This window comes from Cetorhinus maximus, chromosome 14 (assembly GCF_964194155.1).
Source record: "Cetorhinus maximus chromosome 14, sCetMax3.hap1.1, whole genome shotgun sequence".
NCBI lineage: Eukaryota > Metazoa > Chordata > Chondrichthyes > Lamniformes > Cetorhinidae > Cetorhinus > Cetorhinus maximus.
In genome coordinates, this window is record NC_135892.1 from 25015311 (window position 1) to 25087399 (window position 72089).

Below are 72089 nucleotides of genomic sequence, written 5' to 3' on the forward strand. Positions count from 1 at the left end.
ACAAAAAAAAATAGAACCTGAAGCTGCTGATACTGATTTCTATTCCCTATACAATGTCAAAGCAATAAAAACTGAACCAATCACTGTCACCCTTCAAGTGAATGGGAAGCCTCTAGTCATGGAAGTAGACAAGGGAGCCTCAGCCACAATGGTGGGAGAATACACATTTAATTACGTAAATGAAGGTACCCAGACACTGAATCTGGAGTAAACCACGGCTCAACTGATGACATACACTAGAGAGTCAATACAGGCAAAAAGGCAACACCACAGTACCTGTGTTCAATAGGTAACAGACAGCCCAGCTTCCAGTGATCATTGTAGCAGGTGAAGGACCTAGTCTTCTGGGCCCCGATTGGTTATAAAAAATTAAGCTTAACTAGTCAGAAATTTTTCAAGTGAGAACAGGGAGAGTTCCTGAGTTGATAAGGGAATATGACAGTGTCTTTTGGAATAAGTTAGGAAAATAGAAGGACCTTCACAGGGTGCAAGGATCCCTTAGGTCAGAGTTCATTCCACAGGAAACTCATGAAAGGAAACAAAAAGGATACGGTGCCACTCTGAATAACTGAAGGAACAGTTGGCAGTAAAAACTCAACAATGTTCAATGTTCCAGGAGGAAGCCAAAAGATACAAGAAGGAGGCAGAAGATCTGAGGAATCAGCTGATTGAAATGAAAGAGACATTAGAAGGAAAAGTCGTGGAACTTTCCAAGATGTGAGTGGTTAACGAAGTTGTGGGAAACTGAACTGTTTGAACTGAACCAAGTTAAGGTTTTACCAGAGAGAAATTTGGCCGACTGTGAAATCAAAATGAAGGACGAGACGAAATTCCGCGGCAAACGGAAAAAGAAAAGACGGAAATCAAACCCGAAAGGCCAATAGGCTATGTCTCCAGAATCCTCCGTGCAGCCGAGAAGGGTGACTCACAACTTGAGAAAGAAGGTTTATCGGTAATGTTTGGAGTGAAGAAATTCCATCAGTACCTGCATGGACAACACTTCACCACCGTGTTGGACCATAAGCCATTGATGGGTTTATTTAGTGAATTAAAGCCATTCCACCGATAGCCTCAGCCAGAATTCAACATTGGGCTTTGATTTTAACGTGTATGAGTACACCTTTATGCACCGTCCTGGTGTGCATTTTACAAATGCAGACGCCCTCAGTCGTCTCCCGTTATCAGATAGAATTATACATGCTCCAGTGGCAAAAGGAGTTGTGCTTGTGCTGAAGTTCTTCGATTCTTCACCAGTCTGTGCAAAACAAATAAAGAATTGGACAAATCGGGATCCAATTTTGTCATAAGTCCAAGACCAAGTATTGCAAGGATGGTCGAATGCACCAATGTCTGAAAAGATGAGACCATTCCATGCCCATAAGACTGAATTAAGTTGTCAAGATGGAATCTTGTTGTGGGGATCAAGAGTTGTTGTCCCTTCGTAAGTAAGAAGACCACTCTTGACAGAGCTTCACAGTGCACATCCAGGCATTTCAAAGATGAAGATGCTTATGCAAAGCTATGTCTGGTTCCAAAATATGTGGATTATCTAAGGAGTAGAGAAACATTCCAACAACCAACAATTCCACCTGTAATTAATGTCGAACTTTTAATCCCTGAGGTGACAGATTGACCTAGAATAGGTATACCTGCTGTCTTTGTTGAATTACCTAATCCTGAATTGCCATTGTCTAAGGATGCCCCTGATGCTGCAGTTCCTGATCACGTCGATCCAGTGGGAGAATCTCAAGTCGTAGAGCTATGCTACTCTAACAAATTAGAAAACAACCTCAGGGACTTACGGCTGGATTTTCTGCACCTGCTTACCGCTGCGATCGTCTGGTCCCATCGTAAATCAATGGACTCCTGGCTGGGGCGCCACCCTGCCCACACGACGGGGTTGGAATATCCCGGCCTTAATCTTTAATTGCACGACCTCTGTATATATGTATATGTCGTGGATTAACATAATCTTTGTAAATAAGAAATGTAAAAAAAAAACTAAAAGTGGAGGACATATAGTGATTATAGGTATAACAGTTCCTACTGCCTTTAGGGGTCACGTGACTGTACTGACGAATGAGCCCTAAGTGCGGGTAATCTCAGGGGCGGAGCTGGTCGTGGACCTGGTTCAAGCATGTAGCTTCTAAATGAGTTCTGTAACAAAGTTATCTGTTTCAAGTAAGAAACTTATCCAGTACATCAAGTTTATTACAGTCAGAGAACTCAAGTGTGGGATGCTAATGCTGTGGCTGCGTTAAACAGGCAGGGCAAAGAGTGTGGGTTCCTGTCTCCTCGCTCTCTGCGGGTCCGTTGTACTGAAATTCCACCCATTGTTTTCGTTATCGATATTACGGTGACTGTGCTTTGCAGTACGTTCCTCCCTTGTTTACAATATGTAAGCTGAGCACTCTGCCCATTGCCTCTGTGCAAATAGATCTGGGGTCTTCTGTCTATTTGGCTCTGTGCTACATCACACAGTGCTTCATCCACAAGATCGCTACAATCCCAAATCTTACCGGGACACTTTGGAGGGCAAACTTAGGGCAATAAACACAAATTGGGAGGCTCAGAGTGAAATCTGAAAACTCATTGGCCCCTTTATCCACATACCAAAATTTCACCATGATTTGGCCAGGCAGATGGGTGGCTTTCTGAAGTATCTAATTCTAAATTAACCTCAGGAATTTATATCAATCTCAGACACCAAACTCGACTATAAATTTTGATTATTCAGCAAGTAGATAATGGTGAATTATTGTAATGTAACTTTGTAACCTCTTATTTATTTTGGGAATTAATGCTATGTAGTTATGCAGTTATTTGCATATGAAGTGGGGGGAAATTTAACTTTCGCCATTCAGTGAGAACAGGGCAGGCAGCAATTAGAATGCCCATGCAATGATTACCACCCTGTTTCCCATCAACTCCCACCCAGCATCATCTTCGGACCAGGAAGGTAATACGTGCAAATTGGCATTCTGCAAGCTGTGCTCTCAGCTCAGGCGCAGGTATTCTCCTAACCCATGCTGCAAAATTGCACTGTTAACTTGAACCATAAGGGAAACTGATCCAAACCAGGATGCTGTCATTACAAGGGGCTGTGAGCTCCTCCAGCAGCGACTACTCCATGGCTAGCTTTAGCGAAGAGATTGTACAATGTGCCCAGTCATCCAACTGTTCTGCAGTCCACTAAAATGCTCATTAGTTTGCAGTCTGTGCCCGAGGGGTGAAAAGCTCTGGAGCACTTGGTGGCACTTTCATGCCTCTGCGTTGCTTGAGTGGGCAGATAAGCTAGAGGCCCAACTGCAATCATATCAATGTGGCTGTGCCTGAACTGTCTCAGCTGCAGAGGAATGGTCACTTCATACAAGTTGTTCCTAATCTGTGGCCGCTTCCCTCCCCCACCACCCTCACCCCGCACGTGCTTGTGTGCTACCTTCAACCGCAGGGCAGCCTTTGCACCACCCCAACCCATCTCAACACTGAAGTCCAACAGGTGTCCCTCACAAGCGCTCCACAGCGTTACTGTGCACTCACCTCCGAGTTCCCCTCAAAGTGCAGCCCACCAAGTGCACCCTCTCTATATGTTGTGAAACATGTCGGTGTGTTTTCTTGCTGGCTTGGTTGGACGATCCATTGGTGGTGGGGGGCGGGGGAGGGGGGTAACGATTCTGGCAGGCTGGCCTTATAACGATGTGCTGATGTATTACAATGAGGTTCCCGACATCGGATGGCGGGAAACGTGGCCTGTGATCGACAGGCTGAGTGGACGATTGCAAACTGGCTTCACAACATTGTGAAACCGATTTTTGGCTTTCTCACCACAACTGTCCGCTCAAACTACCAAACACGCCTGACCCCAGCGGGCACGGACAATTCCACCCTCGGATTCTAAGAAACTTCATATAAACCTGCAATTGCTTCGTGATGATATGACTGCGACAATCTTTAGTGGGAGATCTGAAACAGATGCCTTCAAAATCTGGACCAGGGTCAAGTAAGGCTGTATGATAGTCCCCACATTATTTACAATCTACCCGACAGTGGCTATTCACCTCAACGAAGATCCAGTGCCCTCTGGTGTCTGGTGCCACCTAGATGGAACACCCTCTAAACTCAGTCGCATCTGTGACAAAATTAAACTGACCACCATAGACGTGTATGATTTACTGTTTGTAGATGACTGCAGTGTCATTACCCAGTCTGCACCTGATTTACAACCCACTCCGCATCTCTTCAGTTCTTCTTACAAGAGACTTAGCCTGTCCTTGAATGTTGACAAAACAAAACTCATATATGAAATGACACCTGGTCAGCTGAATATTCCACCTCCCATGTATGTTGAAGGAGAGACTCTGGAATGCATTGACCACCTTACATACCTTGGCAGTCACCTTTCTCAAAAGGCCACCGTTGACAAGGAGATCCAACACCGGATCAGCTGCATCAGCTCAGCCTTCTACACACTACAGCAGGAAAACTTTGGACAGCAGAGACATCCGCAAGTCCACAAAAGTCCTGGTGTACAGAGCAGTTGTTGTCGTCATTCTCCTGTACTGCAGTGAGCGCTGGACCGTGTATCAGCGACACATGAGAGCGTTAGAGAAATTCCATCGGTGATGTCTCCACTGCATCCTCTGGATTCAATGGGAAGACTATTGGACAAATGCTAGTGTCCTTCTTGAAGCCAGCTCCACAAGCATGCAGGCAAAACTCCTGTAAAATCAACGACCATGGACACTGTGTCCAGATGGCTGAAAAGCATCTTCTCTGCCAGGGCCTGTTTCCTCAGCTCTCAAATGGCCAACTTTCCAAAGAACAAAGAGGACAAAGAAAACATTGCAGACACTCTAAAGCTCTCCTCGAAGAGTGGCAGAATCGACATTAATGACTGGGAGGAGCTTGCTACCAATTGTTCAAAATGGTGACAACTTGCCCATCAAGCTGCATTACGCTTTGAGTCACAATGTCTTAATGATGAGGCAGCTCGGCCGCAGAGAAGCAAAGAAAAGGAAGCAAAACCTGCACTCCAGGTCCCACTACCGCATGGAGAATCTTGCCCCTTGTGCCCAAAGATCTGTGGGTCGAGAATCAGCCTGTTCACTCACTTGAAGACCCATGGCAGAAACTCTTGACCCTGAGTAGACTTCATCCTCGAATCGAGGGACAGCTGCCAATGATGAAATAGTTGATAGATTGTAACATGTTCTCTGAATTCTTCTTTGATAACTGGGAATTTAATTCAGTGTCTTGTGTATGTCTTGGAGGTTGGTAAAGCTTAAGCTACAACCTGAACTGGTTAATGTAAAACAGATCAAGCCAAATTTGGGCATCCCTCACACCTTGGCATAGAGTGGCTGATAAATCCCAGAGGAGAAGTGAAGGAGAAGAGGTTAAGAAGCTGATAGTGCCCTTGAGATTTTTTATCCAATGGTCTCAATAATTTGGGCTTCTGGTCAGGATTTGAATCTTTCAAGGCTTTAAGAGGCCCCAAACTGGGATTAACCTCTTAAAGCAAAAAATTTAATTTTTTGACTTGTGATTTACTTGTAAACCAATTAAGCCTAGCAGAGTGGATTCTTGCTGGATTTCTTGCTGTAACTGAAGGATAGAAGTGCCTGTTCAATTTTAAACTGTGCTGGTATTAATTTAAACAAGGCTGCGCTGACTATAGGGGGAAAGGATTGATCACTACCGGTAGAATGCAGAGTTGTCAGTAAATAAAAGTGGGTGGGGTTCATTACAACAAGCAGCTTAGAAAGTTAACACCACCACCTGGAAGTTCCCCTCCAAGTCACGCACCAACCTGACTTGGAAATATATCACTGTTCCTTCACTGTTGCTGGGTCAAAATCCTGGAACTCGTTCCCTCACAGCACTGCACTACATGGACTGCAGTGTTCAAGAGGGCAGATCACCACCACCTTCTTAAGGGCAATTAGGGATGGGCAATAAATGCTGGCCTAGCCAGCAACACCCACATCCCATGAATGCATAAAAAAAAGTCAATAGAAACATAGACAATTTACAACACAGAGACCATTTGGCCCATTGGGGCTGTGCCAGCTGATAAAGAGCTATCCAAACTAATCGCAGTTTCCAGCTCTTGGTGCAAAGCCCTTTAGGTCACCAACTTCAAGTCTGTATCCAGGTATTTTTATAAATGTGATCTAGGTTTCTATCTCTAGTCTTCATTGTATATTAATTGTGTTCAAATAGTAGTTTGGTAGTACAGAGCTTGAGTATTGTGAAAAAAGACATTTTGTCAAAGCTTTTTATCTTGCATCGTCAGGTCAATCGCACGAATACCAATGTCAGAGGAAGCAACAACTTTATACCATATGAGAAGACGGTGCTGAATAGTTGGCAAGTGTTCTCTGATTGGCAGAGGCATTGCCATGGAGAATGCACCAGTTAATGATGACTGACAGTTAATTGCCAAGCATTGTTTGAAATTTAAACTAGGTAGCTTGACTCTGATTAGTCTAGGCATTGCCCTGAGGAATGAACCAATGAATGGCTATCACTTATTTCATTTAGCTGAAACGGGTGCAAAATGTGTAGATGTTCTTTCTGTCTGCAAAGAACGTGGCCCAGTGTAGCTTTCAGGACACACAAATGCACCACACTGTGAGCCCGAATGACAATCTTAATTCTTAAAAATTCTTTCATGGGTTGTGGGCATCACTGGCTTAGCCAACATTTATTGCCACCTGTAATTGCCCTTGAGAAGATAGTGGTGAGCTGCCTTCTTGAACTGCTGCAGTCCATGTGGTGTAGGTGCACCCACAGTGCTGTTAGGAAGCGAGTTCCAGGATTTTGACCCAGCGGCAGTGAAGGAATGGCGCTCCAGTTCCAAGTCAGGATTGTGAGTGGCTTGGAGGGGAATTTGCAGGTGGTGGTGTTCCCATCTATCTGCTGCCCTTGTCCTTCTAGATGGTAGCGGTCGTGTGTTTGGAAGGTGCTGTCTAAGGAACTTTGATGAATTCCTGAAGTGCATCTTGTAGATGGTACACACTGCCGCTGCTGTGTATCAGTGATGGAGGGATTGAATGTTTGTGGATGGAGTGGCAATCAAGCAGGTCGCTTTGTCCTGGGTGGTGTTGAGCTTCTTGAGTGTTGTTGGAGCTGCACTCATCCAGGCAAGTGGAGAATATTCCATCGCACTCCTGACTTGTGCCTTGTAGGTAGTGAACAGGCTTTGGGGAGTCAGGAAGTGAGTTACTCACTGTAGAATTCCTAGCCTCTGACCTGCTCTTGTAACCACAGTATTTACATGGCTAGTCCAGTTCAGTTTCTGGTCAATGGTAACTCCCAGAATGTTGATTGTGTGGGGGATTCGGTGATGGTAATGCCATTGAATGTCAAGGGGCGATGGTTAGATTTTCTTGTTGGAGATGGCCACCGACTGGCACTTGTGTGGCATGAATGTTACTTGCCACTTGTCAGCCCAAGCCTGGATATTGCCCAGGTCTTGTTGCATTTGGACATAGATTGCTTCAGTATCTGAGGAGTTGCGAATGGTGCTGAACATTGTGCAATTGTCAGCGAACATCCCCATTTCTGACCTTATGACCTTCTGACCTTCCAAACCCATGACCACTACCATCCATAAGGACGTGGGCAGCAGATAGATGGGAACACCACCACCATAGACTGGCATCTATGATGCTGGGGACCTCCGGAGGAGGCCAAGATGGCTCATCCACTCGGCACTTCTGGCTGAAGATTGTTGCAAATGTTTCAGCCTTATCCTTTGCACTGATGCGCTGGGCTCCCCCATCATTGAGGATGAGGATATTAGTAGAACCTCCTCCTCCAGTGTGTTGTTTAATTGTCCACCACCGTTCACGACTGGATGTGGCAGGACTGCAGAGTTTAAATCTGATGCATTGGCTGTGGGATCACAGCGGCTGTGCCCAATTAACTGCGGGATCATTCTCCCTGATGGAAAACCCTCCTTCGGATTAAGGCAGAGGGTGGAAGGGGCTGGCAATGTATCCACCTGAGGCCCAGGATAAGTGAGGGTCCCAGGCCACAGGTACGTGAGGGTGGGATAGGGGTCATTTTATAAGGAGGCACAGAAACTTTTTAAAACAGGTAAAATACACCTCACTAGAAAGATAATGGGTGGGCTGGATCAAATTAAAAGCCCGATGAAGATTGAAGGATTGAAAGATTATTTTGTGCATTTGTTATCTATGCCAAATAATAAAGTGGATACTGAACTGCCAGTAGCAGGATTTCAATTAGGCTCATTAATGAGCCAATTGCCACCCATTATCCTCAAGCCCTATGCATTTTTGGTGGTGGCGCAGGAATTAAATGGGAGCCAAACAGTTTTCCATTGCTTCTCGAAGGCCGCTCAGCAAACTATGTCCGGTTTGCCGGAGAGGTCAATAGGTAAGAGGCTTAAATTTCATGTAACTGGCAAGAAAGATAGGGAGAGAGTTGAGGGGAATTCTTTTCACCCAGCGAGTGGGTCCCACGTTATAAGGCATTCAGTGCCAGACTGAGGGACCTGACTTTGGGAAAGGGAGTGGGCTGAGGAAAGCCATCCCTGCCTTTGCCTTCACCTACCAGCGCCTCCCATCTTGCATGATGCCCACCACATGATCCCCATCCCGCCCTCACTTATCTGTGACCTGGGACCCTCACTTATCCTTGGCCTCCGGTAGGTGTTTGGCAGCAGCTGCTACTGCTCCCCCATTGCACAGAAGGCAATGACAAACTGCCGGCCTCTGATCAGCCGGCAGCTCTCGACAGGCGGGACTTCTGCCACCAGGGGTCCTGAACCCTGGGGAAGGCCCGCAACTGTCCACTTAAGTGCCCGAAGGGCCTCCCCCATGGGACTGACGGTGGTTTCCTGTCGGTTCTCCAATTGGTGGGCAAGACCCCTGTCGGTCTGACTAAATGCAGCCTAACATCTAGCATTTCAGGCAGTGAGTTCTAGACCTCACCACTCTCTGGGTGAAAAGAATTCTCCTCAACTTTCTTCTAATCTTAAACAAAAACAGAATTACCTGGAAAAACTCAGCAGGTCTGGCAGCACTTTTTTTTTCTTCTAATCTTTCTTGCCAGTTTACATGAAATTTATGCCCCTTACTTATTGACCTCTCTGCTGCTGGGAATATTTCTTCCCTAACCATTCTACCTAGGCCCCTCATAATTTTATATCTCCCCTCAACCTTCTCTGTTCCAAAGAAATTAACCCCAGCCTATCCAATCTTTCCTCATTGCTAAAAATCTCCAGTCCTGCAACATCTTCAAAAATTTATCTGTACCCACTGTAGTGCATTCACATCCTCCCTGTAATGAAGGTATATATTATTCATTTATGTTCCAAACATACAGTTAAAAATGCAGACAGCAAAATACAAACTAAAATGTTGATTGGACAAACCCTTAATAAACTTATCTTATCTAAATTGTAAAGATCTCGGAGAAGTAATTAAAGCTTAGGTATAAAAGATAACAGCAATAGGAACCCAGGCTTTAGAAATAGTGGACCAGGAAAATGTATGCAAGGTATGTAAGGAGGAGAGATACTTTTTCAAACAGATAAAATATGCCTTTCTAGAAAGATAATGGGTGGAATTTTCTGTGCCCACTGGTGTCAAGCATGTTAGGTGGCGTGAGCGGACAATATGGCGAAAAGGCCAAAAATCGGTTTCATGATGTTGTGGAACCAGATCACGATCGTTTGCTCCACCCACCGATGGCGGGCCGCGTTTCCTGGCACCGGACGTCAGGAACCTCATTGTAATCCATCAGCATTTCATTGTTAGCCTGCCGGACTCATTCCTCGACTCCCTGGATCCACCCACGTCGACATGATTGCACGCTGACGTGTCTCACAATAGCATGTAAAAGGTGTGCACTTGGCAGGCTGCACGTTGAGGGGAACATGGGGGTGAGTGCACGGTAATGTTGTGGAACTCTCCTGAGGGAGGCCTGTTGGACTTCAAGTTTGAGGCAACTTTGCTGGGGTGGGGGCAAAGGCTGCCCTGTGGTTGAAGGTAGCGTGCAAGCACATGCAGGTGGGAGGTACGGTGAGCGAGGGGAGCGTTAGGAACACCTTGTATAAAGTGACCATACCTCTGCAGCTGAGACAGTTCAGGCGCAACCACATTGATATGCTTGGAGTCAGGCCTCTAGCTTATCTGCCCACTCAAACAACGCAGAGGCCTGAAAGTGCCGCCAAGTGCTCCAGATCTTTTCACCCCTCGGACACTGACTGCAAACTAATGAGTGTTTTAGTAGATTGCAAAACAGTTGGACGACTGGGCACATTATACAATCTCCTTGCTAAAGCTGGCCATGGAGCAGTCACTGATGGAGTCACTCACAGCCTTTTGTAATGTCAGCATCCTGGCTTGGACCAGTCTCCCCCAAGCTAACAGCGCAGCCTTGCTGCACGGGTTAGGAGAATGCCTGTGTGTGAGCTGAGAGAACAGCATGCAGTCCAATGGGCAAAGCTGCTACCAATCGGTCAGGTGGATTGGGGCGGAGGAAGGTGGGATTTCGGGCAGCCATGCAGCGTACTAAACTCTGGCCATCCAAGTGGTGGCCAACACTCTTGGGATGCGTTAAGGGGCCTTCAGGCTTAACCAAGAGAGGGTCTAGGTACACCCATGCTTACCCACGCATCGTTCTCTTTCACCCTGCAGGAAGAGTACATCAGGAGCATGGAGCCTGGTGAACTAGCTGTATGCCTTGTGGCTTACAGAGAACAAAGACAATGGAGAAGGGAGTGACTGAGGTGCCTGGCTGTGCAAAGGGAGAAGCAGCACCCTCAGGAAGAGGGGGCAGCTGGGGCTCCTGCACACGCTGCTGAAGAGCCACAGCGAGCCAAGCCAGACCCAGGGTCTATAGACGCCGCTGTTCATTCCTGCAGGTGACCGAGAACCACTGTTACCGAAGACTGCGCATGTCTAAGCAACTGGTCAGTCACATCTGCCAGCTACCGCAGGATTTGGCGCCATGGGGACATGGAGGGCATCCACTGGCAGTGGCTGTGAAAGTGACCGTGATGCCCAATTTCTATGCCAGTGGCTCCTTTCAGGGCTCCACAGGTGACCTCTGTGGGATATCACAAGCCTCTGCCCACAAATGCATCCATGAGGTCACAGATACCATCTTCACAAGGGCACACAACTTTGTGCATTCCGCCCAGGACCAAGACAGCCATGATGCAGGAGCGATTGAATTTGCCCAGGTCTCAGGTTTCCCACAGGTGCAGGGTGCCATCGACTGCACTCATGTGGTGCTCAGATCACCCTCACAACACGCGGTCAACTATGCCAACTGCAAGGAGTTCCATTCGCTGAATGTGCAGCTGGTGTGTGACCACCAGAAGCACATCCTGCAGGTGTGCACGTGGTTTCCAGGGATTGTGCACAACTCCTACATTCCTAGTCAGTCACAGATCCCTGACATCTTCCAGGGTCCACAGAAGCTGCAGGATTGGCTCCTCGGGAACAAGGGCTACCTGCAGAGGCCGTGGCTGATGCCACCCATGCGGTGGCCTCAGACTGCAGCAGAGCGAGGGTATAATAAGACTCATCCTGCAACTTGTAACTTGGTGGAGTAAACCATCAGGATGTTGAAAATGGGGTTCCGGTGCTGGACTGGTCTGGAGGAGCCCTGCAATATAGTCCGCAGAGGGTGTCACGAATCAGCGTCGCCTGCTGCGTCCTTTACAACCTGCCGCTGCAACAGGGAGAGGAGCTGGCTGAGGAGGAGATGCAGGGGCTGGAGGTATCCTCGGAGGAAGAGGGTGTCGATGATGATGGGGGTGAGGAGGTTCTCGAAGGTGATGATCACAGAAATGAGACCCTTGCACTGGCCAGTGCTCAGGAGGCCCTCATAGCTGCTAGATTTGTAGAGGATGATGACGACATGCACTGAGGAGACACCAGAGATCCTCATGTTGCATCTATGAATGTTTGACTCCAGTCTGGCTTATGGCAGCGTACATACCCTCTGTGATAATGCTCCTGTCATGGACACACAGTGGAGGCCCTAATAGTCGCTTGATTGCAGGAGGATGATGACGACATGAAGTAAAGACACCCCATAGATCTTCACACAGCCTTTGAGAATGTCTGACTCCTGTCTGGCCTAGGGCAGCTCGCTTGTGCTCTGTGACCAGAGTCATAGCATAGAGACGCAGCTATGGAGCTTTAAAAGCATCTGATACTTTCTCCACCTTCAGCACTTGACCCCTTTAGGAGGACAGCATCACCTGTCACAGATGCTGAAGAGAGGGGGGTCAGTCCAACCTTAAATGTGCTGAGAGAACAGAGAGAATGACAGAACTCTGTGGTGCCTGCCCATGACATTCTGGCAGCAATGACAAGCACCATCGAGGTGCAGGCATCACTAATATGTCCAGGGAGTGTGAGGCTGAACCATCACTTTGGCCTGAAGGCTGCACAAAGCACAGGGAAGAGGCCCTGGACTGAGACACCTGCCTTTATCTTGTGCAGAAAGGTTTCACATCTGAGTGACACGAATACTGCTCATCGGAACAAGGAGCCACAGGCAGGGAGACATTGTTGAGAGTTTACTTACATTATGTACAAGTGGTTAACACCCATACCCAGGCTATGCTTCCTGATTGGTCTCAGCTGCAGCTGGTTACTGCTGAGCTGTGTGCTGTTGCTGTGGTTGTGCTTGGTGCTGGCTGTGGCTGTTCCTGCTGCTGTGAGATTTCCAGTGGCTGTTCCTGCTGCTGTGGAATTTCCAGTGGCTGTTCCTGCTGCTGTGGAATTTCCAGTGGCTGTTCCTGCTGCTGTGGAATTTCCAGTGGCTGTTCCTGCTGCTGTGGGATTCTCTGTTGCTGTTCCGGCTGCTGTGGGATTCCCTGTTGCTGTTCCTGCTGCTGTGGGATTTCCAGTGGCTGTTCCTGCTGCTGTGGGATTTCCTGTGGCTGTTCCTGCTGCTGTGGAATTTCCTGTGGCTGTTCCTGCTGCTGTGGGATTCTCTGTTGCTGTTCCAGCTGCTGTGGGATTTTCTGTGGCTGTTCCAGCTGCTGTGGGATTTCCTGTGGCTGTTCCTGCTGCTGTGGGATTTCCTGCGGCTGTTCCTGCTGCTGTGGGATTCTCTGTTGCTGTTCCAGCTGCTGTGGGATTTCCTGTGGCTGTTCCAGCTGCTGTGGGATTTCCAGTGGCTGTTCCTGCTGCTGTGGGATTCTCTGTTGCTGTTCCAGCTGCTGTGGGATTTCCTGTGGCTGTTCCAGCTGCTGTGGGATTTCCAGTGGCTGTTCCTGCTGCTGTGGGATTTCCTGTGGCTGTTCCTGCTGCTGTGGGATTTCCTGTTGCTGTTCCTGCTGCTGTGGGATTTCCTGTGGCTGTTCCTGCTGCTGTGGGATTTCCTGTTGCTGTTCCTGCTGCTGTGGGATTTCCTGTTGCTGTTCCTGCTGCTGTGGGATTTCCTGTGGCTGTTCCTGCTGCTGTGGGATTTCCTGTTGCTGTTCCTGCTGCTGTGGGATTTCCTGTGGCTGTTCCTGCTGCTGTGGGATTTCCTGTGGCTGTTCCTGCTGCTGTGGGATTTCCTGTGGCTGTTCTTGCTGCTGTGGGATTTCCTGTGGCTGTTCTTGCTGCTGTGGGATTTCCTGTGGCTGTTCTTGCTGCTGTGGGATTTCCTGTGGCTGTTCCTGCTACTGGGGGATTTCCTGTGGCTGTTCCTGCTACTGGGGGATTTCCTGTGGCTGTTCCTATTATTGTGTTGCTGCCTTCTGTCAAGTCTTCTTCCATCCTCTGTGTTGCTGGGACCTGGAGCCTGCAGGGCCTGAGGCCTGGAGGGGAGGGAGGGAGAGAGAGAGAGAGAAAGGGGGAGTGAGAAAGGGGCTCAGTGTGGTTAGGATGTTTCTGGCAGTCAACACCTTGGAGGCCACCGCCCAGAGGATCATACTTTCCAACGTCCCGCCCTTTGTCCCCAGTGGGCTCCTCCTCCCCCACCTCCATCAACTGGGGTTAGGTGAGGGGTTGTGCCAATCTCACTCACCTTAAGGATGTGTCCCTCCGACACATCACTCCATAAGAAGGCATGGAGGCAGACCCGCCAGCTGGAGGTGGCCCCCCAGAACCTCCAAACCCGCCCCGATCCCCAGACCCCTGAGAACTTGGGGATAAAAACATCATCTGGCCCCGGCAACATGTCCATGTATGCTCCCGAGCCAGTGTGTGCCTCAGTGCCTTGTGCTGGGCCTGGCATCATCCCCGCGTGGGTTCCCGGGTCTGGCGGCGGTGGGGTGTGTAACCCCAAGCTGGTGGTCCTATTAAAGAGGGTGGACCTGCCCAAACTCCAGAGAGCCGTCAGAGAGCCACTGCTCAGGAATCTGCGCTCCGCCCTTTTCAGTGGCTGGCGGAGAAGAGGGCTGTGTCTGCCGGGGTGACCAGGATCAGGGACGTGCTGGGTGGCGGAGGAGTGGGCTGGATGCTACCGCAGGATCTGAAGAATTGCGCGTCCGTGGATGTCCGGCTCACAGCCAGTGCCATTCAAGACCTTAGGACGGCCGTGCTCGGCCCTGACGTCATACTGGGACTTGAGGTGGCACAGGTGCGAGGTGGTCTTCCGTCTGAGCACACCAAGCCTCGAACCCTTCCTTGGGAGCCAGTGCCCCGCAACCTGAGTCGCCTCGCGGAAATGCTCTCTGTGCCCTTTAGCACAACGTGGAGGGGTTTCCTGTATGGGCCGCTGCTGCACACCTTTCACTTCCTTGCCCTCACCCGCTGCCTGGACATGCCCTGGTGTGCCTTGTTGCCATCCAGCGTTGGAGGTCCACAACGGGGGGCCCTCTACAGAGGTGACCTCCCACTTTCCATTGGGGACCTGGGGTGGAGGGTGTTGCATGCAGCAGTCCCATACAATCGTAAGTTGTATCGGTCCACAGACTCCCAAGATACCTGCGTCTTTTGCAGCCTTGTGGAGCCCGTGGACCATGTCTATATTGGGTGTTGCGAGCTGCACTCTCATTTCAGCTATTTAAAAAAACCATCCCACCCGACTGTCTGTCCCTGTTCCGCGGGTATGTTTGTGGCTGGGTGTCCCTGGAGAGGGAGAACGCGGAGTTTGCCAGGACTGTCGAGACCTTCCGTGCCTGGTGGGCACCGTGGGGACTAGGGTGTTTTATTGACCCTGTTAATCACATTTTGGTTTAATGTTTGCAAGTTTTCTTCAAGTTTTGCCTTTGTTTTTGCAGTTTCCCTTTAAGAGACTGCTTTTTGCTTTGTCCCTGATTTTGTTCATTTAGTTTATTTGGTTGACTCAAAAGATTTACAGGACCAGTGCGGATCATCGCCGGGCAGCTGGATAGCTCTATTTTCAAAGTCCATGAGGAACTTGATTTCAGACATTCCTCCATCGGTCAGCGGCCTCTCCCTTTTGTTGTGTACCAGCTTGTCCTACATGAATAGAGATAGAGTGAGTGAATTCAGGACGCCTGCCAGGCCAGATGATAAGTATTCCTGGCATGTGTGGGTGGTGAGTTGTCCCATGGACGGGATGAGGACAATGAAGGTGTGTGTGAGAGAATGAATGGTGATGTCCTTTGAACCGGCAGTGAGGGCCCTGTGGATGTGTGATGAGTTTGTGAGTGTGTGAGTTGAGAGTGATGAGAAAAGTGACTTACCCTGGTGGAACAGAGGTGATCATTCATCCTCTTGCAGCACTGGATGGCTTTCCTCCTTTGACGCTGGCGCTGACCACCGCAGGCACCGCCTCCCAAACCAGACTGGTGATGTTGCTGCCCATCCTGCGGCCAGAGCGGGGGTAGAGGACATCACAGCGGGCCTCCACTGCATCCAAAAGGCACTCAAAAGATGTTTTACCCGCCCGCTACCACACTGAATGCAAATCTGGGACGATTCTGCACAACAGGTAGAGTGGGTCAAACTAAATGCCTGAAGATCGAAGAATTGAAAGATTATTTTGTTCATAAATTACCTATGCCAAATTATGAAGTGGATATAGGCAGATTTACTTAACGTGTATAGACTGCCAATGTGACTGGGATCCTGCCATGTGAGAATCACCACCCGCTTGCCTCAACTTCATGGGATGCAAAGTTCCATTTAATATTATCTGACCTCATTCCAATATGGAATCGGTGTGGGACATTAGGTATGGGGCTAATGGAAAAGAGTAGCCTGGGTTGAGGGGGTGAGCATGAAGCAACAAGACATAAGAAAACAGGTTCAACCATATAGAAAGACAAAATGCAAAACCCGCGTTGATGGCCCCAGGCCAAGCTATGCTGAATACAAATATAAGATTAATTCAGGACTTGCATCCAACTAAGGAGAGAACTTCAAAGAATCTTAAGCAGCAGGCAACCCAGAGGAATTTAAACTTAAACAATAGTTAAGAAAGGGAGAACTGGAACTCATATAACAGTTCAGCCCGCCAGAATGGGATTTCACACAACAGTTAAACTGGGTTCACCATGCTGCTATTTCAGAGAGAAAAGAGTAAGGTAAGGCAGCCAATTCATCCACATCAGTTTACAAGGGTGAGGTTGAATGAGTCCTGCAAACAATGGATAAAGAGTTTAATCTGTTAATAGATTTGCTATCTGATACTGTTAACATATCAGCTATCTAAATACTAATTCTAAATGAAACCTCAATGCCAGGCACTAATCTCAACTGTAAATTTATAATTAGCAAGCAGTTAATACTGAATTACTGTGACGTAACTAACATTTTTTTATTTGCTCAAGGGATATGGGTGTTGCTGGCAAAGTCAGTAATCATTGCCCATCCCTAATAACTGCGACTGTAACCTCTGCTATTCATTTGTTCATTAACCCTATCTTCTACTTGCCTGCATACTTAGTTGTTGAAGTCAAATATCACTAATTTACTCCTTCACCTCTCACTCTTTTATTCTCTCCATTTTCCTCCTGTTCTCTTTCCACTCTCTGCCTCCATCTCTCAGTTTCTCTCACTCTTCACTTTATTGGTTTTGGTGGGCTAAGAATAGCATAGCCAGGGGGTGTTGGGATGTCACAAAAACAGAAAATGCTGGAAAAACTCCACAGGTCTGGCAGCATCTGTGGAGAGAGAAACAGAGTTAACGTTTCAGGTCTGTCTGACCCTTCTTCAGAGCAGTATTGGGATGTACTTGGGATAGGTAAGCTAGAAGGAACTGCAAAGCATTCAGGATAGGTAGATGGGTGGGTGCATTGAGATGAATTCAGGATTAATAGGAAGTACATGGGTGAGCAAACAGAACACAGGCCACCATTGGGCTGAAATGGCTAGAAGCTGGATGGACTCAAAGGAACACAGGTAAAGGGCTATTGAAGGTAGCATGGAAAATCTTCCTCTTGCCACATATAAGGCAGACAAAGCACATGCCCATGTTTCTGTAGCTAGCTTTTCCTGAAGCAGGTCACTAGCCTGTCACCAGAAACTATAGCTTGAAGGGCACCTCTACATCAAGCACAACTGACCAAGAGACTCTCCCACTCTTACCACCTATCACAGGCATATTGGAAGGATTTATAGGCTGACAATCTGCCTTTTTGGCCACATTATAAACACACCTTCCACAGCCGTCAAGTCCAGAGTGGGACTCAAACCCAGAGCTTTCAGCTTAGAGGTAGGGATGCTTCCCACTGCACCACAAGACCTCCACATATGGAGGATAGGACTTTAGCAAGGTCAAGGATTCTGCTGATGACCTTTTTATGGTTTAGTTACTGCCTCTCTTACCAGTAAAATTCCAGTTGGGGCTGGACTCAAGACAGCAGCTTAAACCAACTTCAGAAATTCTTTGGCACAATTTAAGGCGACATATCCCTGATCATTAGTTTGGGACCGATAGATTTTTTTTAACCAAGATCAGATCATTTTCACCTGCTTGTTTGTTTCTCATTGCTACTTACTACCGGCTTAAAGATTCATTTAATTTTAGCTCATTAAAATGATTGATGGATGATTTAATAGGTAAGACCTTAGTGTAAATTTTAACCTGGAGGAGACTTCAGGCAGGCTGGAGAGTGTAGCAAAGTGTAACACTCACTCACCCACCTGCGTTTCAGGCCTAGCATGTTTCAACTCCCAGGCCTTATTTAAATGCCACAGGTACACTTCCTACCTGGAAAGGACAGGAAAAGGCCACAGGGCAGTTGGGAGCTGCTGAAAATCAGGCTGTCAAACCATCCTCCTGTTAGCCAGCAAGGAATGGGTTTTTGGGAGGATCTAGCAGGAGAGAAGGGAGCTTGGGGACAGGAGGCTGTGACTTTCTTATGGGGCTGAGAGAAGCAATCCTGCGTCTGCCGGTCAACAAAGGACATATTTTGTCTTGGCATCTTCATCCATCCCATTGGCTGCCGACCTGTCAAAGCCTGTCCGGGAGTTACAGCAGTTCCTCTGTTTTCCAGTTACAATACCATCAATGGACCCCAGTTTGTGTACCTGAGACTCAGACCTGCAATAGGCAGGTACCTTGTCCGCCTGCAGAACCCTAATATCAATGACAGTGTGACAGGGAAACAAATTAGCCGTAGTCCACAAAGGACCACAGGCATCTCTCTCCATTAGGAAGAAACCATTGGTTATAACTGGAGGGGCACCACTCTGCAAGTGTGGGGCAAGGCAGTGAGGCAGGCCTCCATGTACTACCACAGCTGGTATGGGGATTGAGCCCATGCTTAATTGGCATCATTCTGTAACACACTGTAGCTATCTCGCCAACTGAGCTCAACAAGAAGTAAGTAAACCACTCATAAATAGTGAGGAGGAAAGCCTTAGGTTACAGGACGATATAGATGGGCTGGTAAGATGGGCAAAGCAGCAGCAAATGGAATTTAATCCTGAGAAGTGTGAGGTGATGCATTTTGGGAGGACTAACATGACAAGGGAATACACAATGAATCTGTAGGACCCTAGGAAGTACAGAGGATTAGAGGGACCTTGGTGTACATGTCCATAGATCCCTGAAGGCAGCAGCACAGGTAGATAAGGTGGTTAAGAAGGCATATGGGATACTTGCCTTTATTAGCCGAGGCATAGAATATAAGAGCAGGGAGGTTATGTTGAAGCTGCAAAAAACACTAGTTAGGCCACAGCTGGAGTACCATGTGTAATTCTGGTCGCCACACAATAGGAAGGATGTGATTGCACTGGAGAGGGTGCAGAGGAGATTCACCAGGATGTTGCCTGGGCTGGAGCGTTTCAGCTGTGAAGAGAGACTAGATAGGCTAGGATTGTTTTCCTTAGAGCAGAGGAGGCTGAGGGGGACCTGATAGAGGTATACAAAATTATGAGCGGCATAGATAGGTTAGATAGGAAGAAACTTTTCCCCTTAGCAGAGGTGTCAATAACCAGGGAGCACAGATTTAAGGTAATGGGCAGGAGGCTTAGAGAGGATTTAAGGAAACATTTTTTCACCCAGAGGGTGGTTGGAATCTGGAACAGACTGCCTGAGGGGGTGGTAGAGGCAGGAACCCTCACAACATTTAAGAAGTAATGAAATGCCACAGCAGACAGGGCTATGGGCCAAGTGCTGGAAAATGGGATTAGAATAGATAGGTGCTTGATGGCCAGCATGGACACGATGGGCCGAAGGGCCTGTTTCACTGCTGTATAACTCTATGACTATTTTTAACAGTCTATGTTCCCAGAGTGGATAGGGTTAAAAACCAAACGCCTTGCTTTGTTTCAGACAAAAGCTCATCCTCACAATATAGAAATGTGATCCTGTCATATGTGAGACCTTTAATAATCATGTCTTGATGCTCAAGGCACTAGACACAGGATTCCAGTGCAACACTGAGGGAAAGTTGTATTGTTGGATGTGCTGCTTATCAGTTAAACCCGGACGTACACATCGCCTCTCTCAGGCATGTGTAAAATATTTCACAGCATTATTTGGACTAGGGTAGTTCTCCTCAGTGTCCTGGCCGACATGTATCCCTCAAGGAACACCTAAAATAAATGACCTGCTCATTCAATTCATTAATTTTCATTAGCTGGCTGCTGCATTAATAAAGCAATTACTGTATGCTTCATTGGCTATCGTGCCATTTGAACCACCTGAGCCTGTGAAAGACACATAAGTAAAAGTCTTTTTTTCTCCTTTAGACACAAACTTTTAATAATATGCAATCTGGTGTTTGAATGTACACCCTACTGTAAAGTTGCACAGGAATATTTGATTCAGATCCTGGGCTTGGCCCCTACTAATAATTTGTCATGAATAAGTTCCGCTTGGTGGAGGGCCTCTCTTTCTTTTTGTTGCCTTTGGGAAACACATGGATTTTCCACGGAGAAGAAATGGAGGTCAGTAACCTTGCTGCCTCAGGCCTCCATGCACCCCACGAAATCTGGAACTCTAGCGAGTAGAGTGCGGCATGGACCTGGAGTAAGTGCAGCATTAGCTTTACAACTGGGGTTTGGGGAGGGCCTTCCCTTCTTCACCTGAAGGCCTCACATTCCAGTCTCTCTGCCCCTGTGTGGCTCTCTTTTTAAAAAATATTCTTTCATGGGATATGGGTGTCGCTGGCTGGGCCAGCACTTACTATCCAGCCCTAATTGCCCTTGAGAAGGTGGCAGTGAGCTGCCTTCTTGAACCGCTGCAGTCCATGTGGTGTAGGTACACCCACAGTGCTGTTAGGAAGGGAGTTCCAGGATTTTGACCCAGCGACAGTGAAGGAATGGCGATATACCTCCATGTCAGGATGGTGAGTAGCTTGGAGGGTGGTGTTCCCAACTGTCTATTGCCCTTGTCTTTCTAGACGGTAGCAGGTTTGGAAGGTGCTGTCTGAGGAGTTTTAGTGAGTTCTGGGGTTTGAACTGGCACTTGGCAAAGAACTGGGAAAGCCTATAAGTGTCTCAAGAGCACTTGAATATGATCAAGGTATTTCAGATTCCCCACTCCCCACATCCCCCTGCAACCAGGAAAACCTCTGGGACTCAGGAACTTTTGGCTGCTGCTCTCCAGAAACTGGTGTTGGCTACCAGGGCACTCCTCTCAGTGCAAGGCTTTGCAAATGCCAAAAAGGCCGGGAAGATTGAGTTCTCTTCAGTGCATTGCACCTCCATGCATTGAGCTAGTATTCTCTCTCCCAAGGAGGGCAATCAACTGACTGCTTCTGTTATGAATTGGTCGAAAATTTTCTCAAATTTATGGATCTGTTTTTGGAACGGCGTAAGTCACCCATATGGGAAATGACTGGGCAAAACAGAAGCAACCGGTAAAATCGGTAACATCTGGGCTGCTCCTACTTTCTTACCTGAAATGTGTTTCGATCCTATCTCGCCCGACCTTCTGGCTCTAGCTGGGTGCGATGCGGGCAGTGCAGAGCACCCCCAGGCCTTGCACCGAGGACAGCTCAGTCAGACGTAAGGAGACCATGCTCCCTTCTTTATGGCACAACCTGCTATAAACCAACTAAAGGTCCAGCCAGGGTCTTTGACAGGCCAGGGAGAAGCTAAGTGTATAAGGTAAGTGGGGTCTGGATTTGGTGGTTTGGTTGGGTGGGGGGGTTGGGGGGTGTTGGGTTGTGCTTAGAGGTGGGGTCGGGCTTTGAGAGTGTTCGGGTCAGGCCTTGGGGAGGGGGTTGTTGGGTCAGATTGGGCCTCGCGTGTGGGGGTGGTTGGGTTGGGCCAGGCCTCGTGGGCGTTCGGGCCTCAGTGGGAGGAGTTGGGCTAGGCCTCGGGTTGGGGGGGGTGGTGTCGTGTCAGGCCTCGGGTTGGGCAAGGTCGGGTTGAGCCTCAGCGGGTGGGTTAGATTGGTTGGGCCTCTGTGGTTGAGGCGGCTGGGCCTTGTTGGGGGTGGGACTTAGGCATAGCCTAAACCTGGGGATGGTGGTCAGGTCAGGCTTCGGGGAGCGGCAATCGTGTCTGGTTGGGGCTCATGGAGCAGGGAATCGGTAGAGGGTCAAGTCAGGCCTTGGGGTGGGGGGATCGGGCTGGGCATCAAGAAGGGTTGGGTCGGGTCAGGTCTTGATGGAGGAGTGGGCAGTGCAGTGAAAGTCAGGAGTTGGGCCTTGGATGGGGGGTGGGGGCAAGTGTCGGTGTGGGGGGAAAGAGTCCTGAGGGGGAAATACAGTTGGCTGGGGGCGGATGAAGTCCCCATGGTGGGGAGTCCCATGGGGGGGAATGCTGTGGGCATGGGGATTCCTGTGGGGGCAGGGAGACTTTGTGGCAGTGGTTAGTCCCTGTTGGGGGGGGGGTGCTAGTTGGGGGGGCGGAGGGTGTCCTGTGGTGGGTTGGTGCGGGTCAGTACAACAGTTACCCAGAAGCTAGAAGTGATTTTAATTCTTCTGCCTTTTTCTGGGTAACTATTGATGTAACACAGTCAGGGCCACCCGAAGTTTCCGATTTAAATCGCATCTTCAGATGGTTCCCAGTGCAGGGCAACAGCACAGGGTAAGTTTTCACCTCCGGGCAATCGCCATGCAAACCTCCCTGGAAGCGGTGTGGTGGGGGGTTGTGAGTGGGGGTGGGAGGGGCGCTGGGGGTTCCCTAGCACATCTTTGGGGTACCCCCAGTTACTCTGCCCTGGAGCTCAGAAGTTATGGCCTATTAAACTGGTGATTTGTTACTCAGTTAATGAGTGTATTCAGAAAGGAACTAAAGTGCTTGATCTCATCTGCATTTTAGCTATTCATCCCCAATCAATCAATCAGCACCGTATAATGTGCAGAATAGGCTAATCTGTCCAGCAGTATACAAGCCAGTATCAGATTGTTCTTAATGCAAATGAGTCTGACGCACTCTAGCCACTGAGCAAATAAACGCCTGCTGTTTGCTGTTGAGTCACTACACTTCATGAAACATGGCTGTCAGCTGGCAGTGTCGCTGTGCTCTGTTCAACATCGTTCTCATTTCAGTCTCTGCCATTAATGAGGGGCCACAATCTGAACCCATTAATCCTAATAACGAGGAGGTCCAGAGCTCACTAGATTTTGCAGTGGAATCTTTCAACACGTTTTCAAATGATGACCATCTCTTCAAAGTCACTCGGGTCGTGTCAGCACAAACACAGGTAACTGAATCAGGATTCGGAGCCTTTTAAATGGTAAGGTGAAACCTGCATACAACAGGGAAGGGAAAGTGACGAGGGTAACACCCCTGGCTTATCGCTTCTTGCAAGGTCACGTGACTGCCATCCTGACTTCATCGCACCCTAAAGGTTCACAAGGGGGGCCACCCACTGGCTTCAAATGGGTGGCACCCCTCATGTTATTCCTGCCCTCCCCCGCCACCCTGTTAGCAAGTTGGGTCCTGCTCCCATTGCACAAAGAGAATGTTGTATTGAAGGAGAATTACCTAAAATATTTGCGGTGTTTTCTGCCATGTGTTTTATCTGTGTTCTCATCGTTGTTTTTAAATCCCTCCATGACCTTGCCCCCCTCCCTATTTCTATAATCCCCTCTGGCTCTACAACTATCTGAAATATATGAGACCCTCTAATTCCGGCCTCTTGAGAATCCCTGATTTTAATCACTTCATTGGTGCCTTCAGCTGCCAAGGCCCTAAACTCTGGAACTTGTGTTCTACAGCTCTCCACCTTTCCATGCCTGGCTTTTGTTTCAAAACACACCTTAAAACCTTCGCCTTCTTCATCTGACCTAATACTTCCTTATGTGGCTCAGAGTTTGCTTGATAATCCTCATGTGAAGCAACATGGAACACTTTACTACCTTAAAAGACGCTATATAAATATAACCAGTTGTTTTGTTGTTATTAGTCAAATCGATCAGGAAAATGGCATTTCACAAACAGCCAGTGTCTCCGACGTCTGGTTGCCGTGGCACCTTGTGACCTGTGATGTAATGATCTTCTTGAGTGCGAAGTTGGGCTTTATGATGCTAGGTGGTTCTATATTCCCAGCAGCACTGGCAAATGGCAGCACAGTGAGAGTGCACACTGGTGAGCAGCGGTGGAAGCCCTTCAGGATATTGGGCTTAAACTCATGGATGTTGAGAGGGTGGGCAACCCAGGCAGCTATGCACCAGGAGATCTTGGGTACTGACCTGGTGGCTTAGCAACCTCAGCCATCCAATTGATGAGGTGAAACAAAAATAAAAATATCTGGAAAAACTCAGCAGGTCTGACAGCATCTGCGGAGAGGAACACAGTTAACGTTTTGAGTCCGTATGACTCTTCAACAGAATTGATGAGGTGGATAGGCTAAGCACTATAGCCCTGGAAGAAATAACACACTGGAGATGACTTTATGCTGTTCGGGCAAGCAGTTGCCTGACGTCGTGGCTTCCACTCCCCTGCCCTGAGGCAGGATGTCCCGCCTCCAAGGGCTGCCGGCTTATCAGAGGACAAGCAGCAACACTACTGGGAGTGGTGGCCACTGCTAGGACTGAAACAGGCCCCAGAGCAGGCCCGGAGTGGAGCTAAGTTGGGATCATGGATCACCAGGGCCAATTGTGCGGGCCCTGGCAAGAGCATGGGAGGGAGATGGTCTTCCAGAGAGGGCGACCCTTGCCGCTGGGGGTGCCCTCCATAGCTCACAGGTGCCTGATCAAGAGGGATCCTCCCCCACCTCAGTACGTAAGGACGCCTCCAAGTTTTACTGGGTGGGCTCCCCAGTTGGCGAAGTGGCCATCCCACTGATAAAACACTATCAAAGGCCCGAATGCAACAAACACGGCACCCCTCCACCTAATTTTATCCTCCATCCCCCACCACCACCCAGCCTGCTCCCGGACAAGGCATAACAGTTTGGCCCAAATCTCATTCACTGTTCTTCCTTCTTCTACCCCCAACATATTGGATGAAAATCCTTGTGGTCATTTACAAATCTATCCACTCTCTCACCCAATCTAACCGCTGCAGCTTTCTCCAGTCTGGTGTCCCAGTATAGACCCTCTCCCCTTTCAAACTCTAGCCCCCTTTGAGTTCTTTCCTTTTTCTGTTTCAACTATCTGGCCCCCATACCCTGGAGCGGAACCCCACAAGCAACCTGAATCGGAGTGAAGACCAATCAAGCCTGTTACTGAGCTTGTTGTCCCCTTTTTGAGGATTGGTCTGAAACTTCGAGGGGAGGTACGGGCTCTGGAACAGGCCAAGTGGAATGAGGTGGCAAAATAGCAGGGAGACAACCAGTGACGGATTTACAGTTAGTGGGGCCCTGTGCCCAGCTTCATTTTTGCACCCACTCCACCCCGGACACAACCCAAAGCTAGTTATTTCACTGGCTTTTCCCCAGTCACATGACTACTCCTGCACACGATCATATAACCTCAGTTCACGTCACTCAATCGAAAAAACTTAGTGCCTCTAACAAGATGATGCAACTTAAAACATGTATGCAAATGAGCAATGGTTTGCCCTCGTGGCACAATCGGTTGGCACGTGGCGCATTAAAGGCAGGATTGAGGCAATGCCGAGGTTGTGAATTCAAGCCAAACCTACAGGAACTTCTATTGAGCAGCTCATGTTGCGAAAAACATGAGCTTTCGACTGGCTGTGGAACGGGACCCGGTGCAATCTCGAGCAATAAAATAATTTAATTGGAAGGGACCAATTTCTGTAGTCTGAGAATGGATCTGTCCCAGTTAAATGCCTCAAGGATCAACATTAATGCTACAAATACTCAGCAAGTGAAGCAGCTTCTGTGAAGAGAGAAACAAAGGCGATGATCCTTCTGATATCGTTGACCCTGCACTGCATGTTTCATCTCAGTATTGACCCTTTAGCTCATTTCATGTTCAATTTGTTGCCAATTTCTCAGATCGAAAACTGTCACAGCGACGATTACTATAATCTAAACCATCCGATGTTTATCGGAAGTATAAGATATGGTGAATAGATTAAACACTCAGGATAGAGATTAAAGTCCGTGGTTAAGCTCAATCTTATAAAGCAGCTAATTTATACCCACTCTCACCTCACAACTTATTTATTGACCTTTAAAATGCATCAATATATGGGGCAGAATTTTGAGGTTGGCGGGTGGGCGTGGTTGGCGGGACCGGGAGTGGTCGGGAAATGGCTCACCGCCTACGATTGGCCCCCTGACTGTGATTTCACACTGTTGGGCCAATTAAGCACTAGAGCTCGAGAGCTGGCACGCTCCTTGTGCAATCGGATGTGGAGAGGTGGGGGTGTCAGAGAAGGTAAGAGTGCAGTGCACAGAGGTGAGTTTTGGATTGTGCAACTATTCTAGTGTAATCTCTTCACTGGTGGGAGCCTCAAACCTGGAGTCTCCATTGATCATTGAAAGATGATGACACCATGATGCAGATCTCCATTGTCTCACCAGGGTGCCTGGCATGCACAGTGACAGTGTGAAGACTTTAACTAATGACATGTCCTTGTTCTCCAGCATGCGCTCGCTCTCTGGACCCCAAAGGGTCACCCGTGATGCCGGAGGACCACCGGGTTTCACTTGCACCTGCGCCACACCCGCTCTCTGAAGCAGGCACCAGTGCAGATAATAGCACCTCGGTGGGATTAGACCAGCGGCTAGAATGTCACTGCACATTGGTGAGGGCACTTCACAATTGCTTGAGATGCAGCCGGAGGCAGAGAGTGCCCAGGGCACCGGCAGTCGGAGGACTGGAGAGGGTCAGGATGGTACTCAGTTGAAGGCAGATGATGGGCCTCTGGAGTCGTCCATTAGGCGGCAGAAGCTGGATGTCCAGCGAGACGCGTGGGAGGATCTGGTGGAGATCCATGAGGTCTGCGTGCCATGGTCTCCATTGTGGAGGAGTCCATACGGAGCATGAGCACGGCGTTGTCCCTCATGACTGAGCGCACTACCTCCTCCATTGACAGAGTGGTGACTCTCATAGAGAGGCATCTCCAGGGGCAGAATCAGGGGTTCCTGGGGTTGTGCTCGGATCTGCAAGCCCTCACACAGACACTGACCTCAGGTGGTCAGTGTCAGTGTGTGAGATGGATGAGGCACCCAGTGTCCAGCTAGGTCCCCATCCATCAATGGTGAGCAGGGAGGTCTAGAGCGACCTCACATTGGCGCGCGAGCTGCTTGTTGCCTCTGCAGGCTCTTCTCAGGGTGCTCTGGATGACGGCAGCAGCTCCTCCACCCCTTTGCCAGTGACCGTGGCATCTGATGAGGCTGCAATGACTGGGGAGATGCCAGCCATGGCACTGGACGCTCCCTCCCATGCGAGGCCAGCACAGGCTCCACTGGCCAGAGGACAACTGCCAAGGGCGTCAATAAGTCACTACCAATAAGACACCAGAGTCAGCAGGCTGCCTCCAATGCTGGTGCCAGCGAGGGGCAGGGGCACCAAGATGTAGCACTTGCAAACATAAGTTTAAGGCACGATGAGCACGAGAGGGACAGTTCACGGGTGATTTTCTGTTCAGTTATGTTTGGTTTATATGTCTGCTGGTGTGGACATCAACACCAGTAATTGTAACGTCATAATTATTTCAATGTGACGATAACATTAAATTTGCCTTGGTTCTGATGGCCTGAGTATGCTTCACATTTTTTTGTTCTGGTGCAGGGTATGCCAGAATGTAATGCTGGATGTGAGTGACTGGGTACTTTATTGCACAGGCATTGAGTGGACTTTAGGTGCAAATGAAAGGGTCATTTCAGGCATCCAGGATGGAGGCGGCAGCCCTGGCATGAGGTAGAAGCTGATCTTTGGGAGCCTAGCTGAAGGTTTGTTGGATCAAGGCATCCCTGGCGTCCCTGCCTCCCTGGTGGTTACCAAGTTCTGCCTTCACGCCCTCACCGTGCTCCTCTTTGGACCCACTACTGGACTCATCACCTGTAGCCTGTGCAGCTGTGTCAAGATCCTATTCCTCCAGTGGGTTCCCTCTTGCCAATGTCGGATTGTGGAGAGCACAGCAGGCAACCACTATCAGTGACACCCGCTCTGGGGTGTATGGTAGGCATTGGAAGCATCATAAGACAACCTATGGTCCTCTCTATCACTGCCTCCTTTGTGGAGGCATGACTCTTATTGTAACACTGCTGTGCCTCTGTTCTTGGGTGGTGAAGAGGCGTCATGAGCCACCTTTTCAACAGATAGCCCTTGTCACCCAGCAGACATCCATCCAGTCAGACTGGAGCACTGAAGAGCCCCGGCACCTGGGAGTGTCTGAGGATGTAAGTGCCATGGGAGCTACCTGGGTACCTTGCACAGACTTGTAGAATCTGCATCCTGTGATCGCACACTATCTGCACATTCATGGAGTGGAATCCCTTCCTGTTGGTGAAGGCACCGGGCTCACCTGCTGGCGCCTTGATGGCCACATGTGTGCAGTCGATTGCACCCTGGATGTGGGGAACCCAGCAATCACTGCGGAGCCTCTGGCTTGTTCAGCCTGGCTGGACTCATCCGTACGGTAAAGAATAAAGGACAGTACCCGCCTGAACAGAGCTTCTGTCACCAGCTTGAAGCAACTATGGACAGCTGATTGGGAGACTCCACAAAGATCCCCCACTGAGCCCTGGAAAGAGCCGGGGACATAGAAGTTGAAGGGTGTCGACCCACATAGTCGGAGCTGATCTCAGGCCCAATCATCTGACCAAGAGAGGTCAGGGTCTCCCTTGAGAGAAGGGGCCTTCTTTAGCATTGTACCTCAGATATATAGAGGTAGCTGCATCGCTGCCTGTAAGCCCTGCCAGCAGGATAGTGGCATCTTGTGTGGCTCCTTCCGCCTTGGACTACCTGCTGGCCCTGCGCCCCTTGTGCCTGCGCCTCTCCTCCCACAGGTCCCTCCCCTGGAAGCTGCATGGGGATACCTGGCCTCCTTCCCCTTCTGCCCCTCTCTTCCTCCGCAGAGGAGGTGCCACCAGCGGAGACCACAATCCCCATTACCAAGATAATGGAAGGCTGTCTGATACCTGGAAGGGTTCACACAGTCAGAATCCTCCGGGGGCCTTTGGAGACACCAATGCGTCCCGAAATGAAGCCTGGAAATATTAACAATGAAGCCCCGAACAGAGATGAAGCTGCCAAGTACCAATAAGCAACCAGCAGCAAACTATGTACCAAATTCCCCTCTACTGACACCGGCAATGCTGCTCATCCTTTTTATCCCACCCGTGGATGTGGTTTTTGAAATTGCCAGCTGGCTGCCTGCCTGTGCGACGAGCACGAAATCGCACTGACCACGAAAATTCGCCGTCAATTGGGTTTTTAATGGCCGTAAGTGGCCTCTTAATTAATGGCAGCCATGCCTCCGGCACCCGCTCGCTCCCGCCGAGCGAGATATCGTGGGAGTGTGTGATGAAGTCCGAACGCTCAACCAACGACATTGCGCGCTATTTTACGCCCGGTCGGGTCGGGCACATGCCCACCCCAGGACGTAAAATTCTGCCCATGAAGTAGACAATAGAATTCTCGAAATACATTAGGCGGTGTGGGCGGGAGGGGGGGTCATCATGTAATTTCCCAACTAGCGGTCTCCGGGTTAATTTAACCTGTGACTCTCTTCAATCTCTCTCCCTGTCTTTATGCTGGAGTTTTTAAAAGAATGACTGAAATGTAGTAATGCTTTGAGACTTCTGGTGGTCATGAACAAGGACAATACAGCCGATAAAATACTGTTGAGACGCAATCACTGTTGCACACAGGAACCTGTGGAGTTCTTTACCGCAGAGGGCTGTAGAGGCTGGGTCATTAAGTATATTCAAGGCCATGATAGACAGATTGTTAATCAGTAACAGAATCAAGGGTTATGGGAACAAGGCAGGAAAGTGGAGTTGAGGATTATCAGCTCAGCCATGATCTCATTGAATAGTGGAGCAGACTCGATGGGCCGAGTGGCCTACTTCTGCTCCTACGTCTTATGGTCTTAAGCTTCCACAAACAACATGTGACCTTTACTGGATAACCTGCTTTTGTGATGCTGGTTGATGGATAGCAGGACTGCAGGGGAAGTTCCCCTGCTCTTCTAGTGCCAGCCTGAACACTCATTAACACACACAGCGAAAAGGGCTAAAGCTTCAAGAAAACATCAAAACTACCCCCTTTCCCACCTGGTTCCCTCTGAATGAATAGCACCACAATGGAATGGCATCCCCATTGCCTCATGCTCTGTCCCCCACTGTCCTCCGAGTCATTGTTCAGTTCAACTCAGATCTCCAATCCGTCTTTACAATATTCAGGCTTTCTTGCCCTGCTGCCTTATTGCCCACAAAGAGAAGGGTTATTATGCAGTAAAATGAATGGGCTGTGCATCCCGATCAATTCTCTCTCCCCCCAACCCCTCTTGTTTTATGACCTACGTTGAAAACTAACTGCCCAGCAATGCAGTCTGGCGCCTCTGAAAGATATAACTGTGTCACCATTCCTCTCCCTGGAACCATGTTGCATTCATTGTACTCACTCTACATGACTGAAACCTGCAGCGCTTTGGTGAAAGCAGCCCACACACTTCAACCGCACAACCACAGAAGGGTGAATCTAAAAGCTGCAAGAGGTGGCATTATTACAGGGTCATCACTGGAGAGTGTCCCCCGTCTCTCAGATCTCCGCCCTCCATCTACATTGCCTGAAGCGCACTGAGGCTGCTGATCCCGAATCCTCCTCCCCCTAGCTCTTCCCCTCCCCCCACCCTTCGCTCCAGCCGCATCAAACTCGCAAAATTGTGTAATGGTTTGTTATAGTTTCTTGAGAGTGGGGGGAAACTGCCAGGTGATTTTTTGTACACAACCAAGCAGACAGTTTAACCTCTCAGCTGAAAGACGGCACTTCCAACAGTTCAGCACTCAGAATCACAGAATCTTTACAGTACAGAAGGAGGCCATTCAGCCCATCGAGTCTGCACTGGCTCGCTAAAGAGCAATCTACCTAATCCCACTTCCCTGCCTTATCCCATAACATAGTTATAGAGTCATACAGCACAGAAACAGGCCCTTCAGCCCACCATGTCTGTGCTAGCCATCAAGCACCTATCTATTCTAATCCCATTTTGCAGCACTTGGCCCGTAGCCCTGTATGCTATGGCGTTTCAAGTGTTCATCTAACTACTTCTTAAATGTTGTGAGGGTTCCTGCCTCTACCACCCTCTCAGGCAGTGTGTTCCAGATTCCAACCATCCTCTGGGTGAAAAAAAATTTCCTCAAATCCCCTCTAAGCCTCCTGCCCCCTACCTTAAATCTATGTCCCCTGGTTATTGATACCTCCGCTAAGGGGAAAAGTTTCTTCCAATCTATGCCTCTCATAATTTTGTATACCTCTATCAGGTCCCCCTCAGCCTTCTCTGCTCTAAGGAAAACAATCCCAGCCTATCCAGTCTCTCCTCACAGCTGAAACGCTCCAGCCCAGGCAACATCCTGGTGAATCTCCTCTGCACCCTCTCCAGTGCAATCACATCCTTCCTATAGTGTGGCGACCAAAACTGCACACAATACTCCAGCTGTGGCCTAACTAGCATTTTGTACAGCTCCAACATAACCTCCCTACTCTTATATTCTATGCCTCAGCTAATAAAGGCAAATATCCCATATGCACATATTGCACATTCTCTCTTTTCAGGTAGCAATCCAATTCCCTTTTGAATGCCTCGATCAAACCTGCCTCCACCACCCTTTCAGGAAGTTGTTCCAGACTCCAACCACCCTCTGGGTGAAAAAAAATTTCCTCACACGATCTCTACTCCTTTTGCCCACTATTTTGAATCTGTGCCCTCTAGTTCTTGATGTACTCTTGAGAGGGAGCAGTTTCTCACTATTTACTCTGTCCATACCTCTCAGGATCTTGAATGACTGTATCAAGTCTCTTCTCAGCCTTCTTTTCTCCAAGGAATACAGAATCAACCTCTCCAATGTATCCTCATAGCTACAATTCTTCATCCCCAGAATCATTCTTGTGAATCACCTCTGTATTCCCTCCAATGCCTTCACATCCTTCCTCAAGTATGGTGCCCAGAACTGGATGCAGCCCTCCAGATGAGGCCTAACTAGTGTCTTATACATGTTTGACATGACCTCCTCACTCTTGCACTCAGTGTCCCTATCAATAAAATCTAGGATATCATATACCTTATTAACTGCTCTCAACATGCCCTGCCACCTTCAATGACTTATGTACATATACACCGAGGTCCCTCTGTTCCTGCACCTCCTTTAGAGTTTATCTCTTTATTTTATAGTGTCGCTCCACATTCTTCCTGCCAAAATGAATCACCTCACACTTCTCTGCATTGAACTTCATCTGCCATTTGTCTGCCCAATCCAATAGGTCTATATCCTTTTGAAGTTCAAGACTATCCTCATCGTAGTTGACAATGCTTCCAATCTTTGTATCATCTGCAAATTTTGAAATCATGTCCTGCACACCACAGTCTAGGTCATTAATATATATCAAGAAGAGAAAGAGTCCCAACATTGACCCCTAAGGAACTCCGCTACAAACCTTCCTCCAATCTGAAAAACAACCATTTATCACTACTCTGTTTTCTGTCACTCAGCCAATTTCTTACCTAAGTGCTGACTTTCCCTTTTATTCCATGAGCTTACTCAGAAGTCTGTTATGTGGCACTGTATCAAATGCCTTTTGAAAATCCACATACACCACATCAACAGCCTTGTCCTTATGAACCTTCTCTGTTACCACCTCAAAAAACTGCAGCAAGTTAGTTAAACATGATTTTCCATTAATAAATCTATGCTGGCTTTCCTTAATTATCCCACACCTGTCTAAGTGACTATTGATTTTGTCCCGAACTATAGTTTCCAGAAGTTTCCTTACCACTGAAGTCAAACTGACTGATCTGTAGTTGTCAGTTTTATCCTCGCACCCCTTTTCGAACATTCACAATTCTCTAGTCCTCCGGCACTACCCCTATGTCTAAGGAAGACTGGAAGACCATCACCAGTGTATCTGAAATTTCCACTCTCACCTCCCTCAGTATCCTCAGATGCATCTCACCCGGTCCCGGTGCCTTATCAGTTTTAAGTAAGGATAGCTTTTCTAACCAATTTCCTTCCCAATTGTAAACTCCTCGACTGCACCTGTTACCTCCTCTCTCACCTCCACCTGGGTAGCATCCTCTTCCTTTGTAAAGACAGATGCAAAGTATTTGTTTAATACCTCTGTTACTTCTCCTGCCTCCACATGAAAGTTTCCTTTTTTATCCCTAATCAGCCCTGCCCTTCGTTTTACCACCCTTTTATTATTTACATGCTTATAGAGGACCTCGGGATTCCCTTTTATGTTAGCTGTCAGCCTTTTCATGGTCCCTCCTTGTTTTTCTGATTAGTTTTTTCACTTCCCCTGTGGTCCTTCTATATTCACCCTGATTCTCCATTGTATTTTCTACCTGACATCTGTCATACACATACTTCTTCCTTTTTATCTTCATCTCTATCTCTCTCATCATCCAGGGTGTTCTAAATTTATTTGTCCTACCTTTCTCCTTCAAGGAAATATATCTCGATATTGTCTGCAATACTATCTCGTTGAAGGTGGCCCATTGTTCAGCCACCGGCTTTTCCGCCAACATTTGGTTCCAACTCACTCAACTCAGATGCATTCTCATTCCATCGAAGTTGGCTTTCCCCCAATGAATTCTCCCTGCTCTGGATTGTTCCCTGTCCTTTTCCATGACCAACCTAAACCTTACGATACAATGGCCACTGTCCCCTAAATGCTCTCCCACTCTTATTTGATCCACTTGAACCAACTAATTCCCCAGAACCAGGTCCAACAGTTCCTGCTGTCTCGGACCGGAAACATACTGCTGCATAAAATTATCTTGAACGCACTCCAGGAACTCTTGCCCTTTTTGTCCCTTTGCATTATTCCTATCCCAGTCTATATTTGGTTAATTGAAGTCCTCTGTCATAATTACTCGATAACTCTTGCACCTCTCTGTAATTTCTTTGCAAATTTGTTTCTCATCATCCATTCTACTAATAGGTGGTCTATATACTACACTGATCAATGTTATTGCACCTTTTTCATTCCTTACCTCCAGCCAGAGAGATTCTGTCCTTGACCCCTCTGGTACATCCTCTCTCTCCAGCACTGTAATGCCATCTTTAACCAATATTGCCATTCCCCCACATTTTCTTCCTTTTCTGTCTCTCCTAAACACCTTGTACCCAGGCATATTTAACACCCAGTCATGCCCTTCTTTGAGTCAGGTCTCTGTTATAGCAATAATATAATTCCATTTGTCAGCCTGTGCCTGCAGTTCACCCAACTTATTAACCACACTCTCCATGCATTCGTGCACATGCATATTAATCCTGATTTAAGCTTTTTAACTTTTGCCCTTGCTCTGACCCCATCTAATGATTTACTCTAGCCCACTCTAATTCTATCAAACTCTCCAAGTATTCTTGATACTACTCTCTGATATATCCTCCTTATCAGTTAATATTTCTCTACTTCCCACTGCCAGTTTTTCTCCTCTACTCTCTGAATTTCCTCCCAGGTTACCATCCCCCTGCCAATCTAGTTTAAACTCTCCCCAACATGACTAGCAAACCTTCCTGCGAGGACACTGGTCCCAGTCCTGTTAAGGTGTAACCCAACCTTCTTGTACAGGTCCTACCTGCCCTAGAACTGATTCCAATGCCTCAGAAACCTAAAGCCCTGCTTCCTACTCCAATTCTCCAGCCACGTGTTGAACTGGTCAATATTCCTATTCCTATGTTCACTAGCGTGTGGCACTGGGAGTAATCCTGAGATTACTGCTCTTGAGGTCCTGCTTTGTAATTCCCTTCCTAACTCCCTAAAATCTGCTTTCAGGATCTCATCCCTTTTCCTACCTATGTGGACCATGACCTCTGGCTGTTCACCCTCTCCCAAAAGAAAGCCCTGCAGCTGCTCTGTGACGTATTTGACCCTGGCACCAAGGAGGCAACATTTCATCCTGGAGTCCGTCTACAGCCACAGAAACGCCTGTCTGCTCCCCTAACTATGGAATCCTCTACCACTATAGCACTTCCGCTCTTCCTCCTCCCCTCCTGTGCAGCTGAGCCACCCATGGTCCCATGAACTTAACTCTTGCTACAGTCCTCTGAGGAACCATCTCGCTCACCAGTATCCAAAATGGAAAAGCGGTTAGGGAGAGATGGCCTCAGAGGATTCCTGCACTACCTGTCTGTTTCTCTTAGATACTCTGGCAGTCACCCATTCCCTCTCTGCCTGTGTACTCCTTAGCTGCGGTGTGACCACCTCTCTAAGCATGCTATCCACATAGTCCTCAGCGTTGCAGATGCACCACAGTGACTCCAGCCACTGCTTAAGTTCCACAACCCGGAGCTCAAGTTTTTGCAGCTGATGACACTTCCTGCAGATGTAGCCATTGAGGGCACTTTGTGCCTCCATGACTTCCCACATCCCGCAAGATGCACATCCCACATGGCCAAGCTGCACTGACATACCTTAAACTTTATATAAAGTGTTTACTCACATGTCACTCACCGATCATTTTGGGGCCCCTCTGTCATTTGGGGGTACTGTGCCATGGAACGGCATGTTTCATTGTAAATCCACCCCTGGAAACAACCAAAGCAGTGCCATTCAATTATATGAGCCCATAAAAGGATGCATGGCTGAGAGCAGCATTCATCCATAGGCACACAGGTGCCATTGGGTGAGGTGAGTTGGTGAAGCAAGTAGCCTGTTTGCGCTTGGTCAGTGGACGGGCTAATAACCCTCCGGAATCATGGGTTGATATGAAGGGCGGGGGTGTTCTAGTCATCATTGAGTGCAGCTGGCCACAAGCAAAGCAACAGCTGGATGTGAGATTAAAGTCCACGGAGGTAGGGTTGAGTAGCTATGAGGATCATCACAGGCCCTCATATATGAGGAGGGCAGAGAAGAGGAATGAGGAACAGGAAGGCTTTGGAGGCCATACCCTCTGCCTCTAGTGTGCTGCAGAAGGAGAAGTGACCTGGACTTGCCAGGCAATCAGGACTGCAGGAGACTGTGCCTATCTAGGTAGATGATCAGTGAGATCTGTTCTCCAGTTCAGGAAGACCTGAGACCACATGGTCATGCCCTGCCAGTAGCCGTGAAAGTCACTGTAGCCTTGAACAACTTTTCTGGCTCATTCCAAGGATCAGGTGCGGACTTAGGTGGCATCTTGCAAGCATCAGCATACCATTGCATCTGATAGGTCACTGATGCCTTATTTGCAAGAGCTGAGCAGTACATACATTTCAGACAAATGGGGCCTCACAGGAACAAAATGGGATTCACCTCCATCACTGGATTCCTGCAGGTGCAGGACATCAGTGATTGTGGCCATCAAATTACCAAGCGAATGGCCAGTGAGACTCATCAATAGGAAGGGCTTCCCACTACCTTGGCATTCAGGTGGTCTGCAACCACAACAAGAGCTTTACAGATTTGTTATCCTGATAACTGCCAATACACCTTCATCCTTCAGCAGTCCAGGGTGCCACAACACTTCATGCTACCATCTAAGCTCCAAATATGGATCCTAGCATTCTCGAAGAGACTCACCTCTATACATGACCCCAAAACAGATGCACAGAGGCATCACAACTGAAGCCATCTGCCCACAAGGAATGCCACTGAGCAGACCACTGGCCTTCTGTGGTTCCAGTGCCTGGACCAGTTGGTTAGAGTTCTGCAGTACACTCCTGCATTGCAGCGTGTTACATAACATGGCCCTCCAGAGAGGAGGGGACGTGGTGAGATGTTAGACTGACACAACTCATCGGAGAGGTGGAAACGGTGGAGGAAGAGGGGGAGGAGGATGGAGAGCAAAACAGCGCCCATACTGAGCAGGCAGGTGGCTGGGATCAGCTCAGGGGTCTAAACTTTCATTAGGATGATGTGTATGCCAGGGCACATTTGATCCAGGCACACCGCTAGAGTGCTGCTTATCTAGCAGGACTGCATGCTCCAGAACTCGCTTTGCTCTGATTGTGAGAACACTTCCATTAAACACAAAATCTTGAATAGTTCCTTTTTAACTGACAATGTATGGAACACATCTCTCCATTGGTCTCAGTGTCCCCATTCAAAGAACATGGCTTTCCTTCCCTCTTTCCCAGTTTTACCATTAAAGAATGGAAGCTCACATGCCAGGCTTGTTATTAATAAATTACAAAGCACACAATCATCAATAGAATTAACCCAAGTGAATCACTCAGTGCAAAGACCGGTGCGGTGCCTTCTCTCTTAGCCACTTCAACAGAGCGTGCCCCCCACCCCCGCCAGCCCCTACCACCCTTGTCGATAAGATGGAAGCAGCTGGCGTGCACCTGTCTGCTTGTGGCATGTGGCAGTCATCAGATATAGAATTCTGTACATTAAGGGGAGGTGTGCACTACTGCCCTTCTGACAGTGTATTGAGAAGCCTCAGCTCTGCAGAAATTTCTGCTGCCACATGTGAGCTCTCACAGTTCAAGTCAAGGCTAACTTCACCCTTAGATAGTCTTCAAAAACAGCTGGGGCAGAACTTTCACCTCGTCGGGCAGCTGTGGCGGGTGGGCCTGGGAGCAGCCACGGAATAGACCGCAGCCCACGATCGGGCAGATTAAGGGCCAGCCAGCATGAAACGCGCGCTGAAACGCTCAGCGCTGCTGGGGTGGGGTGGGGCGGGGGGAGGAGGGCGAGCACGGAAGTCAGCACTTGAGCCCGGGTGCGCTCATTGAAAGCTCCCTGAAGGCAGAGAACTGCCTCAGCAGAGCTGAAGATTTTTCACATTAAAAATAAAGTTTTCAAAAAGAAGGAAAACATGCCCCCTCATGTGACTCTGTCATGAGGGGGCATGTTGAAAATGAGTCCTAAAAATTTTTATCTTATTTTTAATTAACAGCGGAAAACTCGTGGATGAGGTTTCCTCAAAAATCCAAAGGCCGCTTGGCCTTTTCACCCGCCCGCCAACCATAAGGTTGGACGGGCAGGGAAAAGTTATATTGAATTCATTAGTTAATTTGCTTTACAGCCCTCTTACTTGTTGGCGGGCACGCTGCCAACTCCCGGGCACGCCCACTGACTGAAATATCGCACCAGTGTGCGATGACGTCAGGACGCTTGCCCGACATCAGCGCACACTATTTTTCTCCCTTTCAGGTTGGGGGTGCACCCGTCCGATGAGGGAAAAATTCTGCCCCTGGTGCCTTTTTAAATGCTTCCTTTCAGCACAGAGTGTCTGTTCCCATAGCCTGTTTTCAATGTATGTGAACAGGACCAGAAACTTGCATTAACACGCTTATGGCAACTGGGAATGACTGCTTTGCCAATACTAACATGATTGACAGCGACAGCTAGAATTTAGTATTAAGGAGCATTCAGAAGCTGCGGGCAGTAGATATGGTTCACAGACTGCAGTCAAGTGATTCCCGCTGAATAAATTATTGTTTCCATTTGTATTTTGCTAGGATATTGGTGGAATATTGTACATTCTGGTTGTTGAGCTGGGAAAGACACAGTGCAGGAAGGGCGATGATGAAAATTTGACATCTTGCTCCAGAGTCGAGACAGCAGGAAGGTCTGAGGTAAGAGAGACTCTTATTCTGGAGAGGGTGGATCATTAACTGAGGTAATCCTGTTCTTTTGCATTTGGGAGGTGGGGGATAGTGTGGGGTAGGTATTCAATTTAGATGAAAAAACAGAAACAGCAAAGAATTTTCCTACATAAAATACATGAAGAGTGTGTGGGGAATGGCGAAGAGGGGAGAACAGCATTTATATGCAAGATGTTATGTTATCACTGAGGATCTCAGCACATGAGACACTGGGCAGCTGAGACTTGTGGGAAGGGAAGATTGATAAAAGAATCTGAAAGAGAAATGGGACCAAGTGGGGCAAGAATGAGCTGGCAAAAAAAGTACATACACAACAAATATAAATAATGGAACACAAGAAGGAAGAGAAAGGGAAGTTCAGAAACAATAGCGCAAAAGAAAAAAGCAGAGTGACTCAAGGCTAAGTAAAATAAAAGATTAAGTAAGTGATACTTTAATATTTTCTTAATTGTTTTGTTTTTCCAAGTGTGAGAAGACATTACAAAAAGGCTTGCATTTATACAGCACCTTCCACAACCTCGGGATGTCACAGAGCACTTTACAGCCAATTAAGTAATGAGGAATAACTATTGGCCATGACACTGGGAAAACTCCCCTGTTCCGTAGGCCAAGGAATATTTCACATTCACCCGAGAGGACAGACAGAGCCTCAGTTTATACATCGCATCTGAAAGACGGCACCTCCAACACTCCTACAAAGACAAAATATTACAGATGCTGGAAATCTGAAATAAAAATAGAAAATGCTGGAAATACTCAGCAGGTCAGGCAGCTTCCAAGGAGGGAGAAACATCTAGACACATCTTTTGTTTCATTATTCGTTCCAATGCTACAGCCTTTGGCCCCGCCCACCAGCTCTTTTGCCATTTGCTCTCTCCGATCGCACACTGCCCCTTTTGTACCCCCACCTTTCACTTGCTTAAAATCTATTTCATTCCTAACCTTTGCCTGTTCTGATGAAAGGTCATAAATCTGAAATGTTAACTTTGCTTCTATCTCCACGAGTGCTGCTTGACCTGCTGAGTATCTCCAGCACTTTCTGTTTTTATCTCTAAAGCTGCCGCAGGACTGAGACTGAAATATTAGCCAAGAATATATACTCAAGTCTCTGGAGGGGGACTTGAACCCATGATTCAGAGGCAAAAGTGAGCTGAGCTCTGACGAACAAATTAAGCAAAGAAAAATCTCATATTGGTACCATAGCTATTCCAAATGCAAAAATATACAAGAGGTAGCAGCCAGAATTATGCAATTTAACATTAAAAAGGCTCAGCTTTGTTTGACGGGAGTGCAAAACAGCGTGGAGGCCAATGCGTGCAATTTGCAGCCCACACAGTTAAAATCAGCCCTAGGAGCCTGCATTCCTGACAAATGTTCCCACTGTGTGAAGCTGTCAGTCAGGAGCATTGAATGCAAGACTTTTCCTGAACGTTTGACTTAATTTTAATTGGGAGAAATGTTCATGCTGACTGGAGGCAGATCTCTCTGTTACATAGGAAGAAAATGACCAGCACCTTCACTGCCAATGAGGGAAGCCCAGTGTCTGTGTAGCTCATCCACATCAAACATGGTAGCTAGTTAGAGAGTAATGCTCCTTCTCTGCTCCACCAACCTGCATTAACCGCCTATCTCCTCACTTGTGCAAATTATTTCAGTACAAACACAATCAGATTCATGCCAAATGGCTTTGTTCTGGATTGAGACTGGCAAAGTGCCTCGGACACAATTCACAACAAGCAAAGGGAGAGGCTAGCAAATTCCTCTGGGCTCCTCCTGCTCTAGCTTTACTCCTTGCAGGGTGCAGCAGGCACTCTGTTGAAATCAATGGGATTTCTGTGAAAGTCATGTTAGCAGATCAGGAGAGGCGCAGACAGATTTCCAGACCAGAGAAAAAAAATCACATTCATTCTGGGGTAAGAGGTGAAAGATGTTAACCAGTTGTACCCACCAGTCCTGCTGATTCCAATTAAATCTGAATGAAAATTGCAAATATTATGCTTTTTTTTGTTTTAATTTCAGAATCTTCTCTGCCATTTCGAAGTGTTGAATGCTTTCTGGCGTTATGAAAGAGACCTTCTGCGCAGCGACTGCAACCCAGTCAACAAATAGGAGGTGAACATTGTGTGTCCCTCGTCGCCTCGACTCAATCCAGCAACTTGACTAATTTCACAGCAGGCAAGGGGGCTTGTGTGCATTCCAATTGCACAATCCAGCTAACCTATCAAACAGCTTCAATCAAATCTTTACATTAAACAATACATATGTCTACACACCATGACAATTCCAGTTGTTAATTTCTTGTTTCAACTATCCATGGCTTGTTATTATGCTGCCATTTCATTGCATGGCTATGATGCAGATTCTCTGTGGAGTTTTCAGACCACCTGTTTTAGAATGATGCATAACTTCCAATCCCCAAATGCTGTACCTGGGAGGTACCCCAGAAGGTGTGTTGGGGGAGCCCCCGGAAGTCTCCATGTAAGGATTGCACGGGAATTGCCCGAGAAGTTCAAACTTCTGGTGATTACCCTGTACCAGGAACCATCTGATACTCTGATTGGTTCTGACTCTCTTAGCAGAACAGTTGCCCAGGAAATGTTGGAAGAATTAGAACCACTCCTAACTCCTGGGTAACTATACGAGTGACTCGTCTCCCAATTCTCCTGGAGCTCCCAACTACACTCCCTACCCGCATCCCCTGTCTACCTCCCCCCCCACTCCCCCCTCCGAATACCCTCCTGATCCCTCAACTATTCTCCCCACACCCCCAACTACCCTCCTGAACCCCTGACTACAACCCCATCCGTCACCCTGACTACCCTCCCGACCCTTGACTACCGCCCCCAATACCCTCCCAAACCCTAGACCCCCCTGTCACCCACCCTCCTGACTCCCTGTCCACCCCAGAATATCCTCCCGATCCTGTCCCAACCGATCACCCAACCCTCTCCACAATCCGGGGACAGGGTTGGGAGGCCAAATGACCTACCCCTGCTCCTAATTCTTACGTTCTTGTGTTTTGCTTGTAACAGCAAAGTACCCACTTTTACCTTGTTCATTCTCTATAAACCCTGTCACAACAGAATGTCATGTCAGATGGTGGCCGGTTTGAACTTTAGTTCCCTGAGTGTAAAGATGAGGGAGATGCAGCTGTTGTCTGGTCTCCACCCCATTTACATTGTTTGTATATGTCCGGCGTGTCCACCCAAGGAGAGACAGGTGCAAACTTTCAATGACTATTCTAAGCAGGTCGGGGTGGTATCATCACACCTCCTGCCTCCTAATCCCGGATCTGTATCTGGCTCACAGATGTTGAAGTGCTTTACCATGTGCACCCAGACCCCTCAAACTGTAGGATCTGAGAGAGAGAGAGGCAAGCCTTAAAGTCCTGTGGGTGAACAATGGAATTCTATTATTTCTTTCAAGGCCAGTGGGATGGGCCCTCAGAAAAACAACTTTCTAGCTGCTGCTTCTTGACTGAGTTCAGTTCTGGGCACTGCACCTCATAGAGGATATTTTGGCCTTGGAGGGGCTGCACCTCTAGAATGGTACTAGGGCTAAAAGGGTTGCGTTGTGAGGATAGCCTGAGTAAGCTAGGCTTGTGTTTCCTTGTGGATAGAAGATTAAGGGGTAATCTAATTGAGCTGTTCAAAGGACTTGATGGAGTAACTAGAGAGAAACTATTTTCTCTGGTGGGAACAAAGGGGCACAACCTTAAAATTAGAACTAGGCCACTCAGGGGTAATGTCATGAAGCATTTCTTCACAGGAGGGTCTTCACACAAAGAAACCTAGAACTCTCAGGTTAGGTCAATTGAAAAATTTAAAATTGAGATTGATAGCTCTTTATGAAGCAAGAGTATTTAAGGTTACAGACCAACGTGGGTAGATGAATTAAGCTATAGATCAGCCATGATCTAACTCTCAGCTGGAACAGCCTCAAGGGGCTGAATGGCCTACTTCTGTTCCCATGTTGTTACGATCCTGTTAGGTACTATTGACATTTAAAGAAGGAATCCAAACACCTAGCAATTAATCGATAGAAGTACACCTCAAGATTTCACATTTTTGAACAAAAACAAACTTTACTGTATAAGAAAAACAATTAAACAAAGGAAGCACAATTAATTTAACACTGTAGCTTATAAAAACTAATACTAGAAACTAATTTCCGCTTTTTACTTTCCCTAAGAGTTTACAAAATTTTGAAGGTTCATTCGCTTTCCCTGGGACTAGCCCATAGTTATGCCACAGCCCTCCGGAATTTACTTTGATTTTCTTCAGTGTTTCAGCTTTCTTCCGAAGTAAGATTCTATGGGGTCCTTCCATTAACCTTTTGGCTACGTGACCCTCCATCTTTTCTTTTCATCTCATGACTGTGGATGCCTCAGCTCCTTGTTTGAGTTGCCGACTAAAAACCGACTGCCTTCCCACAGCTTTCCAAAACTGCAGACTGCTTTCCGCCACAAAGTTCAGTGAAGACCACTGTAGATTTCTTCCACTAGCTGCAAGCTAGAGCAAATCTTCCAGCAGCTTTTCCCCCACGAAATCCAAATTGAGATAGAGTCCCACTCGCATTCCATGCAGTGAACAATGAAATTAGTATTTTTGTTTTTGTTTTGAATTTCCAGCATCCGCAGTTTTTTGCTTTTATTTAAATTAGTATTTTCTCTGCTTGAAATGCTGGTCTATGTGACAATAATCTCCTGTTGGCTTTCTCCCTCTAGTGAGATGCTTTCTACACCAAAGCAAAACTGCAACTGCCTCTGTGTCAGCCTGTTCCTGCCCCACGGAACTCATTTCTCGTTATCTTGACTCCCTTCTCTCTCCCCTTGTCCAGTCCCTTCCCACCTACATCCGTGATTCCTCTGACACCTTACGTCACATCAACAATTTCCAGTTCCCTGGCCCCAACCGCTTCCTCTTCACCATGGATGTCCAATCCCTCTACACCTCCATCACCCACCAGGATGGTCTGAGGGCCCTTAGCTTCTTCCTTGAACAGAGGCCCCAACAATCCCCATCCACCACTACTCTCCTCCGTCTGGCTGAACTTGTTCTCACACTGAACAATTTCTCCTTTAACTCCTCTCACGTCCTCCAAATAAAAGGTGTGGCTATGGGTACCCGCATGGGCCCCAGCTATGCCTGTCTCTTTATGGGGTATGTGGAACATTCCTTGTTCCAGTCCTACTCCGGCCCCCTCCCACAACTCTTTCTCCGGTACATCGATGATTACTTCGGTGCTGCTTCATGCTCTCGTCGGGACCTGGAAAAATTTATTAATTTTGCTTCCAATCTCCACCCCTCCATCATCTTCACATGGTCCATCTCTGACACTTCTCTTCCCTTCCTTGACCTCTCTGTCTTAATTTCTGATGATAGACTGTCCACCAATATCCATTACAAGCCTACCGACTCCCACAGCTACCTCGACTACAGCTCCTCACACCCCGCTTCCTGTAAAGACTCCATCCCATTCTCTCAGTTCCTTCGCCTCCGTCGCATCTGTTCTGATGACGCTACCTTCAAAAACAGCTCCTCTGACATGTCCTCCTTCTTCCTTAACCGAGGTTTTCCATCCACGGTCGTTGACAAGGCCCTCAACCGTGTCCAGCCCATATCCCGCGCATCCTCCCTCACGCCTTCTCCTCCTTCCCAGAAACATGATAGGGTCCCCCTTGTCCTCACTTATCACCCCACCAGCCTCCGCATTCAAAGGATCATCCTCCGCCATTTCCGCCGACTCCAGCATGATGTCACCACCAAACACATCTTCCCTTCACCCCCACTGACGGCATTCCGTAGGGATCGTTCCCTCCGGGACACCCTGGTCCACTCCTCCATCACCCCCTACTCCTCAACCCCCACTTATGGCACCTCCCCATGCCCATGCAGAAGATGCAACACCTGCCCCTTCACTTCCTCTCTCCTCACCGTCCAAGGGCCCAAACACTCCTTCCAAGTGAAGCAGCATCTCACTTGCATTTCCCCTAACTTAGTCTACTGCATTCGTTGCTCCCAATGCGGTCTTCTCTACATTGGAGAGACCAAACGCAAACTGGGCGACCGTTTTGTGGAACACCTGCGGTCTGTCCGCAAGAAAGACCCAAACCTCCCTGTCGCTTGCCATTTTAACACTCCACCCTGTTCTCTTGCCCACATGTCTGTCCTTGGCTTGCTGCATTGTTCCAGTGAAGCCCAACGCAAACTGGAGGAACAGCACCTCATCTTCCGACTAGGCACTTTACAGCCTTCCGGGCTGAATATTGAATTCAACAACTTTAGATCTTAAACTCCCCCTCCCCCCATCCCCACCCCGTTTCTTCCCCCCCCCCACCTTTTTTTTCCAACAATTTATATAGATTCTTCTTTCCCCACCTATTTCCATTATTTTTAAATCTAAAACTAAAACCTTTAGTCTTTCCACCCCACCCCCACTAGAGCTGTACTTTGAATATCCTGTCTTCCATTCTTAATTAGCACTTTTCTCAGACAAATACCACCACCTTCAACACCTCTTTGACCCTTTTGTCTGTGACATCTTTTGATTATCTGCTCATCTCCACAATCACCACACCACACCCTCAATGTGTCTCTCTCCCCACCCCCACCACACCCCCCACCCCACCCACCCACCTTAAACCAATTTATATTTCTCCCTTCTTCTAACTATGCTCCAGTTCTGCCGAAGGGCCATGAAGGCTCGAAACGTTAACTGATTTCTTCTCCGCCGATGCTGCCAGACCTGCTGAGTTTTTCCAGGTAATTCTGTTTTTGTTTTGGATTTCCAGCATCCGCAGTAGCTTTTAGCTTTTTGTTTTTAACTGCCTCTGTGTGTTCCCCAAACTGAACTGCTAGTTTCTGTCAGCAAACACACACATAAATTAAACAAAAGAACCTTCTACCCCCACATCCCTTATTCACAGTGACATGGCATTCTTTTGGGCATTGTCAGGCAGAAATGTAACTGAATCATTTTACTCTCCATGCTACCTTTTGATTCTGTAACCCATATGAATAACTTACATTGCTAATTGAGTTTTATGACCTTTTCTCCAGATTCCTGGCTCCATTAGAAACCTAGAGATGGATCATTCATTATTCAAGTTTTTCACTGTCAACTCTGACTTTGCAAGGCAAACCCAGGTTATCTTTTAAGTAAAGTAAACACAGGCTTGTTTGAGTTGCATTTACATCAGAGTTGTTTAGACCAGTTTCTCAACCAGATGCCCCCATTTTTCCACAGTTAAAACTTTAATTCCTAAAACTAAAAATTAGATTCTAAAACATATGTATTATATAATGAGGCTATGCCAGGAACCAGTAGATCTCAAAGCCAAGACGCCATTACTGATGCTGTTGGCCTGCAGTAACAGCAGGCTTTTCTCTTTCGTTAATGGGTTCAGGCCTCTGTCGAGGGACAGGATTGTGTGAGGGGAATATCACTCCAATGGAAATTACGTGAGCCTGGAAATACAGACAAGTACTGATCAGGTCCGATGGCCGGCAGTTTGGTTGCTCCTCAGTGGCGATGATTGGGTGGGGGGGTGGGGGTGGAAGGGGAGAGGAAAATCAACTCTGCTAACCTATGTTATACAAGTGCCCACAAAAAAGGGTAATTTTAAAAAATGAATCGCACTCTCCGAAAAATCCGGAATAGCAAGTTCAGGATTAACAATTACTTATTGCAGAAAAAGGAGACATGCTGACAAAACTTTCCGTCTTGCACTCATGAGGACAGATTCACAAGAATACCAAATTTAAAGGAAACAACAATTTATACTGCATCAGAAGAGAATGCGTTTTGGTTGGCAAGTGGATTCTGATTGGTAAAGGCATTGCCATGGAGAATGCACTGGGGAACAGTTAACTGCCAAGCTTCTGTTTAAATTCAAATCAGGCAGGTTGATTCTGATTGGTCAAGGCGTTGCCATGGGAAATGAACGAGGGAACGGCTGCCCTCAAGCTTTTGTTTAGTTGAGAAAGGCACAATGTGTGGAACTACTGCTTCTGTTGGCAAAGGACAGTGCCCCATACGTGAATATATGTAGCTTCAAGCACCCATAAATGACCCACGCTACGAGCAGGATGTTCTTGCTATAGAGGGAGTGCAGCGAAGGTTTACCAAGCTGATTCCTAGGATGGCGGGACTGACATAAGAGGAGAGATTGAGTCGATTAGGATTATATTTGCTGGAGTTCAGAAGAATGAGGAGGGATCTCATAGAAACCTATAAAATTCTAACAGGACTAGACAGGGTAGATGCAGGAAGGATGTTCCCAATGGTGGGGGAGTCCAGAACCAGGGGTCACAGTCTGAGGATACGGGGTAGACCATTTAGGACTGAGATGAGGAGAAATCTCTTCACCCAGAGAGTGATGAGCCTGTGGAATTCGCTACCACAGAAAATAGTTGAGGCTAAAACACTGTATGTTTTCAAGAAGGAGTTAGATATAGCTCTTGGGGCGAAAGGGATCAAAGGATATGGGGAGAAAGTGGGAGCAGGCTATTGAGTTGGATGATCAGCCATGATCATAATGAATTTAGAAGAATGGCCTACTCCTGCTCCTATTTTCTATGTTTCTATGATAATCTTAAATTGGTTGTCAGTGTAATTTTTAGCACAATCAGGATCGTTTAGCAGGTATTGTCCAATCGAGGAATCAAATCTAATGTTGAATACTGTGTTTTGAGTTTTGCGAGCACAGGCTGGTTGGGTGTGGTAACTACTTTGCTGGTTGTGAACAGCTGAGGGGATGTGCTGTTTAATACGATCCACCAGTCGCTGGGACGTACACCCTACGTACCTGGCATCATGCCAGCACTGAAAGTCATATGCTCCATTGCTCATTTGTGTGATAGGTAGAATGTCTTTTCGGCTTGACGGCAGCATCCTGTTAGTGGCCAATGCCATTTATATTGCTACTGCATAGTAGCAGCGTGAAGCAGCTAACTTCACCTGTTGCTCAAATTTTTGAGACATTTTACCCTTCCAGGGTAATCTGAGGTAGACTGGACACTTTTCAGAGCCAAAAGCGCCAGCCTTAGGCCCATTCATAAGTTTGCATGATATACAGTGAGTGATAAATGCTCACATCCCATCATCCCATAAAAACAATCGGCCACAACAGGTCATGTAGGCTGCCTAGTACATTTATACTGCTGTAAATATTTTGCATATCAATTAGCTGTTATATACCACATTATATACCACAGCAAAATTGTTTAGGATGCATATTGAGCAATCAATTCAATATCCCCAATTTTGCACCCTCACCCAACATTAAAATGAAACTAGGAGCGTATAAAATATGACTTTCTGACTAAATTCCCTCCAAAACCCAGCCCCTAAATGCCCAGTAACTCATCCACAGTCACATCTGTGGTGTCTTGGAATTTTTTACTACATTAAAGACACTATATAAATGCAAGTTGTTGTTGAAATGGAGCAGCAAATTCAAGTAGAGAAATCTATTTACAACTTGAAGTGATGAAGATTTTTATGTGTAGTCCATGAGCTGAGTGTTTCATAAGAACTTAAGGAATAGAATTAGGTGTAGGCCTTTTGGCCCTTTGAGCCTGCTTCACCATTACATACGGTCATGGCTGATCTTCCGCCTCAATTCTACCTTCCTGCACTATCTGCATATCCTTTAATTTCCTTAGTAGCCAAAAATCTATCATTTTCTTCTTGAATGTATTCAACAACGAAGCATCCTCAGGCGTCTGGGGTAGAGAATTCCAAACATTCATAATCCTTTGACTTAAGCAACTTCTCCTCATCTCAGTCCTAAATAGCCAACCTGTTACTCTGAGACTGTAGCCCGTAATTCTAGACTCTCCATCCAGGGGTACATCCTCCCAGCATCAACCCTCTCAAGCCCCTTAAGAATTTTATATATTTTAATGAGATCACCTCCCATTCTTCTAAATTCTAGGGAATATAGGCCTAATCTATCCACTCTTTCATAGGATAATTCCCTTGTTCCAGGAATCGGCCTAGTGAGCCTTTGTTGCATTTCCTCTTGGGCAAGCATATCCCTGCATAGGTAAGGAGACCAAAACTATACACAGTACTCCAGGCATGGTCTCACTGAGGCTCGATATAATTGCAGTAAAACTTTTCTACTCTTAGACTCCAATCCATTTGTAATAAAGGCTAGCATGCTATTTGCTTTCCCAATTGTCTACTGTACCTGTATATTTATTTTTTGTGACTTGTGTACAAGGACATCCAGATCCCCCTCTATAACAACATTTCCCAGTCTCTTACTATTTAAAACATATTCTGCTTTTCTATTTTCCTTCCAAAGTGGCTAACTTCCCGCATTATATTCCATCAGCCATGTTCTTGCTCACCCACTTAAACTGTTCTGAAAGTATATTTGGCTATATTCTTTTGTAATGTCATTCTTCACATTTGTCCCACAGCCTTCATTACACACTAGCAAGTGGTCCAGTAAAATATACCATTTGAATGTCACTCTTCCAGAGCAATCGTAGAAAAGCTAGAATTTACAAGTGCATTGGCAGAGGTCTCAGTCTCAGCTGAGCTAGATGACCACAACCAGGATGGTAGCAGCGGCACTAATATTGGGCTAGAATTTTCCGTCCACGTTGGCGTTGGGCCTCATGGCGGGTGTGAGCAGACAATATGGCGAGAAGGCCAAAAATCATTTTTACGCCCTTGTGAAACCAGTTTGCGATCGTCCGGTCCGCCCGTCAATGGCGGGTCACCTTGTCCCTGTCCAACATCGAGAACCTAATTTCAATGCATTTGTATCTCATCATCTTGCCTGCCCACTGGAATCATCCCCCCTGTCAAATTTACTGCCACATTGATGGGAAAACACGCCGGCCCAGAATGTTTTTACAAGGGTGACGTGCAAAAGTCGGGACTTACAGTTAGGACCTTGCTCACATCGCAGACATCCAAGGAGCAGAAGAAGCTGGAGCCCTACAGCTACCAGACCCTGGAGGAGCATGTGCGTTGCATGCTGGGTGGATTCTGATGGACATGGCTCCGCCGCAAAGCAGCTCACGGAAGGTGGGAGGTCTCCGTTGATGTCTGGGGTCTGCTTCGGGACATCACGGTCTTGGCCACGGTGTGCTATAGATGATTGTCAAGCGGGTTGGGAGAGGAAGGTCCACCTGTGAGTGGAAGAGGAAGGATCTAGGTTTCACTTGTAGGGGAAGGTATAACAGGGGCATGAGGTTGAGAGGGGGAAACAAAGGTGTCGGGGGGTGAGGTTGGGAGGAGAGAACAAAGGTGTCGGGGACGGAGTGAGAACAATGTTATTGGGGGGGCTGAGGTTGACGGCGGGGAGGGAGTACGGAGGGAGGATGGTGTTAAGGAGAGGATGCAGCAACTGGAGAGGTAGGTGTAAGGGGGGAGAAAGTTGTAAGGGAAGGAGTTTGGAGGGGGAAGGAATCTGGGGGTGGGTGGAAGGAGTTTGGAGGGGTGAAGGAGTCCAGGTTGGAGGATGGAGTAAGGGGGTGATGTCCAGGTGACCGTACAAGGGAGGGGCTGTGTAATCAGTGACTGCCTCCTGGGGAGAAAACTGAGGGTGGGCATGCTAGGAGGGAAAGGCAAGAGTGAGAGGGGGCAAAGTGAGCCAGAAGGATGGGAGGATGAGGGTGCAATGGTAGTGGTAGAAGCGACGGTGAGGGTGGTTGGTTGGACTCAGAGGCAGGCACAGACCCTGGGGGTGGGAAGGAGGCGGTAGGGGAGGTTAATGTGGATGGGGGTGGGATTATTGGAAAGGTAGGAAACGTGCACGTTAACCTGGGCATCCCAGAAAAAAATGGTTTCTGGTTGATAGGTGACGATGGGAAGGTGGAAGGTGACGCCGGGGGGTCAAAACATGAGTGACTTGGGGATGGGAAAGGACAGGGGGGCTGAGCAGAAATGTGACTACTACCATTTTTCTCAAATTGAAAGTAAGAGGAGCCTCGTGTTGGACGGGCACAGGTGCTGCATGGGAGTGCGATCAGTGCGTGGGTGGGCGGAGATGTAGGTCAGCTCAGATGGACAACTGAAAGAGAACCCCAGCGGACTGCATTGAAATGCTCAGGGCATTGAAATGTGTGTGATGTGCGAAGGATCCGTGTACAATGCAAGCACAAAGCTCCAAAAGGCCCTGCCACACACGCACACACTTCCTGCAGAATCACTCATGGGCCGGCCGTGTGCAGATGAACTGCTATTGGTGTGGGGGAGGGGTGGGGGGCGATACAGGGAGAGGACTCAGAAAGCCTGTAAATGAAGCTGAAAGACAACATTACACATTATTCAGTGAAAGTGAATATATTTTCAGATTATAAAGTGATGAAATGTGTTCACCCATGCAACCACGTATGATCAGAACTTCTTAACTTTCCTAAGCCTACCACTTCTTCTAGGTGCTGCCCTGACATTCACAAGAGGGGTGGAGACAGGCTGTGCAATGGTTGGCCCTTTTGCCTCTGATGACTTTGGCGTGGGCCCTCTGGAGAGCCGAGGCCCTTGCTTTGGCTGTTATCCTGTGGGCCAGCTGCTCCCTCTGCGGTGACAGAGGACGAGGTTGAGGGGGTCACAGGCAAAGGGGTCTCAGAGGGAGAGGACAGCCTCTGAGATTCCTGAGTGGATGACCCAGGGGTATCCAGCTGCTGCTCCTCCTCCCGTCGGGTGCCCAAGGGCCCCGACCTGACTCCTTGAGGGGAAGGAGCACCTGGAGGGACGTTGAGGTGCCCTGTTTCCCTCTCACGTTGCCATTGCAGGAACTCACCCATGGCTACCGCAATGGAGTGCAGGTCTGCGCGCATCTCCACGTTCTGTTGGACTAGGGTGTCCATGGCATCCACCATCCTCCCCATGGAGACCTCCATACACACACGTGGGCACCACTTAATCATAGAGCAGGCGGATACACTCCTCTGACTCGCCTGCCACTCTGTTGAGGGCTTCCAACAGCTCTCCAACAACGTAGCAGAGTCCAAAAGCAGGAGAGAGAGCACTCACATTTGTGTTGAGAGAGAGATGATGTGGTGCACGGTGCTCAAGTGGGTGTTCACCGCCAACTTCACCATCGCCACAGGCACAGTCCATATCCTCACCAGTCAGTGCAATGGCACACTCCTCAAAGTGAGTGCGGGGCCTAATGTGGGCCACTCTAACCCCAGTCTGAGACCTCTCCCTGCTGTTGTGAGCCAGCTTCTCCTGCATGAGAACAGGACGCCCGGCACTGTGGAATATTTGTGTGATGAGCGGAGCCATGGACGGGATGAGGACGTAAGCTCCAGAGGGTATAAGCCTGATGGAGATGTGAGGGTGCGTGTGAGAATTAGTGGTGTTGTCCCTTGAGGCATGAGATATGTGATGTGTTTGTGAGTTGAGCGTGATGAGGTAGTTGATATACCCTGGGGGAATGGATAAGAGCATTCATCCTCCTCCTGTACTGGATGCCTGTCCACTTTTTCTGACCACCGCTGTCATCGCCTCCCATGCTGTATTGGTGACCTTGCTTGTTGATCTACGCTGGTGGTAAACTGGAAGGAAAGATTGGCGGGAAAAACCGTAGCTGAACAATGGGTTACCTTCAAAAATGAATTGGTTCTGGCACAGTCAAGGTATATTACATCGAAAGGCAAAGGTAGGGCAAACAAATCCAGAGCTCCCTGACTGAAAAAGGAGATAGAAATTAAGATAAAGATGAAAAAGTGTGCTTATGACAGGTGTCAGGTAGAAAATACAATTGAGAACAAAGCGGAATACAGAAGCTTCAGAAGGGAGTTGACAAAGCAAATAAAAGAAGCAAAGAGGGGTTATGAGAAAAGACTGGCAGCCAACACAAAAGGGAATCCCAAAGTCTTCTATAGGCATAGAAATAGTAAAAGGGTGGTAAAAAGAGGAGTAGGGCCGATTAGGGACCTAAAAGGGAATTTACAGGTGGGCGAAGGGGCCATGGCTGAGGTGTTAAATGAATACTTTGCACCCCTCTTTATCAAGGAGGTAGATGCTACCCAGGCCATGGTGACAGACAAGGAAACTCTGTCACTAGAAGGATTCAAAATTGATAAAGAGGAGGTGTTGAATAAACTGTTGGTACTTAAAGCTGATAAATCATTGGGACTGGATGAGATACATCCAATGATATTGAAAGAAGTGAGAGTAGAAATTGCAGGGGTACTGGCCATAATTTTTCGGTCTTCCCTAGACTCAGGGGAGGTGCCAGAGGACTGGAGAATTGCAAACATTATGGCCTTGTTCCAAAAAACGTTGTAAGGATAAGCCTAGCAATTACAAACCAGTCAGTTTAACTTCAATGGCGGGCGAGATTCTAGAAGCAATTATTCGGAATAGAATTAGTCACATGGAAAAATATGGGTTGATAAGGAAGACCCAGCATGGATTTCTAAAGGGGAAATCATGTTTTACTAACTTGGAGTTTTTTTGAAGAGGTAACAGAAAAGATCAATGAGGGTAATGCTGTTATGTGGTGTACATGGACTTTCAAAAGGCATTTGATACAGTGCCACACAACAGACTTGTGAGAAAAGTTACTGCTCATGGAATAAAAGGGACAGTAGCAACATGGATACAAAATTGGCTGAAAAATAGGAAGCAGAGAGTAATGGTCAATGGATACTTTTTGAGCTGGAGGAAGGTTTGTAGTGGAGTTTCCCAGGGGTCGGTATTGGGACCCTTGCTTTTCCTGATATAGATTAACGATCTAGATCTTGATGTGTAGGGGACAATTTCAAAGTTTGTGGTTGATACAAAACTTGGGAGAATTGTAAACTGTGAGGAGGACAGTGTAGAACTTCAAAAGGACATTGACACATTGGTGGAGTGGGCAGATAGGTGACAGATGAAGTTCAATGTGGAGAAGTGTAAGGTGATAGACTTTGGTACAAAGAACATGGAGAGACAGTATAAGATAAAGGGTACTATTCTATAGGGTGTGCAGGAGCAGAGAGACCTGTGTATATATGTACATAAGTCATTAAAGGTGGCAGGATAGGAGGACAGAGCTGTTTCTAAAGCATACAGTGTTCTAGGCTTCATTAATAGGGGCATAGAGTGCAAGAGCAGGGAGGTTATGATGAACTTATATAAGACATTGGTTAGACCTCAGCTAGAGTATTATGTACAGTTCTGGGTGCCACACTATAGGAAGGATGTGAACGCATTGGAGAGAGTGCAGAAGAGGTTTACGAAAATGGTTCCAGGGATGAGACACTTCAGTTATGAGGAAAGATTGGCGAAGTTGGGACTGTTTTCCTTGGGGAGAAGAAGGCTAAGAGAAACTTGGTAGAAGTTTTCAAAATCATTAGGGGTCCGGACAGATTAGATAGGAAGAAACTGTTCCCACTCGTAAATGGATCGAGAACCAGAGGACACAGTTTTAAAGTGTTTTGCAAAATAAACAAATGCGAGGTGAGAAAAAACTTTTTCACACAGCACGTAGTTAGGGTTTGGAATGCACTGCCTAGAAGTGTGGTGGAGGCAGGTTCAACTGAGGCATTCAAGAGGGCATTGGATGATTATTTAAATAGAAACAATGTGCAGGCTTACGGAGAAAAGGCAGGAGATTGGCACTAAGTTAAAATGCACAGACAGCTGATGCAGACACAATGGCCTCCTTCTACACCGCATGATTCTGTGATTCTGTGATTCAGTCAGAAGAGTTGTTCAAGAGGCCATTGACAAAAGTTTAGCCTCCAGTACATGCTTCACATGTAGAAAAAACTTCATTGGCCTCACCAGAATTGCCAAGGTAAGAACCTTGCTTCACCTCAAATACTCTCTTGGCATACGTGCAGCCATATTACTCACAGTACTTTTGTTAAGTGGCATGCACAGGGAAGGTGCTGAAAGCATTTAAAAAGAACAACAGAGGCTGAGCAACAGAATCTCTCGCTTAATAAAAAAAAAATGCTCAGCAGGTCTGGCAGTTTCTGTGGAGAGAGAAACAGAGTTAATGTATTGAGTCAATTATGACTTCTGCAGGTTGGGGCGGTGGGAGTGCTGGAGTGCTGCGTCTAGGCCTAATTCCCAATGCCTGGGGGGGATGGGGGGATGGGGGTTGCTGGGTAGCCTGGAGGCCAACTAGAAAATTCAGCCTCTGACAATAGGCCCGAATTGGCTTTCAGGCATCTCCAACACTCCACCCGCCAGTCTCCCTGCCATCTCTGATCATCCCTATGAGAAAATAGCCTGAGGCCGAGGTGGAGCCATGGATGAATTTTCTCTCATGTTCACTTCCACACTCACCCCCACCAGGGTATAATAACCCTGCCCCAAACTTCATAACCAATATTCCTTTTAGTGATGTTGTTGAGAGATAAGTATTATCCAGGACACCAGGGAGATCTCCCCCATTCTTCTTTGAAATAATTCAATTTTATACATCCATCCCAACTGACAGTGCAATACTTCCTTCACAATGCACTGAAGCATTAGCCTAGATATTGTGTTCAACCCTCTGGGCTTCCCTCCTAATAACTTATCGTTCTATCCAAAGCCTGTTTAGGGGACACCTGTACTATATCACTCTATTCTATCCAGAGCAAATTTATGCGCTTCCCTACCAGTTATACACCATTCCATCCCATGCTTATGTATGAACTTTGTCTCACCATTCCATCCTTCTATGCAGCACTCACGGTCCTGCATTTAAAATGTTTTGCCCTGGAGTATGACTCGAACCCACAACTTCCTGACTCAGAGATGAGAGAGTTACTACTGAACCGTGGCTGAACACCAGCTGATCATTAACGTATTGTGATTGGGCTTTGTTGGGTGCCCTGTCTCGGCGTTATTTCTTCATCACGTGGATTTTAAAAACAATGACCCAATTGGATATATTTCACATCCAGCCTCCAATCAAGGCCTGGCAGCTTCAGAGGAGGCATCACATCACCAGTAAATTATTAAAGAAACATTTCAAATTTAGATAAGTTAAGGAAAAAAGCTACGGTTAGCCTTAAAATTGCGTATTGAGCTTTTAGATTTTGCACCCATTGGATACAGTTAACCTTAACTTTTAATACTCCTTACTAGAGTGATTAATAGTAGAAATTATTAACCATACTGGCGAGGTTCAGAAGGTCAGCCACTCTTAGCAACCTCTGAACTTTTCAATTAGGTAACCTCGAGCACATTTGTGTTCATTTGAATTGTCGTTCAAATATTTCCTGATTTGTTTCAGTTTAATTCCATTGATTATGAGGGGTACGGGCAGGGTCGATAGGGAGCAGCTGTTCCCCTTAGTTGAAGGGTCAGTCACGAGGGGACATAAGTTCAAGGTGAAGGGCAGGAGGTTTAGGGGGGGATGTGAGGAAAAACCTTTTTACCCAGAGGGTGGTGATGGTCTGGAATGCACTGTCTGGGAGGGTGGTGGAGGCGGGTTGCCTCACATCCTTTAAAAAGTACCTGGATGAGCACTTGGCACGTCATAACATTCAAGGCTATGGGCCAAGTGCTGGTAAATGGGATTAGGTAGGTAGGTCAGGTGTTTCTCACGTGTCGGTGCAGACTCGATGGGCTAAAGGGCCTCTTCTGCACTGTGTGATTCTGTGATTATTTTTCATGTCGCACTAATAGCCAACTATAGGGTGGACTTTCCCTGACCTATCTGCCAAGGGAACACACAATTTCCTGCGTGAAAAGTTCAGGAAAGCTACAAAGGCCTGGTTCATGGGTTCTATCATCCTTTAACATTGTTTGAGGGATTTCCTGGAGCACAGGAGCATGAACATGCCCAACGGAGGCAGGTAGGTGAGATGCCAAAAGCTTTACTAGTCTTGCGTCTTACTTTCTGGTTTGCTCCCTTCTAAACAGGCAGTGTAATGGGAATGCAGGCTGCCCTCAGCTTCCCCCCAGCCCACCTCCTCAAACCTCAGGGATTGTGGAGGTGGGTTGGGAGGAATGAAATTAAGACCAATTTTTAAACTTTCAGCAATCTCCTAACATTATCAAATGAAATCAGGACCTTCTATCGAAGATCCCAATACCTGGTCCTAAGGTGCCAGCAGCTAGACCTCATTTTCCCATCCTTCCCAACAGTGTTGGGCCCTGTCAGGGGGCCAGGCCTGTACCAGGGAGTATCCCCAGTCTATATGAGTTGCCCATCCAAGAAATCTTGACAACTCTCTGTAGCCGGACAGAGCAGTGCACTTAGGTAGCACTGCCTTTGTGTTAAAAGGTACAGAGACAGTATAGGAAAGGACAAAAAAATAAATGAGAAAAAATTAATAGGGCCTTCATAGATGCATATGATTGTTATTTTAATGGTTTTCGGTAGGAGGAAAATCTAGAGGTTAGAGAAAGTATGTGTCTGATTTACAATCAAGCAACAAGAATACTAACAACTTGCATTTGTATAGCAGTTTTAGTTTAATGAAATGTCCAGAGGAGCTTCACACGTGCATCATAGAGCAAAATTTGACACCAAGCCACATGAGGAGATGTGAGGGCAGATGACCAAACATTTGGTTTTAAGGAATGTCTTAAAGGAGGGAAGAGGGAGAGAGGCAGAAAGGTTTAGGATTGAATTTCAAGGCTGAGGGCCTTAGCAGCTGAAGGCACAGTCACCAATGGTGGAGTGATTAAAAATGAGGATGTTCAAGAGGTCAGAATTAGATAAGTATCTCAGAGGATCGTGGGGCTGGAAGAGATTACAGAGATAGGGAGGGGGAGGCCAGGGAGGGATATGAAATCAAGGATGAGGATTTTCAAATCAAAATGTTGCTGAACTGGAAGTCCATGTAGGTCAGCGAGCACAAGGGGGCAATAGGGCAATGGGACTTGGTGTGATTAAGAAGAGGATTTTGGATGACCTCAGTTTACAGAGGATAGAAAGTGGGAGGCTGGCCAGGAATGCATTGGAGTTCAGGGAGGCGGTGGTGTAGTGGTACTGTCACTGGACTGGTAATCCAGAGACCCAGGGTAATGCTCTGCAATCCGGGTTGGAATCCCATCACAGCAGAAGGTGGAATTTGAATTCAATAAAAAAAACCTGGAATTAAAAATCTAATGATGACCATGAAACCATTGTCAATTGTTGTAAAAACACATCTGGGTCACCAATGTCCTTTAGGGAAGGAAATCAACTGTCTTTACCTGGTCTGGCCTACATGTGACTCCAGACCCACAGTAATGTGGTCAACTCTCAAATGCCCTCTGAACAAGGGCAATTAGGGATGGGCAATAAATGCTGGCCCAGCCAGCGATGCCAACATCCCATGAATGAATTTTTAAAAAACCAAATCTAGAGGTAACAAAGGCTGGGATGAAGATTTCTGCAGCAGATGAGCTGAGACAAGAGCAGAGTCAGGCAATTTTGGAAATAGGAGATCTTAGTGATGGCAAAGATATAGAAACAGAAAATTTACAGCACAGAGGGACACCATTTGTCCCATCATGCCTGTGTCAGCCATAAAAAGCCTAATCCCACTTTCCAGTTCTTGGTCCATAGCCCTAGGTTACAGCATTTCAAATACATATAAAAGCATTTGTTAAATGAGATGAGAGTTTCTGCCTCTACCACCTTATCGGGCAATGTGTTCCAAACCCCTACCACTGTCTCAATGGAAAAATCACTCCTCAATTCCCCTCTAATCCTTCTACCAATTACTTTAAATCTATGCTTCCTGGTTATAGAGCTCTCTGCTAATGGAAATTGGACCTTCCAACCACTCCCTCTACGCCCCTCATAATTTTATACACCTCAATTAAATCTCCCTTCAACCTCCCCCTGTTCCAAAGAAGACAACCCCAGCCTAGCCAATCTTTTCTCATAGCTAAAATTCTCCACTTTTGACAACATCCACGTGAATTTCCTTTGTACCCTCTCTCGTGCAAGGACATCCTTCTTGTAATGCAGTGACAAGAATTGTACGTGATACTCCAGCTGCAGCCTACCTCACACTTCTCTGGATGGAATTCCATTCATCACTTTTACACCCACCTAACCAGTCCATTGATATTTTCCTTACTATTTTCTTACTATTAACCATAGGCCAATTTTCATATAATCTGCAAACTTCTTAACAGTGCCTTCTACATTTCAGTCAAAATTATTGATCTATACCACAAATTGAAAGGGAGCCAGGAATGACCCCTACTGAATCTCACAGAAACACCCATCTTCCTGCCATTGAGCCAATTTTAGATCCAATTTGCCTTTCCCTTGGACCGGATTTATTGACCAGTTGGCTATGTGGGACCTTATTAAAAGCCTTGCAAAATTCCATGTAGACTTCAAACGTGTGACCTTCATTGGCCCTCCTTGTTACGTCCTCAAAAGATCCAATGAAGTTAGTCAAACATGACTGTCCCTTAACAAATCCATTCTGACGGTCCTTGATTAATCCATGCCTTTCTGTGACAATCTATGCTGCCTGTTGGAATTTTTTCCAATAAATTGCCCACCACCGAGAACAGGATGACTGACCTCTAATTATTCAGGCTACCCACCCTCATTTTTTAAACAATGGTACAATGCCTGCTGTCCTCCCATGTCTCTAGCCAGAGAGAATTGGAAAATGATGATTAGAGCTTATATTATTTCTTCCCTTGCTACCCCTAGGAACCTAGGATATATTTCATCAGAGCCTAGCAATTTATCCACTTTCAAGGATGCTAAATACCTTAATATTTCCTCGCTCACTATGTTCATCCCATCTAATATTTCATACACCTCCTTAAATACGTTAAAAGCAAAATACTGCGGATGCTGCAAATCTGAAACAAAAACAGAAAATGCCAGAAAAACTCAGCAGGTCTGGCAGTATCTGTGGAGAGAGAAACAGAGTTAATGTTTTGAGTCCGTATGACTCTTCTTCAGAGTTGCACTTTCAGGCTCTGAAGAAGAGTAATACGAACTCAAAACATTAACTCTGTTTCTCTCTCCACTGATGCTGCCAGACCTGCTGAGTTTTTCCAGCATTTTCTGTTTTTATTCCTTAAATACAATGTCTACTTTGTCCGTCTCTTTTATGAAAACAGATGCAAAGTATTCATTAAGCAGCATGTCTAAGTCTTGTGCCTCCCCTCAGGATTTACTTAAGAAATAGAAGCAGGGGGAGGCCTTTTGGCCCCTCGAGCCTGCTGCGCCATTCTATAAGATCATGGCTGATCCGATTGCAGCCTTAACTGCATTTTCTTGCCTGCCCCCATAACTCTGACTCCCTTGTCAAACAAAAACCTGTTTACTCAGCCTTGAATATATTCAATGACTCAGCCTCCACTGCTCGCTAAGGAAGAGAATTCCAGACACCAATGGTCCTCTGAGAGAAGAAATTCCTCCTCATTTCCACGTTAAATGGGAGACCCCTTATTTTGAATTTCTGTCCCCTAATTCTAGATTCCCCCATGAGGGGAAACATCTTCTTAGCAACTACCCTGTCAAACCTCCTCAGTATCTTATATGTTTCAATAAGATCATCTCTTATTCTTCTAAGCTCCAAAGAGTATAGGCCCAACCTGCTCAACCTTTCTTCATAAGACAAACCCCTCATCGCAGCCTAGTGACCCTTCTCTGAACTGCTTCCAATGCAAGCGCGTCCCTCCTTAAATTAGGAGACCAAAACTGCTCACAGTTAGTGTGGTCTCTTCAATGCTGTGTACAGTTGTAGAAGACTTCCCTACTTTTGTACTCCATCTCCCTTGCAATAAAGGCCAACATTCTGTTTGCCTTAATTACTTGCTGTTCCTGCATGCTGAATTTCTGTGATTCATGTACAAGAACACACAGATCCCTCTGTACTACAGCATTCTGCAGTCTCTTTCTATTTAAATAATATTCTACTTTTTCTATTCTCCCTGCCAAAGCAGACAACCTCACATTGTACTCCATCTGTCAAACTTTCTCTCACTCACTTCCCTACCAAAGAATTTTGACATCATTTGCATTCAATAGTGTTCAACAGGCATTGTGCTTATTTGTGATCATCTGCACTCAAATGTGATAATTTAGCCACCATTAGACATCATCTGCAGAATTCAGAAGTGCTCATTTGTCCATCATTTAACATTCCTGGTAGCAATCAACTGACATCATTAGTCATTCACTGACATCAATGAAAGCACACAGTGCTCAAACAACATCATTTGTGATCATTTAGCATCATTTAATAACCTTCAAAGCAAACAACGCTTGCTCATGAGGAAAAATTCGAAGTTCTAATGACCATGAAAAGATTTGGCTAACTTGAAGACATCAGTTAACGTCAACAATATCATGCCATGGATTTTTCTAAATCTCAGCTCATACAGTATGTTACACATGCGTCGCTTCTCGGCCTTTTGGCTAAGATCAAGTGTTGCAGGGGCGACACCATGATCCTGCCAAGGCAAGGTCGGGATGGAAAGGCTATAACCAATCGAAATCCATACCATGGGTTACCTATCACCGTCCGAGTCACGGTGAACGACAGCGAAGGAGGATCACCTATGGATTGGGTCTTCTTCGCCAGGAGGATCCTGTTGAAGGCGTGTGGCTTCGAAGCTCCGGAGATCGTATCCCTGCAGGACTTCCCCAAAGCTGGTTTTTTCAACGTGACGTTCAAGCGGGTGGCAGACTGCGTCCAGCTCCTGAGGGTGTTCGAGGAAAAGAGAGACCTGCCGGAGATGAAGATCCTGACGGCGGAGCCGCTCTTTTCTCTGCCGTTGCAACGGGAACGTGTGGTGATGGTGCATCTGTACAACCCCTTCGTCCCTGTCGCCGACGTGGTCACCTTCCTCACCAGGTACTTCAATAAGGTGGGGAGCGGCACCGAGATTCGAGACGAGTTGGGGATCTGGACAGGCAAACGCCTGTTTAAGGTCACGCTAAAGACCGATGGTAAGGGAGCCATTTTCCACCCTCCTTCCAGTTTCGCTATCGGGGGAAACCGTGGCTACCTGGTCTACGCTGGGCAACCCAAGCATTGTCGCTCATGCGGCAAGGCTGGTCATGTGGCGGCCAACTGCAGCGCCTCCCTCTGCAAGATCTGCAAACAGGAAGGGCACCAGACAAAAGACTGCAAACAGGCCAAGTGCCGCAACCTGTGTGGCGAGGCAGGTCACCTCTACAGGACCTACCCCAAACGCTGCCGTACTTACGCACAGGCAGCCAAAGCCAACGAGGGGGAAGCAGAAGAAATGTTTCGTGTCACTCCAACCACCAAGGCCCCCAGGGAGCTCAACGGGACAAAGGAGGACACAGAGAGAGACAAGGTGGAGAAAGAGATTGAGGCAACAGAGAGCCAATCAACAGCACTACCCCCTGAACCTCCCAGTCCTCAGGACAACGAATCAATGGAGGAGGAGGAAGCAGTGGAAAAGCAGCAGGGGGAGTGGCGGACGGTGAAGAACACCAAAAGGAAGAAGGAGCGAAGAAGAAGCAAAGCCATTTCCCAGAAAAGCGGCAAGAGGCGTCTCCCATCCGACATGGATGGCAAGGGCAGCAGCTCTTCGGATGATGAAGTGCCAGGGCGGCACCGACAGAAGAGGCGGCAAAGCTCCAGGGCGTTGGAGGACGAGACACCCGAGCTCCAGAACATTGGAGACAACAAGGAGACCAGCGCACCCCAATTTTGCCTGCAACCTGAGGAGGCCAGTGCACCACAGCCCCTGGAATCTGGGAGCAGTGAGGTAATCATCGCACCCCAGCTCCAGGAAGCCGGGAACAGCAACACCCCAGAGGGGGTGAGTTTTGGAGAAGCTTCTCCAGCAAAGGTCATCTCAAAACCCGCTCTCTACGTGAACCTCCAGATGCCACTGGAGCAGAACACGGCCAAGGAGATCTACCTCAGCCCATCCAAAGTGAAGGAATTTGAGCTCACTACGGGTATGAAGGAGCAGACTAAAGGTCTGGGACTCTCAGAGACAGTGGGTTTGGTAGGAGAATAAATGCTTTAAAATGGGTTTAAAGATTGTATCCATAAATGTGCGTAGCATTAAATCTACTACGCGATGTGTTGCGACCTTGGACTACCTAGCCAAGGTCAAAGCTGACCTGTTGTTTCTGCAGGAGTGTGCGATACCGCACCTCAGCTCCTACAGGCAATGGTCACGATGGTGGTCCCACGGGCCATCGATCTGGTCGGGCGGAAACGACTCTCGTTCCTCCGGCCTGGGTATTCTGCTGCGGGGAGGCAACTTCACCGTCTCCGAGGTCAAGGAGGTGGTGGGCGGGCGACTCCTGGTAGCAGACGTAATGTACAAGAACGCTCCACTCCGGTTAATTAACGTGTATGGCCCGGCACAAGGGGCTGAGCGGCTGGAGGTTTTTCAGCAGCTCCCACTGCTGCTGGCGACCTCCAGGCCGGTCATTCTGGGCGGGGACTTCAACTGCATCATCGATGCGGCTGGACGATCCGGCAGGGCCGGAAGCAGATTGGACGCTACGTCCAGATCCCTGATGGAAACAGTTAAGGATGCCAAGCTGCACGACGTCTTCAGCAACCCTGCAGACGGAGCGCAGCGTAGATACACCTGGTCGCGGCCAGACGGGTCCATTCGTTCCAGGATAGACTTCCTGTTTGTGTCCCGTGCGTTCACAGTCAGATCCACCGAGGTCAAGCCGGTGTTCTTCTCTGACCACTGCCTCCTACTGGCGGACTGCCACTTGGAGAAGGACCTGAGGGTGGGCAGGGGGTCATGGAAGCTAAATGTGCAACTGCTGACCCCAGAGAACATTGAGGAGCTCAAGAGGGATTACAAAGGTTGGAGAACCGTGAAACCCCTCTTTGAGTCCCTGACACACTGGTGGGAAGTGATCAAGGGAAGCATCAAGAGGTTTTTCATCCGCAAAGGCACCCAGAAAGCTAGAAAGGAACAGAGGGAAATGTCCCGACTCCAGAAAAAGATGCAGAATCTGCTCCGGCTGCAGTCGATGGGGGTCGATGTCAAGGAGGAGCTCCAAGAGGTGAAGGGCCAGCAAGCCTCGCACTTTGCCTCGGAGGCCTCCAAGATCATCTTCCGTTCCAGAGTCCGCTCCGTGGAGCAGGATGAGACGTGCTCACGTTTCTTCTTCCAAAAGGTACACAGAGAGCGCTCTGTGATCAGCAGCCTGAAGGAAGAAGACGGCTCAGTAAAGTCATCACGGTCCGACATTCTGAGGATCAGCAAATCCTTTTATGCCGGACTGTATGACGTGAAGCCCACGGACAGCACGGCCTCCCAGTCCTTCCTGTCCTCTATCACGGAGGTCTTAGACCACAGTACGCGGGAGAGCCTGGACAAACCGCTAACTCCTGATGAACTGACTAAGGCCCTCGAGTCCTTCGAGAAGAGTAAAACCCCCGGAAGCGACGGCTTGCCGGCGGAGTTGTATTCGGCTCTGTGGGACTTGATCGGCCCAGACCTGCTAGAAGTGTACGAGAGTGTGCTCCTGGCCGGCAGCATGTCAGAATCCATGAGGAAAGGCATCATCACCCTCATCTACAAGCACAAGGGGGAAAGGGAGGAAATTAGAAATTGGCGACCCATTTCACTGTTGAATGTGGACTATAAGATTCTGTCCAAGGTCATCGCCAACCGGGTCAAATCCGCTCTGGAATTGGTGATTCACCCTGACCAGACCTGCTCTGTGCCAGGCAGGAAGATCTCTGACAGCCTGGCGCTGCTCAGGGATACGATTGCCTATGTACAGGACAGGGGTGTGGATACCTGCCTCATCAGCTTGGATCAGGAGAAGGCCTTTGACAGAATATCGCACACCTACATGGTGGATGTGCTCTCCAAAATGGGGTTTGGGGAGGGAATTCGAAATTGGATCCAACTGCTCTACACTAACATCAGTAGCGCAGTCTCAATCAATGGGTGGGAAACAGATAGCTTTCCGATTAAATCTGGAGTCAGGCAGGGCTGCCCTCTCTCGCCTGTCCTTTTCGTGTGTTGCATAGAACCCTTTGCCGAGTCCATCAGGAAGGATCCGGGCATAAGAGGAGTGACGATCCCAGGCAGTGGAGGCACTCAGGTAAAAGCCTCCCTGTACATGGACGACGTCGCCGTCTTCTGCTCGGATCCGCTGTCAGTGCGCAGACTGATGCACATCTGCGACCAGTTCGAACTGGCCTCGGGAGCCAAGGTAAATCGTGGGAAGAGCGAGGCCATGTTCTTTGGGAACTGGGCTGACCGATCCTTTGTCCCCTTCACTGTCAGGGCTGACGGCCTGAAGGTGCTGGGGATATGGTTCGGAGGGACCGGGGCATGCGTTAGAAACTGGAAGGAGCGAGTGGCTATGGTGAAAAGGAAACTGGGCATGTGGGAGCGACGCTCCCTCTCCATTGCGGGTAAGAACCTGGTCATCAGGTGTGAGGTACTCTCGCTGTTGCTGTACGTGGCGCAGGTCTGGCCCATTACACACTCCTGCGCGATGGCGATCACTCGAGCCATCTTCCGCTTTATCTGGAGGTCGAAAATGGATCGTGTCCGCAGGGACGCGATGTACAAGCCTCTAGATAAAGGGGGAAAAAACGTGCCCAACATCGCCCTCATACTGATGGCCACCTTTGTGTGTGGCTGCATCAAGCGGTGCGTAGACCCTCAGTACGCAAACACCAAGTGTCACTACGTGCTGAGGTTCTACCTGTCCCCGGTGTTGCGAAGGATGGGTCTGGCCACGCTGCCGCGGAACGCTCCAAGTAGTTGGACCGTGCCGTACCACCTGTCCCTGGTGGAAAAATTTATGCAGAAAAACAACTTTGACCACAAGTCCATCAGGCAGTGGTCAACACGTAACGTCCTAGAGGCCCTGAGGGAAAAGGAGAGGGTGGACCCTGTGGGATGGTTCCCCGAGCAGACTGTCAAAGTCATTTGGCAGAATGCCTCATCGCCAGAACTTTCCAACAAGCACCAAGACGTAGCTTGGCTGGTGGTGAGAAAGGCCCTCCCCGTCAGATCCTTCCTACACGCCAGGAGGCTCACCCCCTCTGCACGTTGCCCTCGAGGTGGCTGTGGTGGGGAAGAGACCGTTGTTCACCTCCTTGTGGATTGTGCCTTTGCAAAGAAAGTCTGGAGAGAGATGCAGTGGTTGCTGTCGAGGTTCATCCCGAGCAGTTCTGTGACACAGGACTCTGTGTTCTACGGGCTGTTCCCAGGGACACACACCGAGACAAACATCGACTGCAGCTGGAGGATCATCAACTCGGTGAAAGATGCGCTTTGGTCTGCCCGAAACTTGTTGGTCTTCCAGCACAAAGAGTTGTCCCCGACCGATTGTTGCGGACTGGCACAATCCAAAGTCCAGGACTACGTGCTGAGGGACGCACTAAAGCTTGGGGCAGCTGCCGCAAAGGCGCAATGGGGAAGGGTCGCTGTCTAAGACCTTTCTGCCACAGCGCACCGAGAGACTGGGAACTGTTTAGAGCCCCTCAGGCTGTACAGCTCAAAATGAAAGGCTGTAAATGATTGTAATATTGTTTGTACTGATGCACCTGGTGATACATTTTGTAAAAGTTTAACCTGGATTGTACCCTTGTAATGGTGTTTTTGAAATGGTCTGGAATGTGATTGAAGATATTTTATGAATAAAGTATATTTTTGCAAAAAAAAAAAAAATGTTACACATGCATTGAGTAGATTGTGCTCACTCAGAGCCCATCGAGGCACACTGCAATTTCTGGATTTTTGGCACAAGTGAGATCGCCAAATGTTGCAGCGCCATTGTGGCCCTCAATGGTGGCAAACACCTCAGCATTCACCACTATTGGGAAAAGAAAATCTGGGCCATTAGTCACAAAACTATCCTATCTCCTAAATCCGGGTCTGGAGAAACGGTCAACCAAGCCTCCTTAGACAACACCTTCTAATCCCACGACCACCACCATCTAGAATGACCAGAGCAGCAGACGCATGGGAACCTACATGTTCCCCTCCAAGCCACTCACCATCCTGACTTGGGAATATATCACCATTCCTTCATTGTCACTGGGTCAAAATGCTGGAACTCCCTCACTAACAGCACTGTGGGTACACCTACACCGTATGGACTGCAGTGGTTCAAGAAGGCAGGTGACCACCACCTTCTGAAGGGCAATTAGGGATGGGCAAAAATGCTGGCCTAGCTAGCAATGCCCCTATGCCATAAATGAATAAAAAAAAGAACTGTTTGGCAATAAAAGTGCGGATTGCATTGATGTTTACACCTCTAGATCCTGCCATAGACTAGAAAGGCTGTGACTCAATATGCTGTCCACCACAGTGTCAGGGAACTTGTAAGTGCTTTATGCTGTGACACAGAAGCCTACTTATCCAATTCACCAAGGATTGCCAGCAGCAACATGAGAGACAGATTTTAATGGAAGACAATTCAACTCCCCAAGGGCCAAAAATATAATCATTTCAGTCTCCAATCCATTTCTTTCACTGTCAAGCCTCAGTAGAAAGGATTTACAAACCCTGTGACCGCATCTAAGAAACATGCACATGGGTGCATACATTTCTGGCATTGTTTGAACCAAAGTCACCTACCTTTAACTCATTTTGCGATTAGGAGAGGCAGAGGTCATGCCCCCAGCAGCTGATATGCAGCCTGCAGGGTGCGTCCCTGAGCTCGGCCTTCTTCATGGTGCTGCCTCCCCTGTGTGAATCACTGCCACTAGACAAGGCAGAGAGCAGGACCACAGCCAGGAGAGGATTGGCCAGAGGCCATCGGGGAGAAAGCAGGTCTGCAGCCAGGGAGAGAGCAGGTCCGAGGGATGGGGAGAGAGAGTGGGACTGGAGCCTGAGACCAAGAGTGGGTCCAAGGATGTGAGCTGGTCACTGGCCTGTGGCCAAGAACAGACTTGAGGCCGAGAGTTGGACCGTGGCCTAGGGCCGAGAGCAGGCCCAAGGACGTAAGCTGGACCATGGTCTGAGGCTAAAAGCGAGGCCTGGGGTAGCAATTCGGGACCTGGGGTGGGAATGGGGTCGGGGAGGAAGGGGTGTTAGCTCTCACATCCAGGCAAGGTGAAGAAACCCTGGTAGGGAGAAGGTGGAGAAGGAGGAGGGAATAAGTGAGTGATTGGGGGTTGAGGAGGTGAGCATGGTGTGAGTGAGTAGGGCCTGAAGGGGGAGGGAAGGTGTGAGTGATTGGGTGCTGTGGGGAGGGAAAGAAGGGCATGAGTGAGTGAATGGGGGCTGAGGAGAGAGGGAAGGCATGAACGAGTGAGCGGAGATCCCGGGGGAGGGAGGGCATGACTGTGAGTGTCGGGAGCTGGCCTAATGATCACTTTTGATGCCTTGGTTGCTTTTGATCACCTTTGATGTTAAAAGATGACAATGAGCGCTGATGACTGATGAAAAACTCATTCCAAATTACAACTTTTGATGTCAAATGATGTCACATGATTGGGGGCTCCAATGCTTCTCACTGACAGTGAAGCCCTATGTTGTTCAATCATTCCACTTTGTTGCTCAGGAGTCATTTGATCTTTCTGCCCTGTGAGATTACTGATAAAATAGAATTCAATTACACCCCCTGTATGAAATAATTATATTGAATAATATTATGTACCCAGGCAGAAGAAATCTTCTACTGCTACAGAATGGAAAAGATCTTGCGCAGTTTATCTGGGTTGCAAGTATTGAGTCTTTCCCCAAATATGAATTTATTGTCACCATTTCCACATGGTGCAATGTGCAGAAAATTTTAATGAGGGCTGAGATAGTTACCAAAATCATCTGCAGTGTTATAAATAACTAATGGGACATTTCCTAAAAAATTAACAATATTATACAATGCTGCCAAAGTAAAATTTGTAATCTCTGGTTTGCTTAATAGTCGCGGTGGGTCACCTATGGGGTGCACACAAACTAACACTGCTTTATTTTTGCTGCACTTAATATTAATAACAAATGCTGCACATTTAGCAGACAGTATTTGTAACCAGGTGACAACAATGGGCATTATCATTTTACTAGGACCTTTCTGTGATCGTTTGGTGAATTGATTGGTGGATCTTGAAAGGAGAAGAAATATCATGCATAACTGGAGGGGGAGAGTCAACTGGGGAGGGGGAATAAGGGGTCCGGAAACAGGAGAAGCGCCAAGGCCCATAATTTCTCTCCCTGGCCTTGCATATTGGTTCAAGTACGCATCACTTGTCTGCTGCTGGTCAACCAATTACCTGACCGGGTCAATAATTTGCCTTTAATTCCACGGGTGGAATTTTCCCATAATGGTGGGTTTTCACGCCACATCATCCCAAACCCACTACATTATTTATGCACTCCCGGGAAACAGTCAAGCGGGCTCTCATTCACCTGCCCGCTTCACCCCGCCGCTGCATCACGCTGGGCGTCATATTTAAAGTTCAGGTGTAAGCAGACGTCTCAGTGGTCCCAGTCCACCACTGCTACACGGAAGACATGGCCCTGAAACTGAAGAAGGCTGCAGCCCCCAGGTTCAGCGACGCGTCCCTTGAGCACTTTTTGGATGCCCGATGGGATGTCCTCTACCCAGCTCTGGCTGCAGGATGGGCAGCAACAGCACTAACTCAGCTTGGTGGGGGGGGGGGGCAGAGGCAGCAGTGGTCAGCGCCAATGCCCTGCAAAAGAGGACAGCCACCCAGTGCCACAAAAGGATGAATGATTTCATCCATTCTGCCAGGGTAAGTCACTCTTCTCATGACTCTCAACTCACACACTCACAAACCTATCACACATCTACAGAGCCCTCACTCACTGCCGGTTCAAGGGACATCACCATTCACCCTCTCACACTCACTGTCATTGCTGTTATCCCGTCCGTGGGACCACCCACACAGGCCAGACATACTTTTCACCTGGCCTGACAGGCGCCCTGTTTACACTTTCTCCATCTCTATTCATGCAGGACAAGCTGGCACACAGTAAGAGGGAGAGGTCACTGACCAGTGGTGGAATGCCCAAAATCAAGGTTCTCATGGACTTTGAAAACAGAGCTATCCAGCTGGCTGGCAATGACCTGGACCAGTCCTGTGCTGACAGTGAGATAGGTGCTGCTCTACCAAGTGCTCCACCAAGGTTACCCAGTGCAACAGCCATCAGATAACCATACTGTGAGTGATGTGTCCTGTTCCACAGTCTCCTGTCATGCACTAATTATCTCCCCCTGCTTCCACAGGCACATCTGGGAAACAGCCGATGGAGTCCACGACCCAGGGCCTCCAATCAAACCCCAAAGAATCTCTGAAGGGGAATCTGGAGGCACCCTCCTTGAAGACCCGTCATGGCGCTCACCCACACCCTCCACCAGCGCAGAGACACACACCTCAGGGGGACCTAGCTTTAGAGTAGCCTCAGGATCACAATCTGGTGAGCACATCGCACTTTCTGATCCACAGCAGGCAGAGGCAGGGACTTTCCTGGTGTCCGGCACTCAGAGGTCTGCTGGAGACCAGAAATTTACTGAGTCCAAGTCAGATGACCAGCCTCTGGACTCGGTCATGTCACAGTTGCAGGAGTTGCAAAGGCAAGCTCGGTAACATCAGGAAGGGATGTCCGCTGCACTCCTCAGATTGCAAAGCACGATGGAGGAGTCCATCTGCATTGGCCCTGAAGTGATAGTGCTGGCATTGCAACACACTGAGGTCAACACTGGTAGGATGGCGGCTGCCGTGGAGACCTTGGTCCAGGAATTCGCTTCTGCACTGCTGCGTGGGCTCAACTCCATCGCTGATGCCATAGTTGGCCTCCAACAGTGTGTATGCGAGAGGGGTGCGGGGCAGCTCGATCTCATTCCAGCTACACCTTCCCCTCAAGGAGTCAGTTTGGGGCCCCCAGGCACCCATAGGGAGGAAGATAGGCAGGTGCACACTACAGGCCCATCCATCCAGGTGACTCTGGGAATGTCTGGCCCATCCGACTCCCCTATCCCTGCGACCTCAGCACAACCAACTCCACAGGCCGAGGAGGGTGCCACTGCCGCACTACATGACCCTGAAAGCAGGCCGGGGCCCTCCAAGTCTCGGCCCTCCAGAGGACGCCCGCCAAGGTCATCACAGACAGGGCTTCGCAGTCAGCAGGCTGCTCCACCTCTGCTGTGGATGTCCAGGGAGCAACAAGACATAGCGGCAAGGTTAGGAAAGTTAAGGAGAATTAATTGCACAGCCTGGGCACAGGTGTTAATCACTTGTACATACTGTTCACGATTGTCAATAAACTCCCAAGAATGTCTCCCTGCTTATGGCTCCTTGTTCTGATGAGCAGTGTTCGTGTCACTCAGATGTGAAACCTTTCTGCACAAGATAAAAGGCAGGTGTCTCAGTCCAGGGCCTCTTCCCTGTGCTTTGTGCAGCCTTCAGACCAAAGTGATGGTCCGGCCTCACACTCCCTGGACACATTACTGATGCCTGCACCTCGATGGTGCTTGTTATTGCTGCCAGAATGTAGTGGGCAGGTGCCACAGAGTTCCAGCATTCTCTCTGTGCTCCCAGCACCTTTAAGGTGGGGCTGGGCTCCCATCTCTTCAGCATCTGTGACCAGTGACACTGTGCTCCTGAAGGGCTCAGGTGCTGAAGGCAGACAAAAGATCAGGTGCATTTAAAGTTTCATGGCTGTGTCTCTACGACATGGCCCTGATCACGGAGCGCAAACAATCTGATCTTGGCCAGAGAGGAGTCAGACATTCTCAGAGGCTATGTGAAGATCGATGGAGCATCCTCACTGCATATTGTCATCATCCTCCTGCAATTGAGCAACTATTAGGGCCTCCACTGCATGTCCATGACAGGAGCCTTATCACAGAGCATGTGCGCTGCCATAAGCCAGACTGGAGTCAAACATTCATAGATGTCAAATGATGTCAAATGATTGGGGGTTCCAATGCTTCTCACTGACAGTGAAGACCTATGTTGTTCAATCATTCCACTTTGTTGCTCAGGAGTCATTTGATCTTTCTGCCCTGTGATATTACTGATAAAATAGAATTCAATTACACTCCCTGCATGAGGACGATGACAATATGCAGTGAGGATACTCCATAGATCTTCACATAGCCTCTGAGAATGTCTGACTCCTCTCTGGCCGAGGGCAGATTGTTTGCGTTCCATGATCAGGGCCATCTCAGAGACGCAGCCATGAAACTTTAAAAGCATCTGATCCTTTGTCTGCCTCCAGCACCCTGAGTGCCGCTGGTGCCAGGCTGCGACAGCTCAAGCTGCCTCTTTGGTGATGTTTGCGGGAGCCTCAGCTGCCCCTTCTTCCTGAGGTTGCTGCTCCTGCCTCTGCGCAGCCAGGAGCCTCAGTCACTCTATTCTCCATCATTTTGACTTTCTGTAGGCCACCAGGCATTCAAGTAGTTCGCCAGGTTCCATGGTCCTGATGTACTCCTCCTGCAGGATGAAAGGGAGAGACACATGGTTAGCATGGGTGTACTAAGAACTGTCCTGGTTAAAAGTGAAGGCCCCTTAACAATTCCTGGAGAGCGCTGGCCAGAGTTTAGTGCGCTGTATGGCTGCCTGAAACCCCACCAGTTCCTCCCCACTCCACCTGACCGATTGGCAGCTTTGCCCATTGGACTGCATGCTGTGCTCTCAGCTCAGGCACAGGCATTCTCCTAACCCGCACTGCAAGGCTGCACTGTTAGCTGGAACCATCGGGGAGACTGGTCCAAACCGGGATGCTAACATTGCAAGGGGCTGTGAGCGTCTCCAGCAGTGACTGCTCCATGGCCAACTTTAGTGAGGAGATTATACAACGTGTGCAGTCGTCCAACTGTTCTG

General features: G+C 48.0%; 1 protein-coding gene across 1 annotated transcript; it reads left to right on the plus strand.

The window, feature by feature from the left end:
- The first annotated feature begins 22762 nt into the window (after positions 1 to 22762).
- On the plus strand, positions 22763 to 40705 carry LOC144689534 (cystatin-like). The gene is made up of 3 exons (XM_078556700.1): positions 22763 to 23007; positions 38284 to 38400; positions 40450 to 40705. The coding sequence occupies exons 1-3, from the start codon at positions 22798 to 22800 to the stop codon at positions 40537 to 40539; spliced, it is 417 nt and encodes a 138-aa protein (XP_078412826.1). The 5' UTR covers positions 22763 to 22797; the 3' UTR covers positions 40540 to 40705.
- Positions 40706 to 72089: the final 31384 nt, after the last annotated feature.

What these genes read in the sequence shown, in the direction of transcription:
- LOC144689534 (XM_078556700.1), top strand. Translation starts at nt 22,798, where the DNA reads ATGGCTGTCAGCTGGCAGTGTCGCTGTGCTCTGTTCAACATCGTTCTC. An exon ending in TCGTGTCAGCACAAACACAG is followed by an intron (nt 23,008 to 38,283) that starts GTAACTGAATCA and finishes GTATTTTGCTAG; the next exon opens with GATATTGGTGGAATATTGTA. An exon ending in AGACAGCAGGAAGGTCTGAG is followed by an intron (nt 38,401 to 40,449) that starts GTAAGAGAGACT and finishes TTTTAATTTCAG; the next exon opens with AATCTTCTCTGCCATTTCGA.